Source organism: Neofelis nebulosa, chromosome 10 (genome assembly GCF_028018385.1).
Source record: "Neofelis nebulosa isolate mNeoNeb1 chromosome 10, mNeoNeb1.pri, whole genome shotgun sequence".
NCBI classification, from domain to species: Eukaryota; Metazoa; Chordata; class Mammalia; order Carnivora; family Felidae; genus Neofelis; species Neofelis nebulosa.
The window spans coordinates 65,087,591-65,144,052 of NC_080791.1; the positions used below are offsets into that span (position 1 = coordinate 65,087,591).

A 56,462-nucleotide genomic window follows, 5' to 3' on the forward strand; every position below is an offset into this window, starting at 1 on the left:
GGAGGTCAGGGCTGGGTTCCTGGCTGGGGGTCTCAGTGGAGGGATGTAACACAGGAACCCAGGGAAGGGAGGGTTTCATCATGCCTCTCTGTATCTTGGGAGCCAGGGTATATGCTCTGCCAGGGGAGAGCCCACCCCTGGCTGTGGGATACTTGGAGTTGTCCCCTTCCCTCCACCTTCTACCCAGCAACAGCACATGCTGGAGCCCCATGCCCTGCTCCACACCCCGCTCTGGAAGGGTCAAAGGGAGGGCCCTGTTCTGCTCCCAGGCAGAGGGGAGGGACCCTAGGTCTGTGTTAGTCATGTGATCAACGCACAGTAACCTCCCCGGAAACATTCATAAGTTTAATCCACGCCAGTAATAAAATTGCATTACATTTCTCATAAAATAAATGTTCCCATTTATATACAGAAGACAGACTGTACAGGCCCAGCCTGGCCCCAGGAGGGGTCACACACAGACGGGCGGCGAAGGAAGGGCCGTCCCTCCCATCGAGGACGGAGGAGTTCTAATCGGCAGGAGAGTGGCTGGCCGGCCAGGCGGGTGGACAGACGGGCAGACAGGCAGACGGACAGATGGGCCTGGAGGCCAGGCGCCGGGCATTACTGAACCTGGGATTCAAAGGTGCCATTGAGCTGTCCCTCCTCATAGTCCATCTGACACAAGATCATGTTGTTCTTCAGGAAGAATTTGTCTCCCACACAAAATCTGGAAAATCCAAGCAGGAGAAAGAGGCCATGGAGAGGTCCCAGTGGATGGTGGAGGCTCCAGACAGGCCCAGCCCAGCCCAGGAGGTGGACATGTGAGAACTGAGGTCCTGGAGAGTTTGCTCCTTGAATTTTCCAGAAGTGATCCCCAAAAGTCTCATAGCAAACCTGGTCAATCACCCTGGGTCAGCCTAGTCCTTAGCCAGGCCCTGCAGTCTGGGGTGTAGGACAGACAAGTCTGGGCCACAGTCAGGTCTCCATGGAAGGGTGGGGTCAGTGGGAAGGTAAAGGAATAGCCTACCCCAGTCCCAGAGAGGGAGAAAGAGAGAGAAGGACAAAGAGACAGAAAAAGACCAAGAAAGGAGAGAGGTAGAAGTAGGGAAGGAGGAAGGGGCAATATGGTTGATTTTTCCATCCCTCTGTTCCCTTCCCCAACTTAAGAGGATGACTCAGTGAAGGGTACTCTTGAACAGAATCTGTAGGTTTCCTGGAGGAGCATCCTTCCAGGAGGAGGTGGCTCTGTCCACCATCTTCCCTCCCACCTAAAGAAGGCCTTGCTTTGCTGCCCCCACCCCCTGGCCCTCCTCAAGTACTGGAGGATTTAGCCCTTCCCCAAAGATGTCCCCCAGGTGGCTAGGCCTTTAGTGGGACCCAGGGTCATAGGCCCAGTCCCAGCAGATTCCAATCCAACCACCAGGTGGCACTGCAACTTCACCGAGGCCTTGGTAACAGAGGGTCTGGCCAAGTCCCCAGCTATCCCCTCAGCGTTCCCTCTGGACCTCATCCTCTGGGAACACTTGTAAGCTCCTTCCTGACATGGGCTCCAGAGGGTTCTGGCTCCTTAGGTCCCTGGGGCCTCCCACAGGGCTGGGACACTGTGTAGGGGCCAAAGACCAGAAAGGAGGCAGACTGGAACCAGAATCACAAGAGTGAGTAGCCATTCCCATAATGGATTTCACCTGCCGGGTCTGGGAACACCTTCTCACTGAAATGTACATGCATGCACATACATATGGCACATACACAAGGGCACAGGGCATGCATTCAGAACCCTTGTACGTGCACATTCAATATGTGTGCACGTGCATACTCCATCATGCACACGCCTGCTCACAGAGCACACACGCATACCTACCTTGTACAGGGACATTTACAAATACATACACGTCCATGGCACAGCGTGCACACACAGTACGCTGACGCAAGACCCATTATATTCATACAGATCTGTGCCCTACAAATATGCACACACGGTGCTGGAGGACACACACTTGGCTCCAGGGCTCAGGCACACACAAAACACACGCATGCACGTGCATGCTCAGGACAGCACGGACGTACCACCAGATGCACAGCAGGACCCACATTTGCATGTAGTCCACAGCACTCCTTGTCTGTGCCAGCAGGCATCGGCTGGGGTCTGGTGAGAATGTGGGGTCTGCTACCCGTTCAGCACTCACCTCTGGTTGCAGAGCTGGCAGGCGAAGCAGTCGAGGTGATATACGTTGTCCCGGGCCCGCATCACCATCTCGAAGGCTGGGATCAGCTTGCTGCAGGCGGCGCAGTTTCCTGTGGTGCCAAAAAGCCTGCCAAGGGAAAGGTGCAGAGGGTTCAGGGGGCTGGGGGACAGGGGAGCTGCCTCTGCCCAGGGCCCCGCTGGTCCCTACTCCTGTGGGCTTAGCAGGTGGGCCTAGGCAAGGGGAAAGGAGCACAGACAGCAGCATCTAGATTCTGCTAAGAGATCAGGCTTTGGAGAAATCGGCACAGCGATCCAGGGAGGGGAGCGTAGGGACTCCAGGGGTTGGATGACATTGCCCATCCCTGGGCTGGGCTGGCAAAGCCCCCTCCCCGGCTCCCACCGGGGTTCAGCTAGCACCCAGGGCCACTGGAAGAACACTGGGCTGGGCCCTGAGCGAAGACTCCAGATTCACACAAGCGGGAATTCAGAGGCAGTCTGCCTGCCCTCAGGCAAGTCATGAGTCTCCGAGCCTCACTTATTTCAACTGTAAAACAGGGACACTGAAATACATCCTTTGCAGGCTTGTTGTGAGAACTTCTATAAACTCTCGGTCATGGATCATTTAGTGAACACCTATAACAGTGTGTGTTTACTATGTGCCATGCACTGTTCTGAGGGCTTTACAAGATAAACTCATTTATTTATTTTTTTTTTAAGAGAGAGAGCGCATGTAAGTGGGCGGAGGGGCAGAGGGAGAGAATCTTAAGCAAGCTTCACACCCAGCGTGGAGCCCTAGGCGGGTCTCGAACCCCAAGATCATGAACTGAGCTGAAATCAAGAGTAGGATGGACGCTTAATCAACTGAACCACTGCGGTGCTCCCCAAGATCAACTCACTTAATCGTGACAACAACCCTGTGGGGTGGTCTTTTTCTGCTACCAACTCACTGGGTGATCTGCCTAAAGCCCTTTTTCCTTTTCCTGGATCTCAGTTTATCCTTCTTCAAAATGGGGATGCTGGGCTAGGTGATCCTGTTCCAAGTCTAAAATAGGACTGATTCCCAAAGAGAGTTCCCAGGACACCTGGAATGATGTCTCTTTCACGCAGGCGCCCCTCCTCTTAGCTACTGGTTGCAGAGTGCAAGGGGCGGGGTGCACACTTTCTCCCCAGTGCAGGCCAATCTTTGGCCGGGTGTTCCAATTGCTTGAGCCAGCCAGGCTCTTCCTTGCTCCTTTTCTGCACACTGGCTGAGCAAGCCCTGAGTGAGGCAAGGGGGCTGAGAGGCAGGCAGGAGACCCTCTAATCCCTGATTTGTCCAGCTCAAGCTCAGGCGCCTGCAGATGAGCTTGGCTCCATTATTCATCAGCCTGAGCTGCCTGGTGGCTCAGATTAAGGCAGACAAAGGCTGGGCCACAACATCTGCCTGCCAAGGCGGGGGCTTCACTGCCCCCAGTCCAACGAGCAGTGGCTACAGAGGTGGCAGGCCCTGGACAGCCATTATCTGGGGCTGAGCAGCCCCAGGAAGTCTGCCCCCACCCCAGCCCACTGACCTACCTGGCCCCAAAGTCATTCCCTGGCCTCTGTCAGAGCCCAGAAAAAAACACTTTCAGGCTCCAGTAGCTGGCAGAGCACAGAATGCTTATGGGTGCTTTGGCTCTGTTGACAAACCCATCCTTCACTGCGGTCCCCTCTCTCTAGGTCCTCTCGTACTCATCAGTTGGTGTGACACCTCTCCTCAACCTAGGAGGTTCAGCCCCCCAAGGATGCCTGAAACCTTCAGACTTGGAGGCCCCTTCCAGGTCATCAAGGGGGAAGTCCCCAGAAAGAACTTTTCTTAACTCCTTCTTCTGGCCTCAGCCCTTTCCTCTAGCCCAGTGAGGAACACTGGGTCACTGATCTTGGATTACTGCTATACCTTAAAAACTAATGAAGGCAGGGGCCCCTGGGTGGCTCAGTCGGTTGAACATCTGACTTCGGCTCAGGTCATGATCTTGCAGCTTGTGAGTTGGAGCCCTGAGTCAGGCTCTGTGCTGACAGCTCAGAGCCTGGAGTCTGCTTTGGATTCTGTGTCTCTCTCACTCTCTACCCTTCTCCCGCTCATGCTCTTTTTCTGTCTCAAAACTAAATAAACATTTTAAAAAATTAAAAAAAACAAACAAACAACTTCTGAAGGCAGAAGAAAGAGAAGGTGCAGACAGGTAAACCTTAGGCTCTTCCCCAAAGTAGGAGAGACTGTGTTGATAACCCTGCCCACCCCCCATACAGCCCAGATGTGAACAGAGAGAGCCCCACAAAGCCCTTGCCCTGACCTATTAATTAATGCAATGGGCCTTCCTTCCTCACAAGGCCCAGCCACTACCCAGCAGCCTGTGTAGAAGCCAAATGTAGATGCTGGGTCTCAGCCAAGGCCCCCACTTTGTGGCCTCGTTCCAACCTTGCTGATGTCATAAATGGCCTAAGGGAGGGTTAATTGGGGGAGACAGCCCCAGGGAATAGGATCCAGGTTGTGGGGGAAGGTGGGTTAGAACTCCAAGGAATGTGAGCTGAAGCTTTAGTCTTCATACTATTCTAGGAGGGGCAAACCAAGGCTTGGAGAAAGTTAAAAGCCAGAAGGTTCATAGCTCAAACCCAGGACCCAGGGGACTTAGAGCTTCCCTACTTGCTCCAGGAAGCCCTCTGAGGTGTCCCTTCCCAGATTCCAGGGACAGGGTGGGTCAGAAGCACCTGGCAAAGACAGGGGCCAAACCAGACTGGTGCCCTAGGGAAACTTATCTCCAGTGCCCAATGGTTGCAAAGGCTTGCCCACGACCTGTGCTGGGCATGGAGGCCAGGGAGTTAATGTGTGGCTCTGTCTTCAGGGCTCCGTGAGCATCCAGCGGAGCAGGGCTGGGCTAGGACTGTCTGGGACGAGTGCACACAGACAGGGCCTAGGTCAGAAGGTAGGGGCAGAGCCCTGCTGGGTCCTGGGAGATGGGAGCTTTCTGAGCAGAGCAGCCAGGGCTGGCAGGAGGCCCACCTCAGATAGTCGCGTCGGCACAGGATGAGGTTGGCCTTGGTGTAGAGGGTGGAGCCCACCTCGCCCAGGCGGCAGTCACAGCAGGCACACTTGAGACAGTCCTCGTGCCAGTACTTGTCCAGTGCCTTCAGCAGGTAGCGGTCCTTGATCTTGCGGTTGCAGCCCGCACAGCCCTTCTGCTTCCCTTTGGGCTGGACGGAGAGCATTGGCACGCCTGTGGATGGACAGATGACAGACAGATGGACATAGGAAGGACCCTGTGGCTCCAGGCCCTGGGACCCATCCCTCTGGGAATAGGGGCCCACTGCTTCTCCTAGGGGTTCCCAGGCATCCTCACTTTCTCCCCAGCAGCCTCCTCCCCTGGTCCTGTGTCCTGTCCTTCCAGCTGTACGGCACAGTCTGTTCCCTGCCCTGAGAAGATCCCTCCAGAAGCTGCAGCGGCAGCTGGGAGCCCCGCATCTGCTGTGCTGCAGGGCACACACATAGCCCCAAGGCCCAGCCCCCCTGAGCTGTGTCTCCCGTCCATCCTGCCACCGCCTCCCTTGTGGTCTGCTCCATAGGAGGCCTGAAACCCTCCTCACGCAGCCACCATCTGACTGGCTCTTTCAGTGGCCCGAAGAACTGAATCTCTTAATGGGCTTGGGTCCACTAGAACAGATCTCTCACAGATCTTTTTTGCGACCTCAAGACTTCCTCACATTGTTTGTGCCTTTGACCATTTTAACCTAAAATGTCAGGTGACAGCCTCTTGGTTTATTCATGTAGACCTGTGGCAGTATCAGGAACAAAGTGGGGTGCCCCATGACACTCCCAGTGGTGTGCAGGAGCTCTGGGTCACCTGGCAGATGCCTGCAGCTGGGCCTGGCCTAGTTGGGGCTCTCCTTAGGAAAACTTCTGGCTAGATTCAAACTTTTTACCTGCCCTGGCTTGAGGGAGGGGAGGTTCAGAGTCTCTCAATCCTTCCTCCTCCCACTAGGATAAGAATCTCTGAGCCAAGGTAGGGAGGGTGACAGGCCAGGGTGGGGGGGGGGGTTGGAGGGAAGCTCCCAGGGCCCATGGGTGCTTCTCAACATACAAGAAAAAACACAAGGGCAGGAATTTCAGCACGGAGCTTCCTGGAAGGAGAGGCAGACCTCCCAGTAGTCAAGTGTATGCACTCATGCACATCCCACATACACAGGCATAGCATGCAGGCATGTGCACAGAGGCACAGCCTCCTACCCTCTGGCCTTGGGGCCACAAGGAGTGACCACAGGGAGAAAAAGTTGAGGAGGAGGTGGGGACCGATGTTGTCCTGAGTCTGGACATGTGTGTAGAGCCCTGAGGCTTGAATGTGGTGAAGATTATGCTCGGAGGGACGTGCAGGGAGTCTCAGAGCCAGGCCCAGGCTGGGGGCAGGTGGGGGTGCCTTTAAGAGTTGCCTGAGAGCCCCTCATGAAGGCAGTGGGGGTGGGGGGTGCCTTCCCTGACATGAGCTCAGGTGGAGGAGTCCACTCTGGAGGGGAACAGCCCACCCCTTCCTGCCTCCTTGGCTCCCCACCAAGCCTCTGGAGTCTACCCCTCTCCTGGCCCCATCCTCTCCAAGCGACCCCAGCACTCTCCAGGGCTCTGGGCTCAGCTCCCACCTCCTGGCATCCCTCCTACCCCACCCTCGGCCCACTGCCCCCTTTCTCTTCCCCCTTCCTGGCACGTGACCCTTCCTCTGCCTTCAGAGGAGGACCAGCCTCCAAGGGGCCCCAGTCTCAAAACCCACAGATGTCAGGTCAAAAGGGCCCTCAGAATTCTTCCAGGCAAATGTTCTGAGAAATGATGGAGAAACCAAGGCACAGAAGATCTGAAGGTAAAATCTAGTGTAAGCCACTAATCAAGCTGGCCCTGGGGGGTCCTCCCTGCCTCCTGTGTCTCCCTTGGGGAGGTGACCCGCCAGAAGCAGCAGGACAGGTGAGGGCAGGGGAGAGGCAGCTCAGGCTGCCTTCCTCCTTCCTCCTTCCTGCAGTCCCCGCAGGGCCTGGCTGTTAGCTGGGAAGCTTGCTGACTAATTTCCTTAATGCAGCTCTAAAGGTTAATTGGTCTGAGAGAGTGATGAGGCCCAGGATGACTACGTCCTCAGGCCTGCCTGTGTCTCCTCTGGCTGGGTCCAGCCTGGTCACAGAGCTCTGAGGAGGCCGTGGAAGCCAGCTGGGGAGCAGGCATCCCTGAGAGCTAAGGGGGCTCTGAAGTGTTTTTTCCAAGGTCTGGCCTACAGGGAGGAATCAGGTGTGGGCAAATGGGGGAGGAGTCAGGAGAGCTGGAGGTGAGGAGGTGTGTGGGTCCCAGGGTGGGGCTATTGTCCCCGGAGCCTGTGGAAGCAGCAGCCAGCCAGCACAGCTGTACCTGTACACGCACACCAACTTGGAAATCTCAGGCCAGGCCCCTAGGATAGCTCCACTAAGGCTGGCTTGCCCCTTGCTCGCCTGGACTGGCAGCAGGCCCAAGCCCCCCAGGGCTCTACGCTTGTGCTCTCAGTAGCAGGGGGTGTGTGAGTAACTGGAAAAGCCACACTCAGAGGATCCACCTGATCCACTAGGTTATACCCCCAAATAAGGAAGGACTCCAGCACTAAAAGTGTCTGTCCTGCTCTATCCTCCCTCTGGCATGGCTTCTGGACAGGCTGGCCTTCCAAGCTCAGGCCCCAGCATGCCTAGCAGGCCCCAGAGCCTGCAGGGCTGTGAGCTGCAGCGCGAGCTGGCAGTTCCATCACCGGCGGGACCCTGAACCTACAGGACCCAGGGAGGCCATGAGGCGTGAAGTCACAAGCTGCCCCCAGGTCCCTTGTCCCCTGCCTGTGGTTGGGCTGGGCCTGGCCCTCAGCAGTGCTCTGCAAGGCCTGGGAACCCCGCTCTAGGGTACTGAACTCTGCTTCCTGGGCCCTGGAGAACTCTTAAGAAGTCATACAGATTTGGGGTGCCTGGATGGCTCAGTTGGTTAATCATCTGCCTTCAGCTCAGGTCATGATCTCACGGTTAGCGAGTCTGAGCTCTGTGTTGGGCTCTCTGCTGTCTGCACAGGGCCTGCTTCAGATCCTCTGTCCCCCACTTTCTCTGCCTCTCCTCTTGCCCACACGCGCGCGCGCGCGCACACACACACACACACACACACACACTCTCTCTCTCTCTCTCTCTCTCAAAAATAAATAAAAACTTAAAAAAAATTAAAACAAAAAAAGAAACCATACAGCTTCTGCCAGTTTCTGACACCCACTGAGACACAGAACTGCAGGGCCAGCCTGCCTAAGGAGGTCCCAGGGCACAGGGGACCTTGAGCCTTCTTCTGCCTAGAAAGGCTGAAGTCCTGGGAGAAGTCTGACTCACCCCTTCTTTCTTTAGGGAGCATCCATACTGTTTGCTCTCACTGAGTTAGTTCAGGAGACTTAAAAACACTCCTGGAAAGGCAAGGAGGTTTAAAGGGGGCATCTCTGGTCTCCTGCTCCCTAAATGAAGTGAAATGCTCCCCCGAGGGTCAGGGTTCTCCCTCCCTGCCCTGCCTCCCCAGCCCCCACCCAGCCTGCCAGTCAGCCCCGCAGACACCTCTTCCCTCCCTCCCCTGCCTGGCTCTGGGAGCTGAGCCTCGGGCCATGCACTTTCCATTAAGGAGATAGCATCCCTTTGCTGAAGTCCATTTGGGATCCATTTTAGTGTTATCTAAAAATCAAATCTACATGGTAATCCTTTTAATGTACTCCTGACTTTAGGAAAAAAACAGCTTTGCGCTCCTTCAGGAAAGGTTTTAAAGCATTACCCAGTAATTACTACTCACCCATGAAAACACTGATATTTTACAATGGATGATGTTGAGCCTGCCCGCACGTGCGGGCACAAGCTCAGACATACGCGGGGACCCAGCTAAAGAAACCAGTTCACATAGCCTATTTGCTCCTCCTCAATCTCAGGGTGTTGGGGGATGACATCTGAGGGGAGATCGGCCAAACCCCTACCCCGCCTCTATACCAGGCAGGCTGATAGTGGAAGGAGGCAGCCTCCCAGTCTGACTCATCCGGCTGCCAGACACTTACCCTTAGCTCTTTAATCTGAGGACAAGCCAGACAGTCCCAGTGACCAGGAGGGACTGCCAGAGGTCATTTGGCTCTTTCCACACCCACCCGCCAGCCAGGAGAGAAGCCCTCCTCTTCACAGGGACCCCCACAAGTGGTCTGCCAGGTCAGACCCAAGTCCTCGGCAATCCCCACCCACCCACCCCAGGCCACGCTGCCCCTCACCTTCGGCACGCAGACCTCTCCAAACTGCCAAGCCTGCTGCTCCCAGTCCCACTGATGCCTCCAGCGTGGACAGCAGGCTGAGCTCCTCCAAAGCCAGTCCTCTGCCCTGGAATGCCCACCCCATCCAGCCCTGGGTCACTCTGAGTTGTGTCTTGGGCCCCTGCACCCACCACTGGCAGCTCCACCTGGCATGTGAGGCTCCCTCCCACATCCAGCACATCCTGCTCGGCCCTCTGGATCTGCTCCCTGCAGAATCCTGGAATAGCATCCCTCTCCATCCTGCAAATGGACCTTGTTTGCTTCTGTCCTAGGACCTTCCCTCCATCGCTGCTCCCAGAAGAAAGGCCTGGTCCTGCCCATCCCACCGTTGACCAAAACTCAGAGTCAGCACTGGGGCTGAGGCTCAGGGCACTGAGCTTGAACTCTGAGAGCCTACTTTCCAGCCTGAGAACTGTTCCAAGTAGCTGGAGGTTCTGGAGCAAATCCCTCATCTTTCTGACTTGCTGTTGTGAAATGGGAGCCATAAAGGTCTCTTTCCACACAGATGACGGTGAGGACAGAACAGGTCATACATATGAAGCCACAGGAGAGTCTGGCATCCAGCGGGGGACACACCAGAACTGGACAGTATTATTTTTTTTTTTTTTTTTTTTTAAATTTTTTTTTTTTTTAACATTTATTTATTTTTGAGACAGAGAGAGACAGAGCATGAACGGGGAAGGGTCAGAGAGAGAGGGAGACACAGAATCTGAAACGGGCTCCAGGCTCCGAGCCATCAGCCCAGAGCCTGACGCGGGGCTCGAACTCACGGACCGCGAGATCGTGACCTGGCTGAAGTCGGACGCTTAACCGACTGCGCCACCCAGGCGCCCCTGGACAGTATTATTAATATGCATCTCAGGATGCCCTCCCCCTGTTCTGACACTTGTTTCCTTTCTCCTTTAACTTTTTATTATGATGTAATTTCAAACCTTCAGAGAAGTTGCAAAATAGAATTCTGGTATACCTTTTGTGTAGATTCCCTAAATATGGGCATTTTATCATGTTTGTTTTATCCTTCCCTACAGACCTCCCTATAATATCTATAATATTCTTTCCGAATCATTTGAGAGTTGGCTTCAGACATGAAGCCTTATAATCCTCAATACTTGGATGTGTGTTTCCTAAAAGCAAGGACATTCTCATACAATACGATTAACAAAACCAGGAAATGATCATTGATGTAACACTTCTATTACCAACAGACCTCATTCAGATTTTACCCATTTCCCCAATAATATATTTTATGGCAAAATAAATTCTGGAGCATGCATTGTATTTACTTGTCCAGTTTAGTCCACTTAAGTCTGGAAGACTTCCTAAGCCTTTCTTTGTGTTTCAAGATACTAGCATTTTTGAAGAACACAGGCCAGTTATTTTATAGAGCATCCTTCAATTTGGGTTTGTCTGATGCCTTTGTGTGACTTTAATTCCTCTGTGCCTCAGTTTTCTTTCTTGTAAAATGAACTTGAAAATAGTACCTATTCCATAGAGTTTCCAGGAGGAATAAGAGAGTTGGAGCCTGGGTGGCTCGGTCAGTTAAGGAATAAGGGAGAAAATCTATGTGAAGCTGAGGACTAACTGGACCTGGCAGTCAAAAGTTAGCTCTGATCAGTGTCACCCCATTTGGCACACGGGAAGGGGTGACCTTACTCACAGCTCCATCTCAGGTCCCTCAGATAGCGAAGATCACTCACTTTGAGGCAAATAAACGGATTTGAATGTGCCACCACGGTTAAGATCACACAGGTGCTGGCTAGAGTCCAGCGATACCCAAAGGACAGTCCAGTGGTCACTGCAGAGGTGTGCAGAAGGAAGCAGCCCCGTCTGTCCAACAGGCTACTTCGGTGACCCATCAAGTTGGAGGGGACTGCTGTGGCAGCTCAGGGCGGGCTCCTCTGGGGCCATGGGTGGGTGTGGCCTCAGCATTGCTCATAACCTCTGCATGTGTCTCAGTAGTGCTTCTGAATCTGTGTCCACACAGCACAACACAGCGACCCAGTGCAGTTCCGGGGCTTCTCTTCCTCACCACGGGCCCCCCTTCTCCTCCTCTGGGAAGGAAGCTGGGCTTTCCTGGGGCCAAGGGCAACTTGCAGGGAGGTAATGCCTGACGCTGCTGGCAGCGCTCGGCTTCTAAGCGCTTGGCTCACACCGCCTTATGAGATGGACACCATTATTATTCCCACTTTAACAGCGGGAAAACCGAGGCCCGAGAAAGGTTCCAGCTTGCCCCTGTTAGCATGGGACACACCTGGAATTTGAATCCTGGCAGTCTGTCTTCTGGGCCCAAGTACTGGATTCATCTGCCCTGCTGCCAGGCCATGCACTGCTAAGCTCTGAGGAGCTGGCAGACCCAGGAGGGAGGCATTACAGAGAGGGTGCACAGATGCAGGACGCGGCTACCAACGTGCACAACGGCACACAAGTACTTGTGCCTGACACATAATCACATACGTGTACACCGGGGCTGCGAGAGGCAGAACTGGGTCTACTGACTCTCTCCACAAGTTTTATTCCAGAACCCGGCAGTGTTAGCACACAGCAGCTACTCAGGAAGTTTTACGAAAGCACACATCACACATCTGAGCACACGCATGATGGGTGTGCACATGTAAATATACACATCCATGCACAAGCAGTCACATGCACATTTACTGCCTTTTAAAAAAACATTTCCAGGGGCGCCTGGGTGGCTCAGTCAGTTGAGTGTCCGACTTCAGCTCGGGTCACGATCTTGCGGTCCGTGAGTTCGAGCCCCGCGTCGGGCTCTGGGTTGATGGCTCGGAGCCTGGAGCCTGCTTCTGATTCTGTGTCTCCCTCTCTCTCTGCCCCTCCCCCATTCATGCTCTGTCTCTCTCTGTCTCAAAAATAAATAAATGTTAAAAAAAAAATTTAAAAAAAAATAAAAAACATTTCCAAAAAATGGGTCATAGCTCAAAATCAAGCTCTGACATGAGCAAAACCCATGAGTAGGGGGCCTGGTGCTCTGTTCTCAACTCCATCTTCCCAAGGAAATGGAAGAGTGAGAGCCCCCTGGGTTTCGCCCACAGGGACCCACGGGAGTGGTGGTGAAAATCCAGAAAGTCAGTCCCACACTTCTTACACCCACTCCAGCTGCTGGGGGGAGGGGTCTGCAGTCTCTGGGGATCTGGGTCCCTGCCACCTGCAAGGAGCCCACGTGGGCCTGCACCTGGGCCTGGAACTGCAGAGTTGGGTCCCACACAGGGCCAGCCAGTGGCCCCTCCGTGGCACCAACCCTGTTTAATGAGGAAATTTGAAAGTGTAATCTAATTCTGCAGAATCTCTTTAAATCTCGTTTTCTCAGAAGTAACTTCATTTCGCACGGACACATCCAGCCTTGTGAGAAGGCCTCCATTTCACACCAGTTTTATCTCCACAATTTCTCGTCTCACTGCACTTCTATCCCAGGGCCTTGCCATGCGGCAGACGAGGCCTGAACTAATAGCATTTCCTACTCATTTGGAATCAAAAGCCAACGAGAACAACTGTTGAAACGCGTGGCTACAGCACCTAGAGCACGTTCATTACCACCCCTCTGCGCACCCCTTCGCAGGTGGTGCACTCACCATGCGAGATGAGAGAGAGAAGCCGGGCTCCCGTGGCCTCCACCTCCCCGCTGGGCCAGGGGAGGGAGGCTGGGGGTGGTGGCCAGCTCACCCCTTTCACTCTGGCACTGCCCCTCAAGGGGGTCAAGAGGGGCTGTGTAGACGCGAAGACTGTGGGCCCTTCAGACAGACGGCCTCAGCTTGAATTCTGGCTCCAACACCTCCCAGCTCTGCCTCGATTTACCTACCTGCTAAATGAGGACTGCCCAGTTTAAAGAATTATTCCGAGGATTAAATGAGATAATGGACATGATTTATAAAAGGATTTGATGCAGTAGCTTAAGAAAATCAGCTATGAAAAGTTATCTACGTCTTATGATCCAACAATTCTCTTCCTAGGTATACACCCAACAGAAATGGCAGCTTATGTCCACCAGAGGGGACGTACAAGGATTTCCAGAGCAGTTTTCTTCGTAACACCCCACAGATGAAAACAACACAAATGGCCATGGACAGTAAAACGGATGATCCACTATTGTGCAGTCACGCAATGGAATAATACGCAGCCACGAAAAAGACTGATACACATAACACTGATACACATAACAACTGATCACTGATCACATACACTGATACACATAACAACATGGGTGAATCAGACAGCAGAATGTTGAATGAAAAAAGCCAGAGGCAAAGGTACATACTGTATAATTCTATTTGTATGTAACACCCAAACAGGGAGAACTGATCTGTGGTGAGAAATGTCGGAATGATGGTGTGTATTACGGTGAGGCAGAAGGCGTGAGGAAGCATGGTGAGAAGCTGCAAGTGTCCTAGGTCTTGATCTGGGTGGTGTTTAGAGGGGCACACATAGATGTAAAAACTCATTGCACTGAACATTTGAGACTTCTGCATTTTACTGCATAGATGTTATACCTCCGTTAAAAAAAAAAAAAAGAACTAAAATGGAGACCTCTCAGTCAGGACTTTGGACACCTCTTCATAAACTGCCCCCTCCCATTTCCTCAGCACTCACTCCACCTGTTATCTCAGTGAATCCTCATATTAACTCTGAGGTACTAAATGATTACACCCACTCAACGGATGAGGAAGCAGAGGCTTAGGAAGGTTCAAGTCCTTACCCAAGGTCACATAGCTAGAAGGCTGCAGGGCAGGGACTGAAGTCCCCACCTGCCTGACTCCAGAGTTCAGATTCTCATCCAGCCCGTGCCCCATGGCTTCTCTGCACAGCCTGGTTGAGGAAAGCTCACTGGGATATAGCATCTGGGTTCTCCCCTGCAGTCTAGATGCCAGAATGATGCCAGGAAGCATGCTTACAGCAGGGCCTAGGTTAAGAACAGGAGAAACGATGGCCCAGGCAGGGCACAGTCTCCATGCTCTTGTGTGTCATAGACCATATCTGCTCACCTGGTGGCCCTGCAGAAGTTATAGCTGCTGTGGAACCTTGAAAGAGCTTCTAGGCAGGGCCAGAAAGGGGACATGGACCAGAAACTAAGGATGAAAAAGGGAGCAGAAGAAATGTGTAGAGGCAGACCTAAGATGTTTGCATTGTAGTCTTGAGAGAGACATAGAAGCCTTGAGATGGCACATGACCTCAGGGGGTTGAGCCAAGCTGTGAGGGGTAGGCTGGGTGCTCTAGCCCAGAGCCTAATTGCTGGGCCGAGCCTCAATCGACAGCCAGGGGCTTGTGTGTGAATGAGGGAAAAGGGGAGGGAGGGAGTCCTAGAAGAGGGGCCAGACTCAGGATAAGAAATTAAAAGGAGGTCCAGGCACCTGGGTGGCTCAGTCGGTTACGCATCCGACTCTTGGTTTCAGCTCAGGTCATGATCTCATAGTTCATGAGTTTGAGCCCCACATCCAACTCCGTGCTTCCAGCAGAGCCTGCTTGGGATTCTCTCTCTCCTTTCTCTCTGCCCCTCTCCCTGCTCACATGCTCTCTCTCCAAATAAATAAACATTAAAAAAAAAGAGTTCATAATAAAAAAAGAGAAGAGAAGAGAAGAGAAGAGAAGAGAAGAGAAGAGAAGAGAAGAGAAGGAAAGGAAAGAAAAGAAAAGAGAATGGAGGTCCAGCAATTCTTGCCTTCTCTAAAGTGTTAAGTCCCTCCAGGTTTCCACAGTCCACCACCGCAGGAAGGCAGAAGGAAAGCACTGCCCAGTGCTGTCCCCATATACCTGCAGCCACTACAGTCACGTTCAACTGCATGATAATAATATCCTTTATTCAATGCCTACTATGTGCCAAGTGCTTTACATGCATTATCTGTCCTCCTCATGATGATCCCTGAGGTCAGAGAAATCACACAACCTGCCTAAGGGTAAGCTTCAGACCCAGGCTGCTGGCCTCATCTCCTCCTGTTCTACGTCCTGGCCAGAGGCAGTATGGAATCATCTTTTTCCTAAGCAATGGGGAAAGCAAAGTTCTGCTCGGGCCCAATGTGATGCCTGCCAAAAGAAGAAAGCTCTAAAGATCCCTTGCAGGGGAAGGATGAGCCTCTGGTCCCCAGTGCCCCCCAGAGGAGCCATTTCCTATGAAGGTGTAGGAAGCAGCAGGCATTTTTGCAGCGTGTTTTTGGTGGATCAAACCTCCTTAGAATGGTGTGTCCTAAAGCCTGAACCCGCAAATGACGTTCGAGTGTTTGGAGATGAAGGGGCTGAGGAGTTTCCACACACATCTCGTGGGCCCTCATGGTTGAGAGAAGCCAGACCCAGCACAGCCTGGTGTCTGGCAACGGCTTTAGGGAACCCAGCGTAGACCTTGCAGGGGCCTGGGTGATGCACTGAGAGACACTGGAGCAGGTGCAAATGGAATCTGCTCTCCAGAGACACATAATTTTCTGCCGTTCTTCAGTGAAGGGGACTTAGAAACATCAGAAGCTGCGTGTGCTCTTTGGAGTCCGTCATGGGCAATGATGCTTCAGTTAATTGCATAGCTATCCGCAGAACGAGTGTAGGCATTCTCTTCCAGTTCTCTGTTTCCATGAAGTTTCACACATATCTCAAAAGCAATAGGTCGAAAACAGGACTCTGGACCTCCTCCCCAAAACCCGGTCCCTGTACCCGTGTCCCAGGCTTCCCCTCACCACACTAACACCGTTATCCACCCAGATGCTCAGGCCAGAGACTGGGAGCCGCCCTCAGACCCTCCATCATCCTCACTCTCTCCCACCGCTGATTCCCGCTTCCCATCCTGCCTCTTCTTCCCATTTCCAGAGCCACCACCATCTTTCACACACCATCAGCAGAGCTCCTGACCAGCCTCTCACGTCTACTACCTACATTCCACTCTTCACACAACAGCTATAGAAATCTTTCAAAACAAAGTAGGTCAGGTCACTGCTCAGCTTGAAACCCTTCCATAACTTCCAGTGGGTTGAGAATAACATCCACCCTCTTCAACGAGCCTATGATATCCTCATGTGGTCTGGCTCCTGCCTCCCCCTCCAATACTGTGCACCAGCCACATTCCTTCCAGATCTCCCTCCTCCCTCAGGGCCTTTGCACATGCTATGTCTCCTTCCCAGAACACCCTTCTCTGCCTCTTCGTGTGGCTGGCTCCTTCCCATCCTTAGACTTCAGCTTAAATGTCACCTCGTCGGAGAGGCTTTCCTTGACTACCTTATTTCCTTATTTACATGACTCCCTTGTCATTTCCTTCTGAGTTTTTAATCACAACTTGTAATTGTTTTACTTTTTTGTGATTGTACTAAAGACAAATGATTGGCCTCGCTCATAAGAACGAAAGCCCCATGAAGGCCTATTTTTTTAGTCCTGCCTTGTTCACCATTGTGTCTCCAGCACTGAGCCTCATAGCAATCACTTTTTAACCATCAGTTCAGTTAATGAATAAAAAGACTAAGCAGAATCTATCCAGATATTACTAAGAGTCTTCAGGCCAGAGGGGGCTAAATGCAGACAGGCAGGCTACCCAGAGATGGGAGCCTTCCCATCAGGCTTGTTGCTGCCCCATGCCACACACTGCTAGGCACCTATACCTATGTGGCCTAAGACAGCAGATCTGTGGCAGTGCCTAGGTCCTGCCATCCTCAATCTGGAATTTTGAGAGGCCTACCCAGGGCTCCAGCTGCAAAATGACAGCTCTTTTGCAAATATAAACCCTCTACCCTTTAGATTAAGGGGCATCAATCCTCTTCTCCAACCCCTCAGACCTGTGAGGAATGAAGTCCCCCTTTGAATGTCCCCTTGCACACAAATGCTCCATCCCAACCCTCAGAGAGTGGAGGTAGAGCCCCAAAGTTCAGTCATCTGTGAAATCTCATCAGCTCAATCTTTCCCTTTGTGCCTGTGGCCTGGGCACCCTTCTCTGCCTGGCACAGACCTAGCCTCCCCTACTCCCCACCTGAGGGTCCTCTTGGCTATGATATGACCACTCCTACTTCCCAGCCAAGTCTGAGCCTCTTGAGGACAGTGGGAGGAAAAAGCCCCCAAAGGTTACTACAGAAGAACCCTAGGCCCAAGCCTTTCTCTAACTGTAGCCTCTGCCAAGCCCCCTCCCATCCAGGGCTGCTGGAGCAAGCCCCCAGGTCCTTTGACAGAATGCTGCTTGGAGCTGTACAGCTATGGGAAATCAGCAGGGAAGCGTCTGGAAGCTGTGTTCCCCAGACAGCAACTCAGCTGCTCCCTGGGCACCCGCAAAGCCCACGTCACCCATCTAATGAAACAGGGCTCCCAAGGGGCCTGCAGTCTTTGCAGAGGAGGAGGAGAGCACGGACTCTCAGACGAGTCTCAATTTCACAGCATCAGGGACGTGAGCACCAACGCGCTGAACCAGAAAACGAGAGTCTGGCAGGAGCTGCAGACACACCGTGAGCACCAGGGGATCAGAGATTAGGGCCCTTCAAAATCAATTTTGAATTCAAACTTTTAAATGTGTTCTCCAGACATAAGGAGGGGACCCTCCAGGCAAGCTCAGCCTAGCCAGATGCTGGGTTCTGCTTCCTTCTCGAAGCATCCAGAACCTATCTGCTAGCCACTGGGCTGGATGAGGGAAAGGAGGACAAGGGGACTAGGAGGGAGACTCCAGTGCCCCGCACCCAGGAGCCACAGGGACAGGAGCCCCTTCGGCTCTTGCTGACACAGCATGACCTCTGGGGTGCCTGTCTGGGGTCCTTCCTGAAGCTCCCTGGTGAGGCCTTGAGGGCTGCTCCACCCTCCTCTATAGACTTGGATGAGAGAAGCTGAAGGCAAGGTCTTGCAAGGCAAGGCCAGATCCCTATTCACCTCCCAACCTGGTTGAGGAGGCTCACGGGGCACCAGTGGGTGAAGCCATTTAGAATAAGAGCTTTGGAGTCAGACGGGCAGGGTTTGTATCTCAGACCAGCCACGGTCTCCCAGAGAGATCTTGGTTCAGGAGTGAATTTCCCTCCCAGAAACCTGGTGGGAGAAAGCTTGCCGTGAGTGTGAGTGCCTTGGAAGGCAGGCCCTGTGAAGTCAGAGTGGTCCAAAGTCCCCCCAGTACAAAGGACAAGAAAGTATCCTGTGTGTGAGTCAGCAGGATAGGCTGGCTGCCGGGAGAGCTGGTGTGGCTGCCACAGGCTGCATCATCCAAGGCATGGTGGCTGCAGCCAAAGAGCTGACAATCATACTGTCTGTCACCTGACAGACCGTGTGTGGAGTATTGAGTACAGTTCTGGGCCTGGCATGGTGAGGTGGACAGGGACACACAGGGAATTGGGACTCCTCAGGAAGCTGAGTGGGACCACCTGCTCAGCCAAACCCCAGAAAAGGCCCCAGGGCTAGGAGCGGGAAGGCCGTGGGAAGCTCAGGAGGGCAGACGATGCTCCTGGCAGCCTCAGTTATGGTCCCCACACTCCTGCCTGGGTCCCGGCTCAGCCACATTTGTTCCTCCGAGCATAGGATCAACCCACTACTGATGCCTTTCCCCCATCTCTGTGGGAAAGCGGGTCCATGACGAGACTCTGACCCCAGCGACCTCACAACCCCCGTTCCCCAGTTCTCCAGTTCTCAGACCACTGCTGCTTTAAGCCACACTCCTGAGACACAAACACGAGTGACTGTGAACGACTCTTCAGCTGAGAGGTGGCAGAAAGGGTGGCCGAAGACTTGGGCCTGCGGAGACCTCACAGGGAGCCCCTTTTGGAATGAGGACCAAAGGGAAAGGGCTGGGGCTACTGGACCACATATGGGAGGGGAGGCAAGGGCCCCCCCCCCCTCCCCAGCTTGGGAGTGGGCTGTCAGCTCTGCAAGGAAATTACAACATGGGCCTGGGTAATGCTCCTTTTAGTTACAGCATAAACTGCGGCAATAAAGCGTACCTGGGGAATGTTTAGAGAAAGCACTAATGATTTCTTCCCCAGTGGTTAATAAATTCACTTCCAGATCAATTTGTTCGCGATAGAGCCCGGCGAGCGGAACCCGCGCGGCGGGCACAGCCGAGTGTGTCTTTTTCAGTATAAATGATTTATTACGATGATTAGCGGCACATAAACAATTTAAAATACAACGCTAATTAGTTTGGGGAAGAAAGGAGGGGAAAAGCCACCCTGCCTCTCTCCCCATTATGTTCTACTTCCCTAAGTGTGTACTTTTTAATTAAATCCAAATGTCACAATAAATTTAAAGTGTTTTATTACCACTCGGGGTAAGTAAGGCAGTCATGCAAGCCCCCTCTCAGGCATCTACAGGCCAGGCTGCGGGGGAGGATTGGGGGCACCAGCGGGGTCTGTCCACAAACTCTCCTCGAGATGGGAGATCTTTCAGGAGACCCCGGAAGCCCCTCCTGGTTTCTGGCAGCCCCAGGCTGGAAAGCGCTGGGACCGCCCATCTCCCACCTTCCCAGCCAGCCCAAGTGATGTCTCCTCCTTAACATTGGTCCCGACTGGCATGGCCACCTCTCAATGGGCCCACAATACTCCATGCCCTCTCCAAGCTCTCCTCACGTGCTAGGTGTATAGGTGACACTTTTTGTTTCCCTGGCTTCATGCTTGCCGCTTCACATCCAACATCTTACCACGTTCTCCAGTGCTATGAGTAGCAATTATTGTTTCAGTTTTATGGATGGGAAACTGGGGCTCACGGAGGTAGAGCAACTTATCCAAAGACACACAGCTAAAAAGTGGACTTTTTGCAGAATCCTTATTCCTATAGCACCATTCTACCTCAGAGCCCATACCCAGCCATGTCTGGGCCCTGATTTCCCAGTGCCCAGGACGGGGCCAACGACATGATGGCGGCTCGGACAGGTCCCTCCAGAGTAGAGAGCCCTGCCCTACCCAGAGACACATTTGAGGGAGGAGTTCAGGCAAGGGACCTGGACTCATTAGAGTCCAGTACAAGGTCAGGTTCTGCCATTGACCCACAATGTAAACTCAGTCAGGTCCTTTAAGCTCTCTGAGCTTCAGCTTCCCCGTCGGCAAAACTGGAGTGTGGCACCCATCTCACAGGGCTAAGGAACTAAAGCAGCTAAACCCACAGAGTGCTTTGCAATCCTTGACACACTGTGTGAGCAGTAATTGTTAGCAAAAGCTCTCAGGGTGAGCAGGGATCCACGAGAACCCCATTTCACAGATCAGAAAACTGAAGCCAGCAGGGGAAATGACTTACCCAAGGTTCCTCCAAACCTTAGGAGCCCAGAAAGGACCAGGCAAGGAAGCCCGGACAACAAAGGATTTCTCTCCTAAACTCTCCTGCACTGCTTATTTGAAATTACAAATATCCCTAAACACAGAGTTCCCACATGACCTGGCACTTCCACTTCTAACTACACACCCAAGAAAAGCAAAAACATGTGCCCGCACAAAAACTTGTATGTGAATGTTCATATCAGCATTATTCACAACAGCTATAAAGGAAACACAATCCAAACATCCATCCACTGATGAGAAGAAAAATAAATGTGATACATACATACAGTGGAGTATTAATTGGTCCATAAAGGGAAGTACCGATTCACACTACAGCATGGATGGGCCTTGAAAACATCAGGCTAGGGAAAAAGTCAACCACAAAGACCACATATTGTATGATTCCATTTATATGAAAAGTCCAGAACAGGCAAATCCACAGAGACAGAAAGTAGATTAGTGGTTGCCAAGGAGGGGGGAATGGGGAGTGACTGCTAATGGGTATGGAGTTTCTTTTTAGGGTGATGGAAGTGTTCTTGAATTAGGTAATGGTGAGGGTTGCACAACTGTGAATATACTAAAAACCACTGAATTATACATTTTAAAAAGGTTAATTGTGTGGCATGCAAATTATGTCTCAATAAAGCTGTTATAAAGGAAAACAAAACAAACAACAACAAAAACAAATACCCCTTTGAGAACAGGAGAAACCAGCTGACAAAAAGTCAAGTCCTAGGGTTAGGGGAGGAGGCCTGGGAGGTCCAGCGGCCAGGCCTCACAGCGAGGTCCGGCCCTGCTCACCCCATCTGCAGTCGGATGTTCCCCAGGGAGGAGAGGGCTCCAGTGTGCCCCCTTGCCTCCTCCCAGCCCTCCCCATCCGGAAACCTGACTGTGCCCACTTTTCCAGCCCTGCTTCCCAGGAAATTCAGACACTACTGGATCCACCACTCTTCTCTGACCTGTTTGCTTCCACTATTGCATTCATGTTTTGTCTTTTGTTGGAATTTCTGCATCTTCTGAGGCCTACGCCCGACCCAAAAACTGGGCGTGCCCGTGGGGGGACGGTGCCTCTCTCAGACCTTGAGCCTGTCCTACATTAGGCACCACAAGTTATGGTACGTGCATAACGAATAAGATCACAGTGAGGCCCTCCAGGCCCCCCAGCCCAGATTCAGTTAAGGAGTGCTGCCCTCTCCCGCTGGGACAGGGGTGTGAAGGCTTGGATCCAGGACACAGAGGCTGCCTCTGGGTCAAATGAAAACCACTGGAGGGAGAGAGCGCCCTTCGTGGCTAATCTGAGAGGGTAACTCAAAAAGATAAAGCATAAGAGACTGTTAAAAACTGAGAACTGAGGGTTGATGGGGGGTGGGAGGGAGGGGAGGGTGGGGGATGGGTATTGAGGAGGGCACCTTTTTGGGATGAGCACTGGGTGTTGTATGGAAACCAATTTGACAATAAATTTCATATATTGGAGAAAAAACAAAAAAGATGAAGCATCCTGGCCAACAGGGGGCACCAGGCCGGCACTGTGACAGGCACACCCAGCCACACCTCCCTCCTGGGTCTGGAGGGATGACCAAGGTTAGGTTGAAGGTTGTTAGGGCACCTCAGGCTTCATCTGAGCGCACAAACCAGCCTCCAAGTCTCCCACATGTGGAAAGAGCCCCCAAGAGGGGACAGGACAGCTCTGGTCACTAGAGAAGGGTACCTGTGCCGTGGGGCAAGAGGACATAGGCCCATTTCCTAGGCATGGGGCTGGTTCCATGAGTCTCCATGGCTTCATCATGGGCTGCTGTCTCAGGAAGCTGCCCCTTAAGGAAACTATCCCCTAGCTTCTCCAAACTTCTCTTCCAAAGCCCTGCAGGTCAGGACGTCTCAGGGGTAAGGGGTGGCAGGCACCCTTCACTTACGCAGCCACCATGTTCTCACTAACAACTCCGCAGGTGGGCACAGTGCTTTCTAGCGGGCAAAACACACAAAAACATCTTCTCCCATCTGAGTTCTCTGCAAAGGACAAGGAGGATGCTGTGGGTCCTAATTTACGTGTCAGGCAACAGGCTTATAAAGGATGCGTGGTTTTGCACAGGGTCACACAGCGGCAGGTAGAAGAACTAGACATGCCTGAGGTCTCACTGTCAGAGGAAGGCAGAGTAGGGCTGGAATCCAAACTCCACGCTTATAACCTCCCTCCTAAGTCAAAAGAAAGCCACCTCTGCGGTAAGCTGTCACACCCTCACGCAGCTGCTGTTGCTTTTAGAAAATTTGACAGATTTCACATCTGCCTGTGTCTGGGCTGATGCTCTTGGGGTTTTTCTCCTCTTAGGGGAGGGAATCCAGAGCCTTCACCCTGGAAGAGAAGGCAGAGCTCCTAGGAGTATGGGCCCTGGAGAGAAGAGGGTGTGGCTGGAGACAGGATGGAGTGGGTGGGTGGGGGTGGTTTGAGTCACCCCTGGGCAGCCAGGCAGGAGCGGCGCCACCCACAGATGCCCCTGAGAGTCAGCTCACTGCACAGGCAAGACCTTGTTTCATTTGTACCACATGGAGGTGCCCTGAGACACGAATTCTGTTCTTCTCAGAGCCTACCTTAGCTATATATAATTGGGGAGTAAACTATATTAGACGCAGACAAGGTAGAAATACTTAGCTTTGTCCCAGAATCAGCTTTTATGGAAGCCAGTCTGAGAGAGAAAACTGGCCCAGAGCTAGGAGACCAAGAAACTCTTTACAGACAGATCACATGAGGCAGAGGGGTTAGGAAATGGCCCATGGGTGGCTGGGCAGGTCTGGACTAGCTGCTTTTCCCCATCCTGGTATGCTCCTGCTTGCCTCAGGCCCACGGGCTTCAGGTCATTCCTTTGGAACCTGGAAAGTCAGGATCTTGGTCCAGTCATGAGGAAGCAATAGAAGAGCAAGGGTAGGGTCAAAGGAAGCCTCAGGCCAAAGACAGGCAGACAAGCAAGGGCCTCTGGGACAGAGGTAGGTTAGGACAGGTTTGGAGCCAGGTCCTGTAGTCTGCCTTCCTTCGGACTCAACTCCAGAAGTTCAGGCCCGGCTACTGGCAACCAAGAGGCTCTAGCCAGGATCTTCATCACTGGGAGACCTCAGATGAGCCATCACATTCCAAGGCCACACTTCCAGTCATGCCCTCTACCCTTTTTTTCCTGGACTTCAACTGCCTCTTCTCTTAACCATCCAGACCCCCATTTGCACCCCATCACCTCACATGTGCAGACTGCAGACTCAGAAGGAAATGGAGGAAATGGGAGGAAATGGGAGGAAATGGGAGGAAACAGAGGGAGGGAGGAAGGAAGCAAGGAAGGAAGCAAGGAAGGAAGGAGCAGGGAGCAGTCTGATGCTGGAGGGGTGGGGAGCAGATACTCTGGGAAGCTCAAAAGGAAAAATGCTTCCCCCTCACATTATGCATTGTCTTTTCTGCCCCTCTGATTTATTTTCCCCAGAGTAGCTGTGGTTTAATAATATATTTGGTCTTTGTCTCCGGTTCTTGGCGCAGAGCTTCTAAAACCCTTGATTTTCCTGAGTGATAGGAAAATCTTCTGTTATTCCTGAGGAGCCCCTTCTGAGCCCACCTACGTTTATGCTATTGAGGTGACTTAAGGTGAGGACCTCAGCCAGCCTCAGGATGGGGCTGGTCACCAGAAAGACCCAGCAATTAGAGGGCTGGGACTTTCAGCCCTGTGTACTGACAGACCTCCAGGAAAGACAGGGAGGGGGCTGGAGATTAAGCTTCAAAAAAACTCTTGAACAAAACTTGATGAGCTCTAGGTTGATGAATGCATCCGTGTGCCAGAAGGGTGATGTACCCCAGTTCCCCAGGGACAGAAGCTTCTGTGCTCAGGACCCCTCTCCCCAGACCTCACCTTATGTACCTCTTCATCTGTAGCTTTTATAGTAAACTGGTCAGTATAAGAAAGTGTTTCTCTGAGTTCTGTGAGCCATCCTGGAAAATTCTCTAACCTGAGGAGGGGATCATGGGAACTCTGATTTAGAGCAGGCCTGCCAGAAGTATAGATGACATCCTGGATTTGTGATTGGCCTCTGAAGTGGGGAAAGTCTTGTGAGACTGAGCCCTTAATCTGTGGGAGCTGATGCCAGAGAATGTCAGAACTGAGTTAAATTGTAGGACACCTAGTCGGTGTCCATTGAGAACTGGAGAACTGCTGGGTGGTGTTGGAAAACATACCAGAGCAGTACAAATAATCTTAATAAAGTGTAACTCTATCCTCTCTCTAGAACACAGCAATCCTTGTGATCTTCTCTGCTCCTCTCCAACCTCTTTCACCTGTTTGTTCATTCATTCGTTCATTCATTCACTCACTATTCACTTAATAAGTATTTGCTAAGCATCTGCTACTAGGAACTAGCCCCTAACACATATTTTGATAATAATTATACTAACATTAATGATTTTTCATCAAGAAAGTAGTTCTTAATGAGCTCTATTAAGTCAATTTGATTCCTTCATCAATTTTCTATTCACTAGCGTTAAACCAAGATTTGCCCCCCTTTCCTGTTTTTATTTCACTAGAATTCTTTTGTTTTTTTTTTTTCCTAGCACTTAAAAAAATTATTTTTTCAACAACATTACTGGAATTATTTTTATTGGGATTATTTTTAAGTTTGAAGTGACTATTTGGTTCATGATCAGTTTTTGGCTCATATTAAATCTTATGAACTAGAGCTTTTGACATGGTTGAGATTTCTTTTGTGATAATTACTTCTACCAAAAAATGTTTCCTGAGCCAACTTTGGCAGATCTAAATTTTATCAGGAAGATTTGATTCCTCCATCAAATCTTAGTTAATACCATATTTTACCAGGTGCGATCTTAACTGCTGCCAGTTTTGCTTTGTGTTAATTATTTCAACCAATTTTGATTTTTTTTTCCGGGATATTTTTTAATTGTTACATTTTCAATAATATTACTAAGATGTTATTCTCACATGTAAGGCATATTTTGGCACTGATCTGATAAAAAAAATTCTGAGGATCAAAGAGCAGTGTGAAAACATCCAGGGGACAAAAAGACAGGTGACACTCTGTACTTGGGCTGAGTACCAGGTCAGAACCCTGTACCTGCGGGAGACCTGTCCACTGCCTTTTGCTCCTCCAGAGCCCTAGCTCCTGCCAAGACACCTCACAGACGGAAAACAGCTTCTGGCTTGAGTAATAACCGTTGATTGCTAGAGACAGCCTCTAACTGACAAGCAAAGAGATGGGGTATAGACCCAGCATCCCATCGTGGGCTGGAGGCAGCCTCTGCTGGGCCTCAGACTTTTCTACTCAGAAAGTATCTTAGAGACATTCAGCTGAGAGAGGGAATAGATGCTTCTTGGTGCCTTAGTTTCCCTGCCATAAAAGGAGGTAACTAACCAGGATCCCTTCAGGCCTGAGGCTGTGACTTGTGTTCACTGGCCTCCAGGCTCTGGGCTTGCTTCAGGGGTCCCCTCTGCCTCTTAGTTGTGGATCTGCCCGGGAACAGCTGGAAACCAGACCATCCACCTGGATTCAAATGTGGCAAGACCAAGTATGGAGGGCCAGAGGCCAGAGATGTCCTCGTCTGGAATCTCTACTTCTCTGACCCCAGGACACCAAAGAAAAAGCAACCTTGTCAGGATGGTTTCTTGCTCCTGGCCTTGGCCTCAAAACATTCGTTCCCCACAGTTATGTCTCCATACACAGTACCACTAGGCATCAAGCCGCCAGCAGCCCCTGTGATGTAAATAGTGAAGCACAGACCCAGAGGGTGGAAGGGGCCAGTCCATGGACATACTGTGAGTTGGGGACAGAGCCAGGCTATGGGTGCAGGAGTCCTGGCTCGGCCCTGTGCTCCAGCTCATAGGAGAGCCTCCTCTAGTCCTGCTCCCATGTGAAGAACTCTTCAAGTGGTCTCCACCCAGGCTGCCCCAAAGATGCTGGCCCCCCCTGGCCTGGCAACAGCCAGGGGGAGGTTGAGGCCCTCAGTCCAACAGCCTCAGAAAGACTGGCTCAGGAGGAACCACCCTCACCTCCTCCCAGAGTCACCACTGAATGAGAAGAGAGGCCCTTAGGTAATGAACAGCTGCTCTGTAGGCTCCTAGTGTCCTCAGCAAACTTACCATCTGTCAAACAAGGAATCCAGAGGTTTCCATCCCTAGCCCTGGTCCCTGTGTGTGCTTACAATCAGTGCTACTGCCTCTTACCACTCGGGTCAGGGAGGCCTAGGAGTGTCTTTACCACTACCTCCCCAAGCTTATGGCAGGCAGAGGCCTGGTTCTCATCGCAAGTCTGCCACATACCAACTTGCTGGGCTATCCTAGGCAAGTGTCTTTCCCTCTCTGAGCACAACCTCCTCCTCTGCAAAATGGGTCTAGTGTTTGATCTTCCAGACTCCCAAGGGAGCCGTGAAGATTAAGTGAAAGGCTTTGAGACATCTGTGGCTTTCCCTGGTGTGAGGCAGAGGCAATGGGCCTCCTGGGGATGGAGCTGATATTTCATTCTCTCTTGGGGCGGCTAAACTGTTGGACACCTGAGGCCTGAGATGCTGTGCCAGAGGCTCACCTCTCACAGTAGGCTGATTTCTAACATGGTCCCAATGATCCCATTTTCTATTATTCATGCCCTTGTGTAATCCTCCCACTTCCTTGAGTATGAGCTGGACCTAGGGACTTGCTCCCAAGGAAGAAAATGCAGCCAAAGTGATGGAATGTCACATCTGTGATTAGACGTGTCACATCTTATAAAAGACTGTGAGCTACTGCTTGCTAGCAGACACTCTCTCTTGACGGCTTTAAGGAAACAAGCTGCCATGTTGGAGAGGCCCACGTGGCATGGAAATGAGAGCTGTCTCTGATCCACAGTCAGTTAGGAATGGGTCCCCCCAGTCCAACAGCCCATGAGGAACTGAATCCTGCCAACAACCAAATAAGTGAATGGGAAAGCTCAATCCCCAGATGAATCCCGACATGAGACCACAGCCCCGGCCAACACCGTAATTATCGTCTGTAAAAAAGACCCTGAGCAGAGGACCCCGCTAAGCTGCACCTGGGCCCCTGACCCATGGAAACCATGAGATTAAAAAATGGGTGTTAAGATGGTAAATTGTGAAATAATGTGTTACGCAGCAATAGGTAGCTAATACACTACCTCACTGGCGTACCACACAGGGCAGGAACCTCTCCTCAGGCCAGAGAGAGGGGACCCTGAAGATCCATCTCAGCCCTATAATCCACGTTGCTGTGAGTTTCCCTATGGAGTCCAGTCCTTGCTGTGGAGTACTCAGGGGAACCCAGAGGACAGAGCCCCCTTGCTTTCTGCTGGGCCGACCAGGAAAGCAGGCGGAGCTGACCCACCTCACCACGCCATAGCCCTAGGTCCTTTCCAAACAGCAATTCTCCTGGGTCTCTGAACCCCACGCATGTCGGGAGCAGAGTCAGTATTTCAAAGCACAACCACTTCCACTTTCTCCCCTGTTCCTCACTAAAACCTAAGGAAGGTTAGGGAACTGTACCAATCATCTACAAGACCATTAGGAGCCTGGCCAACTGAAGCCTCGATGGACCTAGCAGACGGTCTTAATCACACCTGTTTGACTAGTCGGAATTACGATTACCATTTGTCATTCAGAATCACTACACGGCAGAGGCGGGATCTGAACCCAGTCTGTGTGACTCAAAGCCCATGTGAGCTCCCCTTGTTTTACAAAAGGGAAAGCTGAGAAACAGGGCACTCCAGCATCCGGATGGCACCCGCGGGCAGTCCCCTGCATAGTCCTTCCCAGACACCAGGGATCGGGAATTGGACCTTGTAAAGATTCAGGGAAGGGAGAGACAGGACAAAGCACGTGCTTGGGCCCGAGCGGCGGCCACTTACGTGGGAAGACTGGGTCTCCGTCCCCTCTCTATCAAGTCATCACACCAACGGGTGAGGCTGAGTTATTAAACCTCCCTTCTGGGGTGCCACACAGGTTTTCTCCACTGAGACTCAGAGCGGAGGGGTGGCTGCTCCCGCCACACAATATTAAAATGTCAGGAGTTTAAGGCCTGCGCTGGTTGAGTCATAAGTTATCAGCACCCAGTGAGGGCCGACAGAATGCCTCCCTTAAATTATTAAGCAGAAAGCGTCAGACTGTAATATTTTGCTAAACCGAAGTACAGACACAGACAAAGATGTCATTTCAATATTTGAAACCAGCAAGTTTAATTTAAAATAAGAGCAAACCAATAAGCTCAGAACATAGTGGCGTGTGAGAGGAAAATTATACTGTGAGAGGAAAAAAAGTGGAAGGACTTAAGAAATTTATAAAAGTAATCTCCAAGTGGAAATTAGAAATCAAGGCCTAGAAACAGAATAACACAAAAGAAATATTACTGTCCACTTTCTAAATCAATATAACACTGCTCCACGCCGGAATTACCATGGTAACTCAAGTAAAAAGAATCAAGCAATTCTTATTATTTCAAAATAAAATCACAGCCTGAAGCCTGGGTTTTATTACAACCACTGATAGATCGCTGGCTTGTATTTATCTGAAATATTGCTTTTCAATCAGCTGGTTTATGAATGTACACAGGCCTCTCACCAGCCCACTTACCGCCCCGTTTTGAGGTGAGGGGCTAACCAATGAATTGATTCCTGACTGACTGCATCTGCATACACACCCAGGCTGGAGTCAGCCCTGGTAACCACGGAGCTTCTCACCCCTTCCAACCATCCAGGGGCACTGCAGGGCAGAGTGGAAAAGCCAGAGAAGGCAGCGGGGGGCTGACCTCATTGTGGTTCCCCTCCAGGCTTGCTGCCTCCAATGGCAGCCCCGAAAAACCACCCAGACAGCCAGCTTCCCTCACCTTGTCCCCAGGCATCCTGGCTGGCTGGAACACCAGCTGGCTCCACCTCTTCTCCCGTGAACCCTCCCTGGGTGTCCTTCTCCCCCAGCTCCAAGTCTGTCAGTTGGAACAGGGAGGCAGCCGAGCGCAGAGAAGGACGGCACACTCTGTAGTCAGATGGCCTGAACTCAGGCACTTGCAGGTGGGGGACCTGCGACCAGCTAGCTACACAGCCTCTTTGGATGGCGGTTTTCTCATCTGTGAAATGAGGATAATACGAGCAGCTCTTTCTAGGGTGGTTCAGGGTATTATGTGAGATCTCACATGGGAGATGCTTTGGTGGACTGAGTACAGAAATGACCCCAATTCTCTACTCCTCCTGCTGGTATGTATGCACACCCTTTGTAATGTGAGTCTCTACCTCTTTCCTTTAAGGGCAGAATCTGACCACCCCCACCCAGTCCCTGAACTTGGGCTGGCCTTGTGATTTATTTTGGCCGACAGAATGTGGCAAAAGCGAAACCTGTCAGAACCAAACCTCGGCCTCAAGAAACCTTGTAGACTTCCACTCTACCTCCTGACCTGTCTCTGCCATGAAAACAGGCTGGAAGGGCTTGCTGGATGATGAGGGACTTGTATCCCTGGTGTCCAGTGGATCGGCCATCTGCCAGGCATGAGAGAGTTCAGTTGAGACCCGAGAAACTGCTCAGCCAAGCCAAGCCCAAATCACTGACCTACAGATTCAAGAGCCAAATGGATACTTGTTGTTTTGAACCTCTGAGTTGGGGGTGGTTGGTTACGCAGCAATGACTTACTAATACACACACAGTGCACAATGCCTCACTTTTAAGTAAGGGTTCAGTAAAACAATAGCAAGTGTGTTTCTATGACTCCTAAAGACTGAGAAGCTGCAGCCAAAGAGATCAGACTGTAAGCTCTGCACAAAGCAATGTTGCTCCAGAGGCATGAGGCTTCCTGGCTTATCAAGTGTGTACGTGGACGTTATCATTCCCATTCTAGAGACGTGAAAACTGAAGCCCAGTAAATTGTCTGAAGTCACATAGCAGTCAGCTGGGACCTAGTACGCAGGTCTCCTGAATCAGGCTGTACACGAAGACAGCAGGCCACTCAAGACAGCTCAGTCGGGAAGAGGCAGGAGTTAGGAGCCAGTGACCCACTCTGGCCTGGCAGGCCTGCACTCTGAGGCATCTGCCCCTGCAACCTAGACCGGCCTGCTCACTCCTGTCACATCACCTGCCTTTAATTTGCCTCAAGTTGTGTCAGCCACCGTGGACTCCTGCCTTAGACAAAACACAAAATGAACACACTCCAACAAGAGACCAGCTTGTTGCTAGGTAGGGTGGATGCGACTCTGAGCATGGCTTGGAATGGTCTGTAAGAGGCTCTGACCACCTGTAGGCTCCTGCAAGGTCATCTACAGGGGAAAGGGCATGCCAGGCGAGGGGAACAACATGAACAAGAACACAGTGGTAAATGCCGGAGTCCGCCTGCAACACAAAACCAGAGCGAATACGTTAGCCCCGCACTGGACAGCTAGCATGGCAGAGGGTCTCAGGCATCATGTCAGGATAGCAGAGGCTGGGTTCCTGGTTGTAGCAAGAACCAGGAGAAGGATGCTAGGTGGGATGGGAGGATGGCAGTGGCAGAAAAGAAACAGGTGGGTCCAGAGCCCCAGATGAATGCAATCCAGGGGTGTGCTGATAAATACTTAACAATTGGCTCTCTGAGAAAAAGCCCTTATTTGTATGGTTTGCCGATTTCCACGGTATTAATACTCCCACCATGGCTGATTTCAAGCTATCAACCTGATGCCACGGAACTCAGAGTTGGGAAGAGATGTGTAGGCCAGTGCAAGTTGGCTCCACTGGTGTGGTCCTATCCTGAGTGCAGACCTGTCAGGAAAACTCACCCTAGCAATGCCATGAAGAGTAAGCGTGAGGGTGGGAGGATGTCCTGCATGCCTCCATGTCCTTCAATTATAGACACGGCAGGTAGGATGGGTTACATGCCATATGCACCTTTGGGGTGCTCTGGTCCATGAAGGCCCAGGCCAGGTTAGAGCCCATCAGCACATGCCAGGAGGACTTCCATTTGAGGACAGAATCGTGTCCTGCGGGCTGTCGGCAGGCTGGCTGGGGCCACGACTGGGATGCTCAGGCACCCGGTGCCAGTATAGCTGATGTCTCGCCTAGTCAGAGTTTTCTACCACCTCATCATGCCTTGGAGAGAGGGTCAGAGGTCATGGAAGCTGGGCACAGAGCTCAGAAAGGTGCTGAATCTCTGCGCTCCCTACAGAACCCTGGGCAACTCTCCTGCCCACTTTCCTCAACTGTCCCCCTATAAATGGATGGGCTTGCAAAGAGTGGTCTTGAAGGCTTCTTCCTACAATGCTATCTGCCTTGGAGATCTGGACAGTGGTAACTAGTGAAGACAGCGTGCCTCCTGGATGGCAGTGATCAATGGCCATGATGGGTAAACTGGAAGAGGGAGAGTGAGTGAACAAGGCACCAAATCGGGTGCCAGATTATTTGATCATACTCCAGCTGTGTGGAGAACACTTCACACAGGCATGAGGCCTCCTGGTTTATCAAATGTATACACAGATATTATCTTATTTAATCCTCATTAACAACCCAACCATTTAGACACGGTTGTTCTCATTGTGGAGATGAGATGGTATGGAGGCAAAGCAACCTCAACATCAGGTGGGCATGGAACACAAAACCACAGTGGGCACGTTGGACCTGCACAGCTTAGCAGAATGGTGGAGGCAGCAATGAGCCCAGTGGTGCCTGGCACACTGGGGAACCAATGCCCTTTTCCTCTACCTTCCTCCCTAACTCCTTCCAATCTCCTAGCACCCCTGATCAGGAGTTCCTCTGGTCCCTGGAGGTGGATCTGAACAAAAGCCTTGGCCTGCGGGCTACTTATGGGCAGGTCTGCCCTGGTGGATATAGCTCTGGAGGGGGTCTGCATTTGGTGGGGACCCCAACATGGCTTGGGTCGTGTCCCTGGGAGGCTCTCCAGCTCCGTCTCCTGCTCAGAGGAGGCCTGGTCTGTCCATCCATGGCCACTTCTCAACTCTGGCAGCCAGGTGCCCGCGGCCCACTGCTCTGAGGCCGAACCTCATGTTCCTCTGCCCACGACCACAGAGGGGTAGCCGCCAATGCTTGCTGGCAATCATTCATCTGTTCCAAGGGAGAGAGACCAAAATAGATCTCCTCTTGGTCCTGCTCACAAATGGGGCCTGCTGGGAGGCTCCTTAAATGGAAGTGGGTGGGGCAGCCACCTGGTCTGACTCTGGGACACTGGCTGGGGTGGGGAATCAATTCTCTGAGGGATGAAAGGCAGGCCCAGGTTCTAGGAAAATGCGCACTTCCATGTGCTAAAAGCATCTTTGTGGGACATGTTCAGAAAGGGAGAGAGAGACCGTAAGAGAGACAGGCAGCTCCTGCAGCGACAGAGGCCAAGTGAGCGGCCACGTCAGCGCCAAGCCCCGGCACGCAAAGGGTGAAGCTTTTAGGCGAGCAGCGGCCAGTGATCTCAGCTTCCCCCAGTCCTAATGCTCCTGAAAGGCTCTCTCCCACTCCCTGTAATTGGGCATCAGTAGTTAATGCAGTATTGACTGCATTACACGCTCCCGTGCCTCCCCTCACTAATGCCAATTGCATCACCTTGTACAGTCACCGGCTTGCTTAGCCAATAGCCGTTAAAAGCAATCCAAATCATGAATCATATGGGAAACTTTTAGCAAGACACTGCCATCCAAGGAGACAATTTACAGTTGAGTTAATCTGGGTACATTAGCGAGACATGGATTCTGGACGACAGACCAATTTATGTTGTTTCCCTGTCCCCCACCCCCCCTTAGTGCTCCATGTGGGCAAATGAACGGAAGAGCAGGGAACAGAGAAACGCACCTGCTTCTTTACCCAAGGCTCTGGGAGGGGGTGAGGGAGACCCATCTTTACAGGCTCTCTGCCTGGCTGAATTGGGGCAGGAAGGGTAAGCAGCTGTACATGCTGCTCAAGATCTGTGAAGCCTTGTTTTCAGCAGCGAGGAGGTAGCTGCTGCCGGAGCTGGCATGGGAGCTACAGATGGAGACCCTTCTCTTCTAGGCACCAGGCAAGTGTCAGGCCTGGGCCCCATGCTATTGGTCTCACAAGGCCTTTACCAGTCCTCAGTAGGCACCAGTATCTGCTGGACTCTGACTTCCTGCTGACCCACTGGGGTCTCTGGCATGGAACAGCACCAGGGCCCACTCCCTGCCTCTATCTCTGGGGCCACGAAGGTCCTGGCCACACTCTGCTAGGAGAGACCCCCAAGGACTCTTCTCAGTCCAGAGCGTGATGGGCTATCCCAGGAGGCCTTGCCAATGGCTGAGCAAAAGCTGGTCAGTACCCAAGAATAGCCAAGAGCCTGCCCTGGTGGATCAACCAGGTCCACTGTGGAGGTCACACTCATAGTGGTCATTAACAATTGAAGACTCACTGTCTGGCCCTCCTCAGTCCAGCTCCACTGTCCTTAGGCAATTTCACTTATTAAAAATGCTCTAAGGATCATGTCTGGTGTTTAGTTCTCCAATTTGCCTGCTGTGCCCTGTGGTCACTCCAGTCTTCCGGCTGGGCCTTTCCAGAGGCAGCTTACCTGCCCTTCTCTAGCATGTACCCGGTCCAACACCCCTGAGAGGGTGCCCTCTGCGTCCTCTCCTGCCCAGTCCCAACCCAAGGCTCTCATTGCTCCTGGGGCTGCTGGACCCTCTGCTGCCTGCCTCTACTCAAGGGTCTCTTCTCCAATGGCCTGAGGGCTAATCTGGCTCTCTGTGCTCAGAGGTCCCTTTGCTCTCCTAGATTGCAAGCCTCTCCGGAAGGCCCGCAGCCTAGTGCCAGCTCAGGCACAGGTGCCAGGGAAAGAAGGGCTGTTTCTCCGGGAAAGTTGGAGCAGGGCTTCCTTTGCTGACAGGCAGGCCCGACGGCATTTAGAAAGCCTGGACCCTGAGTTCCAGTAAAGTGGAGATGGCTAGGCCAAGAGCAAGCGTCCAAATGAAAGCAATTAATCTTAAAACCAGAAGTTTAACCATTTGCAAAACAGATCTTTCCTCTCTGTGGTGGCCCTTCACTGCTCGACCTAATGGATTACTTTATTAATAATGCACTGTGCTTAAAAGCAAAAAAAAAAAAAAAAAAATTTTTTTTTTTCTAACGATTCAATACTTCAGAAAGTCTCTTAAACCCGTTGCTACGGCAAAGCGATTGATATTTTATTATCTTTCAGAAGTGCAACATGAAAGCCCCGCAGCCCAGCAGAGCAAGAGCTTTGGTCCTCGGTAGCTGGCAGACCTGACTTCAACCAGAGGAGCCCCAGCCCCTTCCAACAAGATGCTGTCAGGTAGAGAAAAGGCATTGGGGGTGGTTAATAAGGGCCCGAGTCCCTGCTGCAGCCAGACAAAGGGTGCAGTGCTGCATCCCTGAGGGACATGCTTCTTGGGGGCCCTGGGGGCCAATGCTGCCACCCAGCTCACAGGGCCACCTGCTGAAAGGGGTAAGTGCCAGGAAGAAATTAGGCAGCAGGCACAGAGGGGCAGGTGAGCGGATCTAGAGTCTTTCTCCCTTCCCCTACTGACGGTGCCACCCGCAGGGGTTCTTGGAATTGGAAGAAGCCAGACTCTAATATGAAGTGGAGGGGAGATTTACGAGCAGAAAGATTGCTTTTGGAGGACACCTCTGGGCTGGGCAGGACAAGAATCAAATGGCTCCTCAGGGCCCCGGCTGTCTACCTTCCTTGTGCTGTTATGGGCCCCCAGAGCTCAGTGGTATGAACTGTAGTGGGCACCACACTGCTTAGACTGGACAGAGAAGGGGACCAAGGGGCATCCTGAGCTCCCCTCTGCAGATCTGGTGGAGACTAGGGGAAACACATATGCCCAAGTGGTTGAGGTGCACTGCAGTCTGGAGGCAGGAGACTGGCTAAAATGACCTCCAGATATCTATTCCCATTCAGGGCTCATCTGAAAATCTTGAGTATCACAGAGCTCAAAGGAAATCTGGGATGCCTGCACAGGGCACTACGTAGGTGGCAGTGGTAGAGGTCATCTTGTCCCAGGAGAACAATCTCCCTAAGGCCTCCCAAGGATAGGGCCTGGGTGTTTTCGATTTCTGGCTTGGGCCTGAGGAGCCAAGCATGCCAAATAACCATGGCTGAAGACATACCTTGATTTCCACATGCTTTCCATCATGAGAGTACCTCCAGACACCAAGGAATGACCCTCTGCACTATCTTCTGCAAGCCCCTCATTTTACCAAGAGGGAAAGTGAAGGCTAGATATGGGCACGACAAAAAGCCTCCTCCCTCCTGGCCTGCCCTGACCGGGTCCCTTCTCCTTTTCGTTACACAGACCTGTAGAAGCCTAGTCCTATGACAGCCCACATGGGGATCCTGGAGAGAGGTAGAGCATACTAGAGATGGAGGTTACATCCATCCCAGCCAGACCCTGGCAAATACATTCTTTTGGCCAGAAACACTTAGTTCCCCCTTGCCTCTCTTACTACATACGTGCTGAGAAATAGCCTTCGTGGGCTTACTGGCCACAAGGCTCCTCCACACACGACTCCCAGACCAGACCCTTTAAATGTCCCTCCCTGATGAAGGTCTTAGAGGCGGTGGGGAGGCTAGGAGCATCAGCATGTGGTAGCAGCAAAGGGCGCACCCTGTGTGACCTTGAGCAAGTCACTGAACTTGGAATTTTTACTAAGTGACCAGGTCAACACCACCACTGACCTGGTGGGCAGAGGGCCCAGGCCAGTAAAGACTGACTAGCAGAAGGTCAGAGAATGGCCACCATGGTCAAAGAAGATTCCTGCTGACACACAGCAAAGCCACCTTCTCAGTTCCTTACCAGAAGTCAGGCGACAGCAGGGGTGCCAACAATTACATACTAATCTCCCTACAACACCAACACACCAGGCAACCCTCACCTATAGGGCAGGGGGGCCTGGGGCCAGCCAGGAAACTGCTACTCTTTGGACACTGGGTACTCCGTTTGGGTCACAGGGCACCTGCTTGGTTTTACCCTCAAGCGCAACGGGTTCCCCAACCTCTCCTAAACATACCAGGACACACACTGCAGGGCACTACCAGTCAGGAAGGCTTTGGGGTATGTGGGACCACCTTCTAGAGGCTTCCAGCAACCCTGGCCCCCTCTGTTCTGACCTGTAGGGCACACTGAGGCTCTCGACCACAGCAGGTCATGGCACTGTTGCAGGCCGCTCCTGCAAGAGTGCTACTGGCCGGTGGCGGGACACTTGCTTCCTCTGGGCCAAACTCCCGCCTCCGCGCCCGGGGACGGGGAGATAGTGGGCCACTACTTGAGACGTCTGTCTCCCCGAGGGTCCAGCCAGCCTTCCCTTCGCCCGCCGGGCACCCAGGGGCAAGCAGGGTCTTCCCGCGCGCCCGCTGGCCGCAAGCTCTGGCGTCCGATTCTCCCGAAGCCCCCGATTTGCCCGCCGCTTCTACCCTCTCGGGTTATGCGGCCGGCGCGAGGGAGATGGCTGCGGTGAGAGGAGCGGCCGCAAAGACGAAACGCCCGCGCGGAGCGCCACTGCGCCGAGATCCGAGGGGACCCGAGCCTGCACGCGGCCGGCGCACAGCCCGCCCGCCCCGGGCTCACTCACCCCTCCCCCGGCCCCACCTGGCCGCCCCCGCCCTTCTCCCCCCGCGCGCCGCCCTCCCGGGAAGCCCTGCACCGCCCGGCGTGTGTGAGCCAGCGTCCCGGCGTGTGCTCCCGCGCGCCGCGGCGGGGGGCCAAGGGGTGCGGGGCGTCGGCCCCCCGCCCGCCACCTACCGTCCTCCTTGTCCAGCACCATCATCTCGGGCGCTCCGTGTCCAGCCGCAGCTCGGCTCGGCCGGGAGAAGGGCGCCGACTCGGGGCGCGCTTCGGCGGGGCGGCCGGTCCTCGGGCAGCGAGCGGGCTCTAATTACCCGCTTGTCCGGCTCTTAACCTAGATTGCACTCAGCTAGAATTACATTCAGGAGTGAAGCACTTCGCAGATACAAAAGCAGTCTCACCTACTTTTGTGCCTCAGAATTGCAAGGAACTACGAACTGCAATTTAAAGAGGGGGGGAGAGGGAGAGAGAACAGGGAAGAGAGGATCAGAGCCGTTTCTTTGATTCTCACCTTCTAAATGGCTCAATTTGCCCAGTATAATCTGTCTTAATGTAATTGCATTTGATAGCTCATAACCCTGGCTCTGGCAACGACACAGCTTTCAGCCTCATAAAGTGTTTTCCCCTCGGATTTAATCTGAATCTCAATCTAAAATTATATTCAAAGAGATGGGGGAATCTCGGCGGCCGTCTCCCGCTGCCTTTCTCCCTCAATGTATGAGGTTTGCACTCCTGCTACTGAATAAATGCACACATTTCCCGAGGCCCCCCTCCCTCCTGGGTTAATGGGGAGTGGAGACGCGCGGGTGCCCGGCTCCGCAGCGCCACCTGGAGGTAGCTCGGCCCCAGCTCGGCGCGTGGCTCCGCGCAGCACCCAGGGCCCTCATCCCAGACCCTTGGTCAGGTGTACCACCCTTGTCTGTCACTCACACCCCCTCAGCCTTGGTTTCTGCCCCGGGCAGATCTTTCTCTGACCTCGTGCCCTCGCTTCCTACCTGCTCTGCCAGAGGCTTCTGGTTGCTTCCTGGATTTTTGGCAAAGTTAACCCTCTGCAGGGTACAAACTCTCCCACTTTGAGTCTTAGGGCACCACCCTGACCCCAGCACCCCCCTCCCCTACCAGCAAGAGCATCCTAATTCCATAGGAAGTGGGATCCTGTCTCAGCTTCTCTCTGAGCAAGCGCAGCACGGCCTTGAAGGTTTTTCTCATTGCACAACTATTTATTAAGCATGTATTATTATGACACTGGTGATACAGCAGTGAACAAAAGATTCCTGCTATTTAGGAGTTGAAAATTCTTCCTCTGTAATTCAGGAGGCAGGAGGGAAGACAGTGCCCATCTCCTCTCCTCCTGAACCCTACTTCTCTACTAGTGTCCAGACTGCCTACTCTAGGAAGGCCACTCTTAAATACCAAGAGGTTTTTTTGTTTGTTTGTTTGTTTTTTGTGTTTTGTTTTGTTTTGTTTGTCTCGACAGTACCAAGTTCCAGGAGGGGATGGAAATCTTAATGGATTTTTTTCTAACCCAAAGATGGCTTCGGATAGATGTGTCAGAGGCTCATCCCTGGCAGACACTTCTGAGGACTAGACCCAGGCAAGGAGAAGGAAGCCGAAGTCCCTGGAGGATCAAAGGACCGCCAGTTGGGATTTCATCCCATCTCTGCCTATTGCAAATGGTGAATCTTAGAAAATCACTTTATCTGGGCCTCAGTTTCCCTGTTTGTGTAGTGGGAGACATGTTCTGCTATCCCACGTTGCTGTGGGGATGAGTTAATGCATGTGAATGTGCTTTGTAAACTGTGGCGCCCCAACAGTGGGGGGACTTATTGGGTATAAATGAGACCTGGAGGCCAGGCTGTGCCCCTTAAGCCTTGGCAGACCGCAATGCAACGTGCTTGACCGGGGTGGGGAATGGGGGAGCAGTACAGAGGCCCATCTTCCTCCATCCTAGGAAGGGAAGTCAGGCTTTGAGAAAACAGAAGAGGCTGCTTCTAATGAGATGCCTCATCCGCAGCTCCGAGGGTTTCACTTTCCCCTTCATCTTGAATACTTAATCCTAATAGTCCTTGAGTATATTTGATGTTAAATATATCATTTTGCTCAGTCTCACTGTCCCTCAGGACTGCGAGCTTGATCTCTCCCCTGCCACCACAGCCAGAGCTATATCCCGAGGGTCTGAGGGAGGCTTTGGCACTGCTGCCACTGGCCCATTTAGTAGCAACCCCTCACCCCAGCCTGAGCTGGGGGCCAGACAGTGTCACAAGCAATGGGCCTGACAGGCCGGCAAGGGCTAGGTTCTTGCTGTAGATGCCTCTGTGCTAGCTACCTGGAGGCATTCGCTCCACCAAGGCCGTGGCTTTACTCTCCAGTTCCAGGGCCCGCTTCTCCTCACTCTCAGGGTCTGGCCCTGACCCACAAACCAGGACTTGACTAGCTGGAGGCACTTTCCCACTCTTGTTCATGTGGTGTGCTGGCGACTCTGTCCCAATACAGCTCCCCCAAGACTCCAACGTGCCCAATTAGCAGCCACCCAACCAGCATCCCTCTGGGGAGTCAGGGGCCCTGTGCCCCAACTCAGGGACTGGAGCAGGCCTGGGGTGCTGAGCTAAAGAAGCTGGTAGGATAGATCAGCAGACCGGTGCTGTGTGTGAAGGGCTGCTCATGTCCATACACAGCTCTCTCTGCACGCTCTGTTGTCAGCACTGAGCTTCCACAGTGATCTGGAGAAGGGCCTCTGCAGAGACCTTCCCACTTTATAGAGCTACCCAGCAAGCCTTGGAGTAAGGTTTAGGTGACTTGAGCTTCTAGCCAGGAAGGGGCCTGCTGGGCTGACATAGTCAGACATGAGCCTCACCCTCATCCAGCAGCCAGCCACCCTCTCAGCACATGGGGAATTGCTGGGTGCGCAGGTAACTCCTGTGCCCAGGCCTCCCCCACCTAAGCCGCCTCCAGGTCCAGAGGCACACCTGCAACACCAGAGTGGAAGCCTCAATCCCTTGGGGGAAGTAGTGGGACTCCAACACAGTCCACAGCTGATGAGCATGTACTCTCAAGCCAACATTGCCAAGAGTGTTCCAGAATGTCCTTGAAATGCCTCTGAGGGCAGCAGAGGGAGACCAGTTGATTAACCCCCAGGTTATGGTGAGGAGAAAGGGGTTTCTACTGGCTGCCTTTCAAAGTTTTGGGCAGGTCCTAGCAGTTTGTCACTGCACCTGGAATGAAAGTCCTAAGGAAGGGTTCGTGCACTGGGTCGGGGTGTGTGTGTGTGTTCGAGCAGTGGGGGAGACTCTCTGCCTGAGGGCCTGGGCAGACCAGATATTCCAGAACTCAGTGGAGGCTGTCAGATGTGCCTCAGCCCAAGGGCCCTGCTTCCAACACAGTGCAGCTGTCTCCAAGGTGGGGTTACAAGCTGGCTTCACAGGTGACGCTCAGAAAGGTATTTGGAGTGAGAAGGGCCCCTTCCCTGTGGCCACCACAGCTGACAGGACAGAGTGACCCTACAGATTTTGAAGCACAATCAGGATGCCTGTTGGCCAAGTTCAGATGTCCTGCCCCGCCCCCTAAAAAGCAGTCCAAACACAGGAATTTGCAACCAGCTAGAGTGGAGAAGTACACAGTTGACAAACTTTCCTCTTTTGGTTTCTGGAAACCCCTCTAGGAAGCTGCAGTTATAATTTGTTAGGCCTTGTGGAAGCCTAGGCCAATTTCGCACACCAGAAAGCAGGTCTCTCCCACCCTCTTAATGAAGGCCAATCCACCCCTGCACAACAGCACTGAGAAGGTTGTGGATGTAGGCTGACCAACTGTCTTGGTTTGTCCCAGGACTGAGGGGTTTCCAGGATACAGGGCTTTCAGTGCTAAAACCAGATGGTTCTGGGTAAACCAGGACAGTTGATTACCCCAGGGTAAGATGGTAGGCTGGGACAAGGGACTAGTGAGGCCAGAGAGAAAGGCCAGGCAGCCAGACCCTTCCCTGCAGACCAGCAGCTGCCTCCCAGCCTCAAATTTCCCTGCCTCACGCTTCAGAGCTTCATCTCCCAGGCACTAAGGAACTGCCCTAGCCCCTGGGGAATGATCCCATGGGGGCAGCGTGGCAGCGTGGCTCTGCGTGCTCCCGCCAGACTGGCAGCTACAATGGGAAAGCTGTGAGTTGGACTCAGGGGTGGATCCAGATTTTTTGAGAGCCAAGCTTACTTATGCAATTTGGGGGCTGGGGTGCTCTTTAAGAAAAGGAATACAAGATTACTAACGCCAAATGACCACTGAAGGACTATGAAGCTTAAACTTCGTTAGCTTCAAGGTAAATCCGCCCCTGATATTCTGGATCTGGAGCCCTACCCTAGCCAGCAGGGCACCTCCCGACAGGCTTGGCTGGGGGAACCCTGCCAGGGGTGAAGCAATGTCACCCATCCCGCAGCTATGAAGTTCCAGATCTGAGCGACCCCAGGAGCATGCTGGTTTGACTGTAGGTTCTCAGGGCATCCCCCTGGGGGAGCCGTTCCGCAGTCGGGTGAGGAAGGGGGGACGTGCAGACACCCACCCAGGGAGCCTGGGAGACCTGGGGCAGTGGGCACTGCGGGGAAGCCCGCGGCGCGGGTCGCAGAGGCGCTCCCTGTGTCTGCGAGGCGGCAAGAGCCAGAGAGAAAGTTCCGGGCCAGAGCGTGCGGGGCTGGCGAGTCCGGGGCGGCCCGGGGGACTTCCCAACCCCGCTGAGGAACCCCGGGGGCTGAGCCTGGCACCCCGGCACACTCGCCCGCGCGCACACCCAGCGCCGCGCTTCCGGGAAGCGGCCAGGCGGCCCGAGCTGGCCGAGGCCGACGCGGGGGGACGCTGCCTCCGCGAGGCGAGCGGGGTGGCCTCCGCAGGGCCCGCGCCGCCGCCCCCGCCCCGCGCCCGCCGCGGCCCTCGGCCCCGGGCACCTACCGTCCTCCTGGTCCAACACCATGGTCCCGCGATGGCTCCAGCCCGGCGTGGGCCGAGGACGCGGAGGGGCGCGCGGCTCGGACTCCGCGGCCGTCCGCCTGCGCTGCTCCCGCCGGCCCCGCGCGGGCTCCGCGCCCCGCGAGCGGCGGCCGGGGACGGGGGCGGGCGGACCGGCGCCGGCAGCTTAGCCCCGCGGGCAGGGAGCGCGGGAGGGCGTGCGCGTCCCGGGGGCGGGGGCGCGTCGGTCCGCCGCGGGGTCGCGGGAGCCGCGCTAGCAGCCGCTGCCCGGGCCGGGCCGGAGCCGCCGCCGGAGCCGCCGCCGCCGCCGCAGCCGCCGCGCGCCCGTTCTCCGTCCGCGCGGGCCGCGCTCGCCTCAGCTGAGTGCAGCCTGCGTTTCCCAGGGCCCCTCAGTTCCCCTGTTAATTAAATCAATTCATTATGCTCAGATCTGATTAGCGGCCCTTCCCCCCTTTGAATCAATTATTCAATACACAAACATAATTGCTTGGGCCAGAGGTGCCCGCCATTAGCTTATTTAACTCCAAGGACACTAATTACCCGCAGGGCACGGGAACTTTTCTCATTAATTCTGACAAAACACAAAAGCACAGCCAGAGTGTGTGCGTGTGAGCGACCGTGTGCGTGTGTGTGCGTGCGTGTGTGTGTGTGTGTGTGTGACCGCATGCCAGAGTGAGGGCTGCGCGGGGTGATGAGCCGCTGTGCGAGCCGAAGACGAGCCTGGGGGTGGCGGAATGTGTTGCGATCGCGGGTGGGAGTTTGAGTCTGTGGCCGTGCGGGTGTGAATGGGGGATCCGTGCGTGTGATGGTGAGGGACTGCATGAGTGCATCGGGCTGGGTGTGGCTCTGGGTCTGGGAACCGAGGGTTCGGGGTTGAGATCCAGCACAGGAATGGTGAGATTGTGGGTGTTTCTGTGCGTGACTTTGTGAACGTGACTCGGTGGCTACTGTGGTGAGCGCCCCATCTCCTTTCTGTTTTCATAACTGCCCCAGCATTGCCCGCTGCACACTCAAGCCCATGGGGTGTGAGTGCAGAACACTGAAGAGAAAATGAGAGGATCAGGAAGCGGTGGGTGCTGTTTGTGCACTTGTTGGGCTATGCTCCCCCCTCCCCCACCAACCCCAACTACCCCCCCCCCCCACTCCGCCCCTGTTTTGAACCCCAGGTTCCCATTGCCCCCGTCCTTGGCGCATCTCGGTACTGCCTCCTCCTCACCCCCGCTTTTATCCCACAGCCCTCCCAGCCTCTGCCCCTATTTCCACAGGTGCCTGACACCCAGGCATACCCCCACCGAACTCCACCCACCCTTTGCCTAGTTCTTCCCTCCTGTCTGCAAGGCTGAACCGAGGGTGTGTCTATGTGGTTGACCAACTTCACATTTTACCTCCCAGGAAATCTCTATTGAGAGAGAGCCGGTATGAGAGCCCACAGAGGCAGGGACACAGAGGGTAATTGATTCCCCCAAATTAGGTTTCTGCTTTCTAAAGACCAGTATTGTTCCTGTTCTCAATGTGCACAGAGGTATTGAAGATTTCCTTTTTGTTTCCTCAGGCAATGAATGAGCTTAATCCATTTGGCTTTATAAATCAGGAAACTAATATTCGCTCCTTCCATAGCAGCTTTTTAAAAAATTTAATTGGTGTGGGGGGGCACAGTTTGTCACCCTTATGCGGTTCCCAAGCCAGCACTTATCAAAACACATTCTGACTAAGGGGCGGAGAGAGGGCTGAGTAGGGGTAGGGGGGGGAAGGGGAGGCTCATCCTGATTCTCCCTGCCCTCATCCGTCCTTGCATGTGGACCCACACAGTATCTGGAAAAGTTTGTGAAATGATTGCATTATACTCAATTTGGTGAAGGAAAGGGGTGTGTAGAGATGCTCTTCAGAATCATCTTCCAAATCTGCTACTTGCAGTCTCCCACCAGGGCAGAATGTAACCACGCTACGCGCAGGGTTGGCAAATCCTCCTCTTCACTGTCCTGTAGTAGCCATAGAGTCACCTTCCTGTTGCCAGGATCTGACCCTGCCTCACTCCTTCTCAAAAATCTTCCATGGATTTCCAATGTTCCCATGGCAAAACCCTAACTACTCATCATTTCAGGTCTTTCACAAGATCTGAAGAAGCCTTTGCGACCACCACTACCCCTTGCCTCAACTGATATTTATTGATCTCCAGCAACAGTCTTTACAGCCCTGCCCCACCTCTGGACTGCTTTGCCGTGATTGAACACACCCTGAATTGCAGGTTCTGGCTCCTGTGACTCCTCTCATGGGATCCCTGTGCTTAGAAAGCCCTTATCCGTTCCTCCAAATCCTCTAAGGAAACAGCCCCTCTATGTTCTTCTGAGTGGGTGTCACTGTGTGAAGGCTGGATTGCTGAGGGGTATGTGGATTATTTAGTTGAGGCCTGGGGGATAAGATCAGCCCTTGAGGGGGGTGTTTCAGCCCTCCCCTGGAGCAGGAGGAGAGATATGGAATCAAGACACCAGGTCACTAGAGAAAATGGGAGCTGCAGAGTCAGGAGAAGGAACTCTGCTTTCCTGAACTTTAGATACAAGAATGGTGGCTCAGAAAGAGAGACACTTGGGCATCATGTTTCCCCCCCAGGGTCTCAGATGGCATGGGGCCAGAACCCAGGCACATGCTTCTTCTGGAGGCCCCATATTTGGAGCGCCATACTGTTTAGTTCTCTGTGTAGCAAGGCATAGCCACTGCCTACATCAGTGCTGGCTGTTCCCTACACTAGGGCATCTGGCCAAGGGGGCAAGAGGGGGCTGAAATTCTGCCCTCTCTGCTTTATAAGCCATGTGCCTGGTGTAAGCCACACTCACCAGAGAAAGTACTTTTTCTAAGTTGTGCAAAGGCACCATGTGGGCTAGCATGGCCCTGCAGTTGGGAATCTCTGCCTGGCTGGAGTTCACACCCACAGATGCCAGCCTGAGAGGTCACCCAGCCACCCCTGCACCCACCCTCCCTTGAACCAAGGATCTGGTGAGCTCTTAGAAGCCCAGTCCTCTGGTTTTCATAGAGAAAGAGAGTGTTCAGAGAACTTAATCATCATGGAGTGGTCAGGGATACTGAAACACAAGTCCAGCCCCACTTCTGAATGTATACGGGCCTTAAGCCCTGGTCAAGACACTGAAATCAGTCCACAGCGAGATTCGGACATGGACAAACCCACCATAAGGACCAAGGTCCCTAACAGGAGCCATGTTGGAGGGGACAGGATGAGGTTTCTGAGAGGAGATCGTCATGAGGGACCAGACTGAACTGCAAGGCCCGGAGTTTGGTGGGACCTCATAGTTCCAGGTACAGTGCTAAGCTGGGCCTGGTGCACTCCCAACCCGTGCCCCAGGAAGAAGAGAACAGTAGTACAAATGAGGAACCGAGTCATTCCGGGCCCACAGCTTTGTGATTTGAGCATGCCTTTTCCATAAACCAACATGTTCTCTGAGTTTTCCACATTCCCCCGTGGACATTCCCTTTCATCATACTTATTGCCAGTTCTCCTCTTTCATCCAAACTTTAACTGTTGGCCTTCCTGAGGAGTGGGTCCAAAGCCTTCTTATGACACCTTCCTGTGGGGTGCCATCCACGGTTGTCCTTGTGTGTCACCTGCACTCAGGATCTCTCCCTTGACTCCTACTCCAGTGTTTCCAAAGTCCCTCTTGACATCTCCACTTGGATGTCTCAAAGGTGTCTTAAATTTTAAAATTCGAATTGAACTCTTGATATTTCTTCCAAATCTCTGTTCATCTTGTTTTAGTAAACCAGCCACTCAGTTCTTAATACCAGAATTTCCCTCAAGCCAGGAAAAGTAAAAAAAAAAAACCAAAAAAACAAAAAAACAAAAAAAAACAAGAAAAAGGGCACCTGGGTGGCTCAGTCGGTTGAGCATCTGACTTCGGCTCAGGTCATGATCTCATGGCTTGTGGGTTTGAGCCCCGCATCAGGCTCTGTGCTGACAGCTCAGAGCCTGGAGCCTGCTTCCAATTCTGGGTATCCTCTCTCTCTCTCTCTCTCTCTCTCTCTCTGCCCTCTCCTGCTCATACTATCTCTCTCTGTCTCTCAAAAATAAACATTAAAAAAATTTTTTTAAAGTAAAAAAAAAAAAAAGAAAAGAATGAAAGAAAAGAAAAAAAAGACAAAAAGTAAAGCTAAGTATATTAGTTTATTACACTAATGTGAAGAGGCTGAGTTCTATCAAAAAACAGATTGTCTGAGTAAGTTGAAAAATAAAATACAGTCAAATGCTATTTATAAGAAATACTCCCAAACAAGGTGACAAATAAGAGTAAAAATAAAGCCAATGGGCAAAGATATACCAAGCAAAGATACACCTCTCAAATGCAAGCAGGGAGGGAACAGAAACAGCAATATTCATAGCAAACAAAGCTAACCTCAAGGGCCAAAACATGAGCTGCTCGGAAATGAAGAAACACTCTCTTGAAATTACTACTAGATCAAAAATAAGATCAAAACTAAAATTGCAAATCGTCTAGTCATGAAAAGGAGAACACAGAGTACCATACAGAATTTGTCGGACACAGCTGTACTTAGAGGAAAAAATATAGCCTTACATGCTTTTAATATTAAATGAACAAAAAAAGACTAAAGCAAATGAACTTGGTATTTAATCTAAGAAATCCAAAAGAGTACAAACTAAGCCCAAAGAATGTAGAAGGATATTAATAAAGTCAAAATCAGGAATTAACAAAATAACAAATGATAATAGAAAAAAATAATTAAAAGAAAAATTAAAACCCAAACCTGGTTCCTTGAAATGACCAACAAAATAGTAAACCCTTCCAGGCAAACCTGTTTGGAAAACAAAAACAAAAACAAAAATATACAATATTACTCAGCCATAAAAAAGAAGGAAATCAGGTCATTTGCAACAATGTGGATGGAGCTAGTGTGTATGATGCTAAGTCAAATAAGTAAGTCAGAGAAAGACAAGTACCATATGGTTTCACTCATATATGGAATTCAAGAAACAAAACAATTGAGCAAAGAGGAAAAAAAAAGAGAGAGAGCGGCAAACCTAGAAACAGACTCTTAATTATAGAGAACAAACTGATGGTCACCAGAAAGGGATGGGGGAGATTGGGTAAATTAGGTGATGGGGATTATGGAGTGCACTTGTTGTGAGGAGAACCGGTGATGTATGGAAGTGCTGAATCACTATATTATACACCTGAAACTAATATTACACTGTACGTTAACTAATTGGAATTTAAATTAAAAATTTTTAAAAAGAAAAGAGATATATCACAGGTACAGAAAAGATTAAAGAATTATAACAGTAACGTGTGTAAGCCTATGAAAATAAATGTGAACCAAGAGGAAGTGGATGATTTCCAGGCAAAGTACAAAATTAATAAAATTGAGTGTAGAAGTTGAAATTCTGAATAGGCCAATAAACAGAAGAGATTTAAAAAGAAATGAAAACTCTGCCATTAAAATATCACAAGACACCATATGATCCAGCAATTCCACTTCTGGGCATATACCCAAGAGAATTGAAAGCAAGGTTTTTAAGAGATATTTGTACAGCCATGTTCAGAGCAGAATTATTCACAATAGCCAAAAGGTAGAAGCAACTCAGGTATCTGTCAATGGGTGAATGAATAATCAAAATGTATATATTTACACAATGAGATATTATTCGGTCTTAAGAAGGAAGGAAATTTTGACACATGCTACAACATGAACCATGAAGACAATAAGCTAAGTGAGAAAAGCCAGTCACAAAAAGACAAATATGGCATGATTCTGCTTATATGAGGTACCTAGATTAGTCAAATTCATAGAGACAGAAAATAGAATGGTGATTACCAGGGGCTGGGGGTGGGAGACATGGGGAGTTTTTGCTTAATGGGTGGAGTTTCAGTTTGACGAGATGAAAACAATTCTGGAGATTGGTTACATAGCAATGTGAATATGCTTAACACTGCTGAACTCTACACTTAAAAATGGTTGAGCTGACAAATTTTATGTCACATGTATTTTACCAGAATTAAAAATAAAATAAAAAAATGCCACAAGGCACAGATTATATTGAAAGTGAGTTTTATATAATCTTTAAAAGCAGATGATCTTTAATGTTATTTAACTATTCCAGACAAGAGAAAAAGTTAGAAATCTTCCTAGTTTGTTTTATGAGTTAGCATTTTCTTAATTCCCAAAGCTTCTAAAGATTGAATTTAAAAAGAAAGAAAATAAATCACGGAGCAGTTTAAATGCAAAATCTGATGTAAGATGTTAGCTAACTGGATATGGGAAAATATCAAAAGAATAATACCCTATACAAGGGAGGGTTTATTTTAACACTGAAAACATCATTTGGCATCAGAAGATCTATCAATATAAGTCATTGCATCAATAAATAAGAGGAATAAAGTATGGTTACAGGAATAGATGCCAAAAAGTCACTTGAAAATATCAGCAAATATTGCTAATCAAATAGTAACACAGAAATAGAAGAAAACTTCTTCAATTTGACAAAGACTGTTTACTAAAACCCAATGGTAAACATATAAACAATGATATTCGGAAGGTATTTCCAGAAATTGGGAACAAGAAGGGACACTTATTATCATCATTATTATTCAACATATTTTGGAATCTAACTAATTCAATAACAAGAAAATGAACTAATCAGAATAGCTTGTTATAAAGAGGACAGAAATATGTTTGTTTACAACTGATGTGATTATTGAGAAAATCCAATAAAATTTAGTTCAAAAGCTAGTAGGTTAATTAGATCATTGGGAAGGTAGCTAAAAACAAGGTAAATAGAAATATGTGTTTTTTCCTAAGTGCAATGACATATTAGAAATAGAAATGAAGATAATTTGCAACAGTGACAAAACTATGAAATACTCAGGAATAATTATAACAACAGCAACCATCCCAAAGTTAAAGATCTGCTTTGAAGAAAATCATGAAACCATATTGAAGGACATATAAGAAGACCTGAATGTATAAGACAGCCAGGTTTCAAAGACTTATTCTCATAAAAAGTGAATCCTTTCAAAATTAATATATAGATTTAATGCAATTTCTCTTAGAATCCCAAATAAAAAAGGTTTTAGAACTGTAAAAAATTCAATTTGAAGTACATTTGAAAAATAAATATCTGAAGCTAGTTAAGAAAACATGAAAAGAAAGACTAGTTGGAGAGAACATGTGTTATTAGATAATAAACCACACTACAAAGCCACCAGAATCTGAGCAGCATGGTGTAAACCGGGAGAGATCAGCAGATCAGAGCAACAGAAGGCGAATAAGTAGGTCCAAATCCAGAAAGGACTTTCGTATATGATAAAAGTTGCATTTCAGTTCATCAGAAAAAAATTAATAAATGGCACTACCATCCAAATAGACATTTTTCTAAGGAAGATATACAAATAAGCCAATAAACACCTGAAAAGATACTCAACATCACTGGAAATACATATCAAATCACAGTAAGATAGCACTTCACACCCACTAGGAAGCTAGAATCAGAAAGTTGGATAATAAATGTTGGTGAATATGTAGAGAAATCGGAACTCACACACTGCAGGTGGGAATGTGAAATGGTGCAGCCACTTTGGAAAACAGTCTGATAGTTCCTCAAAATTTAAAAACAGAATCACTGTATGACCCATCAATTCCACTCCTAAGTTTATAGCCAAGGGAACTGAAAACACACATCTATACAAAAATTTGTACGCTACTGTTTATGGCAGCATTATTCATAATAGTCAAAAGATGAGGGAAAAAGCAAATGTCTAGAAAATGGGTATTATTCAGCCATGCAAAGGAATAAAGTACTGATACATGTCACAAAATTGATGAACCTTGAAAACATTATGCTGAGTGAAAGAAGGCAGTCACAAAAGTCCACATATTATACAATTCCATTCATATGAAATGCCAAGAATAGGCAAGTCTATAGAGACAGAAAGAAGATGAGTGGTTGCCAGGGGCTGGGAGTTCTAGAAGTATGACAGTTAAAGGGTTTGGGGTTCCTTTTTAGAGGTGGTGAAAATGATCTGAAATTGATTGTGGTGAATAACATATCTGTGAGTATACTAACATGTGTTGAATTGTGTACTTTAAATGGGTGAATTTATGGTATGGGAATTATATCTCAACAAAGTTGTCTTAAAAATGGTGCTGCCTGGGGCGCCTGGGTGGCTCAGTCGAGTGGGCATCTGACTTCGGCACAGGTCATGATCTCACAATTTGTGAGTTCTAGCCCCATGTCAGGCTCCGTGCTGACAGCTGAGAGCCTGGAGCCTGCTTCAGATTCTGTGTCTCCTTCTCTCTCTGCCCCTCCCCCACTTGTGCTCTGTCTCTATCAAAAATAAATACAATATTTTTAAAAAATTTATAAAAAATGGTGCTGCCATAATTGGTTATCTAGCTGGAAGAAACAAAAGGGGACCCTACCCCCCAAATATAAAGATTATGTTTCATAGGTGTTAGAGATTTTAAAATAAAAATGGAAACAGTGAAAATATTAGAGATATTAGGAGAAAAATTAAATAGATTTGGATAATATGAATAAATTTGATGGATACCTGCGAGAGTAATGAAAGAAAACAACCACTTGATTTGAGGGGCACCTGGGAGGCTCAGTCCGTTGAGTGTCTAACTCTTGATTTCAGTTCAGGTCATGATGCAAGGGTCGCGGGATTGACCCCTGCCTCAGGCTCTGCACTGAGCATGGAGACTGCTTAAGAATCTCTCTCTTTCTCCTTCTGCCCCTCTCCCCTACCCTCAAAATAATTAAATTAAATTAAATTAAAAAAAGAAGTACTTAATTTGAGTTTTAAAACTTCAATGGCAAGAGATAAGACCAATGATTTACTGGAAAAATATCTGCAAAATATCTCACAGGAAAAGGGAAAATATGCTGTATATACAAAGAGTTTCTCTAAATTGAAAGAAAGAGACAAATGCCCAAGAGAAAAACAGAAAAACGGTATGAAGAGGCCATTCTGGGAGGAGGAAATCTAATTGGCCAACAAAGTGCTTTCCCTCATTATTATGAGGGAAAACACAAATTAAAGCAAAATCAGAGACTCTTAAAAACTGAGAACAAACTGAGTGTTGATGGGGGGTGGGAGGGAGGGGAGAGTCGGTGATGGGCATTGAAGAGGGCATCTTTTGGGATGAGCACCGGGTGTTGTATGGAAACTAATTTGACAATAAATTTCATATAATAAAAAATAAAATAAAATAAATAAAGCAAAATCAGTTTTAATCACCTTAATTCATCAGGTGGCCAACATTTGTTTAGAGTAAAATGTTCGGGTCTGCTAAAAATTTGAGAAAACGGGTAATCTCATTTGTTGCTGAGCAAGGAATCTGGCACTATCTATTACAATTTGGAGCAAGCAACCTGGCACTATCTATTAAAATTAAAAACGCATGTGCCTTTTGACCCAGAAATCCTCTCCATCTGGGAATGTATCTTATGGGGTGGGGGGGGGGGAGAAATCATCTATATATAAGGATAACCCCGTAATTTCTCATTGTTTGCGATGGCAGACAACGAAACTATCTGAATATCAATATCAATGGTCGACTAAATAGTCTTACAGCTTCATATAGAATATCATGCAACTGTAAAAACATGAGTTGGAGCTAAAGCTACTGACTTGCAAAGGGTGTCTGTGATCACTGTTAAGTGAGAAAAGTAGGTTGCGGAGTAGCAAGTAATATCACCCATTTCAAAGAAAACCTCTTTCTGATGAGAACATAAGGAAAAGATGTTCAAGGCTGCCCTTGTTTAGGCTGTCAGTATGGTGACCTTAGCAGGTGAGTATGGAAGGTGGGAATTAAGGGCAAAGTATTACTTTTCTTTATTATACATTTTTAGAGTCTTTTCATTAATCTGTGATTTAAAAAAAAATTGGAACTAAGTCAGAGTCACTTTTAGACACTCCCTCCAATCACATAGTCACTGCTATTGCCGTATCCAAGTGATCATTATCTTTTGCACACTGCTTCAAGAGCTTTTTGGCCTCCGTGCATCTACCCTGAGCCCCACTAATTCAGCCTTCATACTCCAGATGCAGCCAGGAGATATTTTAAAAATGCAAATCCGATTTTGTCAACCCACCCTCAAACATGTAATGGCTTCCCCTTGCTCTCTGCAGAAAGCCCCCATTTTCTGCCTGTCCCTTGGCTCTGCATACACAGGCTTTCCTGAAGCTTCTCCCATTACTGACACCCACCACTTGCTCCCACACTGCAGCAGATTGCCCTTGACACTGCCTGAACAAACACCTGCCTCAGGGCCTGCAGACACACTGTTTCTTCTTCATGGAATGTTCTTCTCCTCTTCATTTGGACCTCCTCTTGCTCACCTCTTGGGTCCGGGATTTAATGTCACTTCCTTTCTCAGGGTGGCCTCTCCCCTCAAGACTAGGTTAGACCTCCCTGTTACAGCCTGGCATGGCCCTCTGTGCTTTTCCTCCATAGCTCTTATCACAATGATCTAGTTAATTACATAGTCATTTGTATAATTATTTGTATGACAGGGATAAAAGGAAAACTATTAAGCTATAAGTGTTTGCATCTTCTCCTCCAACCCCCTGCTTTGGGAGAGAAACGGGTCAGACAAGAAGGCTCTCAGGGTCTAACTCAACTCTGAGATTCTGAACTTGCTCTTGCCCTCCTCAACCCATCATCCTACCTCCAACTGGGAGAATTTGTCTGGCTCAAATATCTCCCTATACTCTCCTCTTTATCTAGTCAGCTAGCTTGTCTCAAGAATTGGCTGTGACAAAGCCCTTGGAGGTGCTGGTGAGCTTTCAGGCTTCCCCAGCCAGCTAGAGTGAGGAACAGCTAGAGTATGGGACTCTCCGAATCTCCAAATGGCTTTACTTCTGCACATCCTACCCTTCAGAGACCCTCACGAAATGAACTCCCGGAGCCCACAGGTTCCTCTGAGGTTACAAACACTCCAGCAACCACAGTTTGACCTGTGGCTTCAGAATCTCAATCTGAGTCCTCACTCTGCACAATTAGGGGTCATCTGTACCCTTTCCCTTCCTACTGATCACCTGCCCACTGAGGAATGGACACCTGGAGCGATCCTGGGCTGGGTCTCAGAGGCCAGGTGTTTCCACCCGCTTCTGAGGCTGGTGCTGGTTCATGAGCTTCATGGAGTCTGACCGATGGGCCTGTGGGGCTGAGCACCGTGACTCACTCCCAGATTGCAGACTGTTTCCCAACAAACTTACCAGAGTGAACACACCCACATGCAGGTGGTCTCCTTGGAGCTACAACCACATGTCCCAACAGCACACACATCTCAGAAGCAGTCCTGGATGCTACAAGCTGGGAATGAGGTATGTGGTGCTGACGGGGGAGCCCTCCTGGTCTGCTTCCCCCCAGTCTCTAGTAGGGCCCTCCTGTCCTACCTCTGCCTCTAGATCAAAGAGGCCTGAGGAGTTCCTCCTCACCCCGTGCCCAACCTGTCTGAGAGGGCCTGCCAACTCCCAAATGATACGAAGTTGGAGAAAAAAGTCCCCCTGAAACACATAATCCTCCACGGCTACTGCTACCTGAGGCCTGACTGGGCTTCTCCAAGCCAGGCTTTGAGCCCCAGCACTCAGGCCACTCTTTGTAGTGAGCCATAAAAATATTTGAGTCGTGTCAGGGCTGGAGGTCACAGCAAGCCATCACTCAGGGCCTTTACTAGATGTGCTCAAACCCGGCAAAATGAGTCACGCAAAGCCTGGGGGTGTATTGGCTAGGGACAGGCTGCCAGTTCAAACCCTCAGAGCCTACAGTGAAGCCCTGGGGCCTCTCAGACTTGGTGGTGACTGCTCAGGTCTGGATCTTGATTTTAGTTCTGACTTCATTTCTCGCAGATCTCAAGCAACTTTTCCTTCTGGAGTGTGGCAGACCACTGGTGGTGTCCCCGTTTTCTGCTCTCCCCTCTGTATGGGTCACATGGCTGCCTTAGTGGAAACTATCTTTCCCAGCTTCCCTTGCAAGCGGGTGTAGACAAGCTACTATTCTCATCTGTAGGCAGGAGAGATAGAAGCTACTTTTGCCTCTCTTGCTTAAAAGGAAATTTTCTGTTTTCCAGTCTTTCTACGAGCTAGAGTGTGGGCATTCTGATACTCGGATTTGACTATGCCAAAAAGAACAAAACGCTAAGGAATGCAGGAAAACGAGATGGAAAGAAGCTGGTTCCCTGAGTGACATTGTGGGACATCCCTGACAATCTGGACTCTTTATTACCTGTTAACGAGAGAGAAAAATAAAGTTCTATTTTGTTTAAGCCATTGTAGTTTGGGATGTCTTTGTTATAGCAGCTTAGTGTTTCCCCCTAATGAATACACTGAGCCTGATTCCCCATCAATACAATAATCTCTACGGTTTTTTCAAGTTACAAATTTCCAATTCCAGGCTTTGCTTTGCCAGGCTGCTGGTTTCTGAGAAACCTGCCGCCCAGGATGGGGATCTCTGGCCCTTGCCCTGAAGCCAAGGCTAAGCCTTGCTGTACCCCCTGCTTTCTTACTTCCGGAGGTTCCCTGACATTTACCTGAGGGCCTGATGCTGGGAGAGATGAGGAAAAGGATATGCAAAAGCATCCAAAGCCTCTCCTTTTTTGGCTGAGGGAACAGCTGGAGAAGAAGCCAAAGGCAGGGAAATTAGGATAGGCTGCTGCCTGTCTTGAAGGCTGCCTAACATCTCAGGACCTCCCTGGTATGAACTGAGTTAGGTATTAACCCTGACCCTACCCTTGGTCATTTTAGCCCAACCAGCTGCTCTAATTGTATGGCCTCTGGCAGGATTCACCTCCACCCCAACTCTCTGCTAGTTACAGGTCAGACTCTCTGAACTCGAAGATGTGGTCCAGGCCTGTGGACACAAAAAGGTCAGGGGCTGCTTTTCCCAAACTCCATCTCAAAAGGACCCCAGACGGTCCCTGGCTAAGGTGGCGCTCTCCTATCTTATACCTTTCCTGGGGGCTCCAGCCACTTGGTTTAGCAATTCTTAGGGTCATGTGATAACACACAAACTTGTGCCCCAGAGGGTAGCCCCCTAGTCCAATTCAGCTCAATCTGACCTTGAGCATTTGCCTAGAGATGATCCTGACAGAAGCTCAGGAGCTTCAAGCTTCTGTCCTAGAACCAAATGGCCTAGGATAAGCCCAGACCTGTTTAGACCAGCAGAACGCTGCCAAGGGGTACAGGTGGGGCTGAGACTTCTGCCTGTTAAGTTTGAACTAAAAGCCTCCCATCGTCTCTCCTGTTACCCCATCTACAGCCAATTATGTCTTGTGCCCCAATGGGCAGGCTCCACGCTGGGCGTTGGAATTCATGGTCACTGTAGTAGACAATTGTGGGATGTCTGCTTAGCATCCTCCCTCCTTCCAACTTCTGAATACTTCCCCCATCCATCATTCTATTCATATATCTCCTGCGAAAGATATCCAGTTCTTGCATAATCCCACCCCGATGGCCCAGTGGACCCTTGGAATGGGTGCCTGATCCAAGCTAGGCTGATGGGTCTCCTCCTTAGAGTTTGGGACTTGGGGGCCAAGAGAGTTGAATTCGTCCCTCTTTGGTGGCTGAAGCTATAAGATATAAAAGTCAAGACTTATATTCTCTGTGATGTAGATAAACCTGCTCTGTGGATAGACAAAGACTAAGCCAGCATGAAGAGACAAGCAGAGATGGGTGACAGACATAGGTCCCATCACGTTCTCTTTACTAATTCTATTTTTTTTTTTTCCTGAAACCCAGGATCCATTCCTGCCCTTCTCTTGGATTGGATGTTCTAAGAGTAAGTTGGATTTCCATCACTTGCAACCAAAAGAAACTCAACTACCATACTCTTGATTGTGGAGGGCGTAAAGGGCTCCAAACTTAGGCAAACACACTGAGGGAACTGCAGGCATTCCAGCAATGGAGAGCATCACATCTGGCTCAGGACCCTGAGGGATTCCCCAGGAGGAAGCACTGAATGTCATAACAGCTGTGTCCCTGGCCCTGTCTTCTGTGGTGTAGTGTAATAGACTAGCAAAGAGCAGCATGTCCAAACTCTTCAGGCCAACACTTCAAGGCCTTCCAAACCTGGCTTCCCTCCTTTTCCCACCCTGCCAGAAATGTGCAGCCTCAGGCATGCTCTCTCTGCTTACCCACGCTATATCTTTCTTGGCTTCATCTGTCATTCTTCAGGAAACCTTCTACAATAATTCCTGTCCTTGGCGGTTTCTCCCATCTCTAGACTCCTATGTCACTGTTCCCCTCAGAACAGGAACCCATTTTAGTACTAATCATAGTAACATGCACTATGTCCTCAGTACTAGACAAATTAGATGTAGTT

General features: G+C 50.7%; 1 protein-coding gene across 2 annotated transcripts; it reads right to left on the minus strand.

Moving 5' to 3' along the window:
- Positions 1–332: 332 nt before the first annotated feature.
- LMO1 (LIM domain only 1) lies at positions 333–42,245 on the minus strand. Of its 2 annotated transcripts, XM_058688142.1 has the most exons (5): positions 42,096–42,232; positions 37,350–37,609; positions 5,184–5,397; positions 2,169–2,294; positions 333–709 (listed from the first exon to the last, which is right to left on the minus strand). In XM_058688142.1, exons 2-5 carry the CDS (start codon positions 37,372–37,374, stop codon positions 604–606), a joined length of 471 nt encoding a protein of 156 aa, XP_058544125.1. In that variant the 5' UTR covers positions 37,375–37,609; positions 42,096–42,232; the 3' UTR covers positions 333–603. The 2 variants fall into 2 exon arrangements, with proteins under 2 accessions (XP_058544125.1, XP_058544126.1); XM_058688143.1 differs by lacking the exon at positions 37,350–37,609 and having other exon boundaries at positions 42,096–42,245.
- Between the last annotated feature and the right edge of the window lie 14,217 nt (positions 42,246–56,462).

Excerpts from the sequence above, each read along its gene's own strand:
- LMO1 (XM_058688142.1), bottom strand. The coding sequence starts at position 37,374 with ATGATGGTGCTGGACAAGGAGGACG. Across the intron at positions 5,398-37,349 it reads GGTGCTGGACAAGGAGGACG|GCGTGCCAATGCTCTCCGTC; the intron begins GTAGGTGGCGGG and ends GTCCATCCACAG. Across the intron at positions 2,295-5,183 it reads TGCCGACGCGACTATCTGAG|GCTTTTTGGCACCACAGGAA; the intron begins GTGGGCCTCCTG and ends TTCCCTTGGCAG.